The sequence below is a fragment of the Oryza sativa genome, chromosome 9, assembly GCF_034140825.1.
Source record: "Oryza sativa Japonica Group chromosome 9, ASM3414082v1".
NCBI classification, from domain to species: domain Eukaryota; kingdom Viridiplantae; phylum Streptophyta; class Magnoliopsida; order Poales; family Poaceae; genus Oryza; species Oryza sativa.
In genome coordinates, this window is record NC_089043.1 from 18,342,231 (window position 1) to 18,403,112 (window position 60,882).

Sequence of the window (60,882 nt, forward strand, 5' to 3'; positions counted from 1 at the left end):
GGTTGCAGTAATAATTTTATCTTTTAGTCCATCGTCTTAATATAATCACTTATGGAAATTATTTTAAATTTTGCTTTGTAATTAACAAGGATGACTTATATTTTGGATGAACACAACCGAGTATATCTACCGGCCGCCACGGTCACTTTCGCTATTGATCTTTAATAGTACCACGAGAGGAGTAGAATGTTATGCGTAACAATTTTACAGTACTTTTTATAATTTTGAATGAACTTACACTTTTAAAATTTATAGTGAATATTTTTCATTTCACTTTGAATAGAATAGTACGTACATAATTACTTCTTCCGTTGGATAAAAAGTCAACGGCGTCATACATTAAAATATTGGAGGTAGTACTTGATTAGCATATAGTACCGGCAAACCTTATTGGATCGGATGTACACTGGTTACACGTGCACGTACCAAATCAGCAATATGCTAGTCGTAACTTACTAGGTTGACTTGCCGAACAGCTAAAGTACAAGTGAGAAAAATATGAAGTCTAGAGTCGGTAGGTCTTGTCCCAGATCAACGTGTAACGACTGTCAAACTACTGATGATCCATGTCGCTACCTTCCCAGTTCTGCATCATCCTTTGAATCAATCTTCATATCAGTTTGCATATATCCGTCAAAAACGTCAGGTACCTTGATCGAATTTCAAATCCTTTTACGGACTAGTTGACCCTCCTACAAATTTTACGATAAATCATATGTAGGAGTAGTTTGTTTGTGAAATGGAAATAAAGTTGTGAAGTTTCAAAGAAAAAGGCTAGTTGACCCGGCCTCTAGCTAGTTACCTACTCCTAGCTATTGATCGATATATGCAGGCTATATATAAATACCTCTATGCATCGTCTAATAAACACACAGCAAATTAACAAACGCACAACTCCATCGTCTAATTCCAGCTTAGCTAGCTAGCTACGTTTCCAAGCGTAGAGAATATATTATTTCCAATCTACTGAAGAAATTATAACCACATATATATATATTGCATCGAGATCGATCGATCGATCGATATGATGGCGAGAGTGAAGGTCGGAGTACTGATCGTCGTTGTCGCCATGATGGTTGTTGCTGCGGCGGCGGCAAGGCCGGCGAGAGAGGGTGCCGCCGGCGCCGCAGAGGCGCCGCCGGTGACGACGACGACGACGGCGGCGACTCCGCACGCCTTCGCTGCAGCAGACGGCGTTGGCAGCGGCCCGTCTTGCTGCACCAACGACATTAATAATAATCCATGCCCTCCTAATTCCATTTGTCGAAATTCGCCGTCGAAACCGTAGCTATATATATAGCTACCCCACCACTAGCAATTAAACTTGATGAGTTCAACAGATAGCTAGTGTTCCTTGATCTTGGGTCCTACGTTGGTTCTCTAGCTACTTACTCCGTCCTATGTTAAAGCTTCTTAGATTTATCCCAAAATAAGTTCATTTTTAAAGTAATCAAGATCTTTGCATCGGAATTTGTAAAAGTAGAGAATAATTGTATTGAAAGTAGATAAAGTAAAAAAATAGTTGCATTCGGATTTGATAAAATAAGATTATTCTAGTATTTTTTTTTTACATGTGTGGGATAAATTAATGAAAAATGAATTTATATTTTGGGATGATTTTGGGATGGAGGTAGTACATTATTTATTTATTATATATTCACTTATTAATAATTCAGGTTTGATTGAATAAGATGGACACATTGAGTATTGAAGTTGACTACTCCAGCTCATGTTGTCATGTAACATACCCCCTCCGTACTCGTAAAGGAAGTCGTTTAGGACAATGTTTAAGTCAAAACTTGGGAATATAAATCATGAATAACTCTCAAGTTGTTGAGTTTGAAAATGTAAAACTTATATGAATAGATTTATCTTAAAAAATACTTTCATAAAAGTATACATATATCACTTTTCAATAAATATTTTTATAGAAACAAAAAGTCAAAGTTGTGTTTTAGAGACCGTATCGCTGTCCTAAACGACTTTCTTTATGAGTACGGAGGGATTATGTACCCGTATACTCCATCCATCCAAAAAACATCCCCTTTTAGATTTACTTTTTATGGATAGAGGGGGTAGATTATATGTTTATTAAGGTCGTTTGATTGAATTTTTAATTTTAATAATAGAAATGACTGTACGGTTTTTGTTTCAAGGAAGTTACAGCCAAAGGTTTAACTAAATAAGATGGAGTAAGTACTACATTCGTGCCCATACCTTGACCGCTATTAAGCACAACTTAGAATACACTGTATTTGTGGTTGAATACTGTGGTTTAATTTTCTTCGTTTATCTCCGTATCATGTATAACATATGACAACAGAACCATCGTGTTTATGGAGTACATAAAGTTGTTGTAATTATCTTAAAAAAACATAACGTTGTTGTGCCATGAGTTCTCCGTGAGTAGTTTGTATAGTTGAGCCAGTATGGGTGTACGCGTGGTGGCAGTAGTAGCCCCCTCCATCGCATCGTGAATGGACCGACACCGTGGCCTTGCAGCTGGAAATTTTGTAGTTTAATTTAGCTCCTTTTAAAACTTATTTACCATATAGATCCTCGGCAAAATATATATTGTAGAAAGAAGAGACCGAATGTTCGTAGGTGGTAGAGGATCAGCACTAAGCTAAGATTAGGTTTTAGCGCCAACTTAATTATCTAGCGTCCAGAGAGTTATGGGTCTATTTTTGCAAAATAGGTTTTATGGTTGGTCTATTTATAAAATAAGTATTTAGAAAGGTTCAAATGTAAAAACAAATCTAGGAGATTGTGGGATCCATGACCTAATTAAGTACGCGACCAATATATCCTAGCAACATCACCGAGACCACCATCGTCTTCCTCACAAGAGATGCTAAGGGCATCTCCAATGTTTATGATCGTAAGTAGCATTAAGGTGGGTCCCACTATTCTTATGGTTATTACCACAATGTTTGAAGCAAGAGTAAATTTTAAGATGGGTCCCACAATGTACTATTCTAGTACTTCTTTTATCAGCCATGCAAATTTTTCATCCTCACATTCATTTTACCCTATTATTTTATTGCTTGTGGTCAAGCCATAAGCTTAAAGCTTTCTTTTGCATTTAATGCCTTATAGCTTTGTTTCACAATGTATATAGTCACTATAAAACCTTATGGCCTCTTCTTATGGCCACATTGTGGCTACCCTAATGCGTGTCCGATCGCATATCGGGGGAGGTGGGTACGATCGGGGCAATACTAGCCTCAGAGCCCAGCCCCCTACCTCCCACGTATAACCAAGGTATTTATATGTATATTTATAAAGTTTATATTACATGTATATATTATAAATATAAGGTTTATATATAAACTTGATATGTATAAATATAACTTTTATACATGTTTTTATGTATAAATACATAGTTTATATATTTATAAATTTTGTACGTGTACATATATAATTTATACATATACATTCGAAACAAATTCAAATTTAAAACAAATTCATAAATGTTTTATATATTAAAAGAAGACAAGCATACCTGTGGCTGTAATTAAGGCCCATGAGTCTCTCAAATTCAATCCCATCTTGAAGGAATAAGTTTATTTTGGGTCCCTTAAGTTGATAGTGAGTTCGATTTTCGTCCTCGAACCGTAATACCAGATACAACGGATCCCTCAACTATCAAAAGTCAAAACCGGTGCAATATAGGTCTCAAGGTGGTATGGATAATTATTTCTGCCGACGTGGTGCCTACGTGGCTAATTTAACTCAATCTTCATTTGACGTGGCACGTAGAGCAAAATTTAACAATCTAAAAATTAAAATAAATTAAATATATGGATCTATATGTTAGTCAAACAATAAAATGAGAAAATAGTGGGACCCACATGTTAGTGGGTTCACTTCCTCCTCCCTCCTCTCCATCTCCTCTTCTCCTCGTCTCGATTCCTCCTCCCTTCATTCACTCCTCTTCCCCTTACCCATACGAGCACTCCCAGGAGGGAGTGAAGCGCGGCAACGGCGACCGGCCAGGAGAGGTGGTGGCAGAGATGGAGAGGGTGGAGCGAGAGGGGTCAGCCACTCCACACATCTACGTTGATTTTGTGTCAAATAAAATGCGAAAATTGATAAAGTATCATTTTCCAATTTATTTACTGTAATTTGTTTTGTTTTCAAGGAGTAAGACTTGAATCTGGATGAGATCTATGCGAAGTTAGTTGAATGACGTGGGTGCTTTGGAAACTGGCAGCGAGGCTCGATGCAAACAAGATTGGCGTTGATACATCTAACCTCGACACCAAGTAGGTACTCCTTTGGACCAAAACCCCCTAATAGTATATCTAATGTGACTGGAAATTGGTTTGGTGGTGTTGACTCAAAAATTAAAAATCTCATATTTGTTAGAGCATCTGCTTTGTGTTATACTCTATGATTGAGTAGGAATGAGGTAGTTTTCGATAAATCTCTAAATAAATCTTATATGCATGTGCTTTCATAGCAACGCACTGGCTCTAGTTCAGGGCACAGCTTCAAAAGTGTGAAGAGAACAAGGAGCTCATACATGCTGCATATTTAAAAGTTACGGTTATTCAGATTTTCACCAATCAGGATTGGAGATTCACAAATAAACTTCAATAATTGTTTTGTCCTTATGTGTTAGCTTTATTAATATTGTAGTTCTTATTGTTGCCTGAATATTGACACTTTTTAGAGATTTTTGTAATAAATGGTTGTATTATCTTTGAAGTAAAGGTCAAAATTTTTATTTCATTATATCTTAAAGAAAAGTACTTACCCCAACGTTAAGTTATTTTTGCAAAAATATTTTTAGGGGTCTATATGTGAAATGGGTTTTTGAAAAAGAACTACAGTACACATTAAGAAGGCAATAATCCAGCCTGTCGTGGTCTCATTCTCAGGGAGCACGAGCAGCATACTTTAATCAAGTGGGAAGCTAAATCTTACTTGAGTGCTTTCGATGAATCTAACACACGAGATAGCATGCTCTATTTGTGGCAAGTGTTGTGCATATATATATTAAGTAGTTTGGCTCTCGAGTGTATTTTTTTACTCTCTCCATACTCGTAAAGGAAGTCGTTTAGGACAGCGACACGGTCTCCAAAACACAACTTTAACTTCTTGTTTTTATAAAAATATTCATTGAAAAGTGATATATGTATACTTTTATGAAAGTATATTCATATATTTTTTATATTTTTAAATTCAATAACTTGAGAGTTATTCATGATTTATATTCCCAAGGTTTGGCTTAAGCATTGTCCTAAATGACTTCCTTTACGAGTACATAGGGAGTATACATAAACCTCACACTTGATTAACAAATTGCCAATTTGCCATTAATAGTTTGTTGGTCTGATCATCTTGTATATATATGCATGCACAACTAGCCAATTCTCGACCTCTATAAATAGTGAAACTTTGTAGCCAAACTCACACACATATCTCATCATCGAATTGAAGCTAAGCTAGAACAACATCTGCCATACATGGTTTCCGCTACTGCTGTCAAGATTGCAGCCATCTTCATGGTGGCGCTGACCATCGGCCAGCTGATGGCTGAAGCATCGTCGTCGTCGTCCCCACAGCCTCGTCGGCTGCTCGAGGTCGACGACGACGACGATGGAGAGGTCGTCGAGGCAGAGCTCGACGAGGCCACCCTGCTGGCCGACGAATTAGCCACAATCGTTCAGGGCTGCCGTAGCATCTGCCACCGCCATCCCAAGTCGTGGAGGTGCAGATGCTGCCGTGAACGCCCCGGCTGCCACCGTGTCCTTGACACTTGTGTATGCCCGCATGCTTCGATCGATCACTGATGGCCTCTTCTAGCTTTGGGTACGACACGGATCCTCTACCGTAATGTCACTACGTGTCAGGTGACTTGACTTTCGGTCACTTATACGTGTTTTATGCAAACATACGTACACACGTACAGGGAACAAGATCTTATATTAGTGGATCTTGTTCCCTGTACGTGTGTACATATGTTTGTACGTTTGCTTCCGGACTTTCGTGTATGATTCCGGAATATGTACGTTCGCTTGCTGTTGCTGCCATGGTTGCACTGCATGCTGTGTGCTTCTGGTGTGAAAGTTCAATAAATTAAGAAGATGGGGGCTCCCATTCGCCGACAGATCATCTGAAGTGAACACATGCAATTAAGCAATTTGTTTGTACTATTGTGTAAATCTGCATAATCTTTGATCTTTGGAGTTTAAAACAAGTTTAGTTCTTTACGGTTCTTGTAGAGGTGCGCCTCGTTTTGATACGAAAAATGTAACATGGATTTGCAAAGAAAATTTGTTATCATATTTACAGAGTTTTAGTTATTTTTATGTTAAAATCGGTGGTACCTTTAGAAGGGGTTAATTTAAGTAATTTAATTCCAGCTAGCGAAGCCGAAACTCATCTAGTCATCTTGTCCGTGATTTAGTTATATATTAGCGATGTGGGTCGATAAAGCGAAGGTTAACAACATTTGATTGGGAACCGGCGTGCTTTCTCACTACTACAGAGATTTTCCTGGACACGAGCCCCGATAGCTTCTAGGCGGGCTGTAAGTGGCTCCGCCCAGAACAAGCCGAAGGCCGGCGCTGGGCTTTGCATTATCCCGTGTGGTCCGCTTAAGACAACCGCACGGGATAATGGCTTAAGCGGACCGCACGGGACAATGTATTATCCCGTGCGGTGCGGTCCACATAAGCCAACCGCTTGCGAGGAGCTACATAAGCCCCCAACCCAACCATTACATGAATTTCGGCGTTTTCTCTCTCCTAAACATACACAAATTAGGGGAGAAGTTTTTGACCTCAAATCTTTTATTGGGTTTCACATAAAAGATGTAGAGCTTGTTCTCATCCTTTATTTGCTTTCATTTTTATCAGTTTTCATCGGTGCAATGCGAAGAAACTTGCACTTTTATAAATGGAATAGTGTAGGCACTTTTTTATTTTTTTATTTTGTAGCTAACATATAATGTTTTCATTACATGTTTTTAAAAGTATTTAGTACCAAAATTGAAAAGTTGGGCCCACCCGCACACGAAAATATCGATTTTCCTAGACGCAGCCCTACAGGCGGGCCGAGCCACCGCACGGGATAATAAATCCAACCGCACGGAAAAATAGGGTGGGTAGTAGTGTCTAAATTTAGTTAATAACCTGGTAAGGAGCCTCATGCATAGAACGGGGGATTGCTAATTAGCGAATAGTCGCGCCTCCCTCTGCGCAATCGGTTCTGGGCCCACAGCTTTGTACTATACATATAAATTATATATATATATATATATATATATATATATATATATATATATATATATATATATATATATATATATATATATATATATATATATATATATATATATATATATATATATATATATATATATATATATATATATATATATATATATATATATATATATATATATATATATATATATATATATATATATATATATATATATATATATATATATATATATATATATATACTTTGTATACGTATTTATAGATTTTATAAGTATGTATAAAACGTATATACAACTGTATATATATTGTATATATGCATGTATATATATACTTCGTATACATAATGTATATTAACGTATGTACAGTTGTCCATATTTACGTCTATACGTCGAACTAGGTATAGCGTGTTAACATTCTCTAACTTCTAGAACTAGTACAAATCGAGTCACTAGAGAGTGGGTTTTATTTGACGTGGCATCTACGTGCCACGTTGTCCTAATCTTCATACAACATGATGCTTAAGTGTCAATTATGGGAATTACAGTCAACAAAATAAAAAAAATAGTAACCCCGCATATCAGTACCTCTCCCTTTCTCTCGATCCCCTCATCTTTTTGCTACGACATGATGGTCATGAAGACGATGGGCCACACGGCCGTAGCGAGGACAATATCTCCTCCCCGCCAATTTCCACGCCTCGCCATCACGGTCTCCCTGCCTCCCTTTTTCCAGCCCCAGCAATGGTGGGAAGGATGGGATCCCCATATATACTCTGCCTTGAGCTCTCTATCCGCCTTCTTCTCTCGCGACACAACGCCGGCGGACCAGCCATCAGGACCCACGTGACATTGACATGGCAATTCGATCCGAAAAAAATAAAAACCATGAGGTTTACCGCTCACATGTTAGTTACACACATAAAATAATAAAGAATGGTGGGGCCCATGTGGTGGCTTTGAGCTCCAGCCACACCCAAAGCCACCAACCCAAGCCAGGTGTCGTCACCGTAGGTGCCACGTCAGCCAAAAGCCCAAAACCGAGGACAATACTATCGAGGGACTTCGTTTGCAATGGTTTTGTAAGTTTTGGGATGTGGTGTATCCAGTTTTGTGGTCCTGGGACAAATTTCAGACTCGGTGACAGATTAAGGAACCTAAAGTGAACTTATTTCAAATTTAAACATAGTCGACACATAAAGTGGACCTTTCCAATCGGACGAATCTTTGGGGAACAAGTTCACCTGAGGTCCCTTAACTTATCAATGAATCCGATTTTCGTCCTTCAACCGAAAAACCAGATACAACGCGTCCCTCAACTATCAAAACCAGTACAGATGAGATCCCTCGGCGGTTTTGACGGCGGTTTTAGCTGACATGGCGCCTACGTGGCTAGTTTGACTCGGTCTTCATTTGACGTGGCGCTTACATGGCAATTCCATCCGAAAAAATAATAAACTCCATGGGACCCACATGTCAGTTTCATCCAAATTAATAAAAAATGGTGGGACCCACGTGGGCCCCACCTGTCATTCCCACTCCTCTTCTTTCTCCTCCTCCCTCCCCATCTTCCCTCTCCTCTCTCCAGGCATGATGGGAGAGTCATCGGGCGCCCGGGGGGTGGGGTGAATTGGCGCCACCACCACCAGGCGACGGCGATCCCGGAGGAGAGCACCTACCGCACACCGCCGCACATCCCTCCTCCACCGGCCGACCGGCGGCAGCTGGGGATACTGTCGGCCACCGGCGGCGCACGCGGCGAGTGCAAGGGCACGGTGGGTCAGCGTCCGGCGAGGCGCACCGACGCGTGCTCGCCGGGAGAGGGTACATCAGCTACCAGTCTTTGCACCGGGACAGCGTCCCGTGCTCTCGTCTCGGCGCCAGCAACTACAAGTGCCGCCACGGCGCCTCTACCAACCCCTACCACTACGGCTGTTCTCGCATCTCCCGCTGCCGCGGCTGATCTCCTCCTCTGCCGCCAAATCCACCAGGGAAGATGGCATCGTCGTCATCGTCGCCGGTGTAGTAAACTAGTAATCGAGCTGTTGTTGTTGTGTTCTTGCGGTGCCACTCCTACCTCTGCTATTTATTATTAGCTACTACTGTTAATATTCCTTTGTTTGATTTGTTGCTGCTAATCCGGCCACCAAGCGTTCTCTCTATCTCTCTCTCTGCTTCATCAGCTCCCTGTGGCAGCGATGGCCGGCTGGCCGCTCGGAGGAGGCTGCTCGCCGAGGTGCCTCCGCACCAGCTGCACTCCTCGCGGCACCAACAGGGCGCACCGGGGCACCATCTGTCGCCGGCTACACGGGGTAGTTGATAGTGGGCATGAGGCCGGCGATGACGAAGCGGGTCTCGCCGGAGCAGCGGACGATGGCGACCTCCTCGTTGCGGAAGGGGGAGACGCGCGGGTTCGGCAGCCGCCGGAGCGAGGAGGCACTGGCCATGTAGACAAAGTAGTCGTAGGATTCGATGCCCCGGTGGAGCTCATCGTTGGGGTGCAGGACGCGGAGGAGGGCTACATCGTCGTGCGTGCTGATGACTCGGGGATCGACAGTGAACCGGTGGGCCTCGCCGCCGGCGGGAGATGAAGAGAGGGGAGATGGAGAAAGGAGAGGGGTGAGAATGACATGGGGCCCACGTGGCCCCACCATTTTTTTTATTAACTTGTGTGTTAAACTGACAGGTGGGTCCCACGGGGTTTATTATTTTTTAGGGATGGAATTGCCACGTAAGCGCCACGTCAATGCCACGTCAAATGAAAACTGAGTCAAACCAGCCACGTAGGCGCCACGTCAGCCAAAACCACCATTAAAACCGCCGAGGGACCTCATCTGCACCGGTTTTGACAGTTGAGGGACGCGTCGTATCTGGTTTTTCGGTTGAAGGATGAAAATCGGATTCGTTGATAACATAAGGGATCTTAGATGAACTTATTTCAATCTTTGGACAAAGAATCGGACAAGAGAAGGGCCCAACTCGAGGTGGCCCACATAACCCATCACAAGCCCACGGACCATCACGGTCCAAAAACAACGTTATTGCTCCATTACCAAACGCCTCTCCTTTCACGGTTACACACACGACCGCACAATGACACGCAAGCACGTTGACACGAAGGCAACATTGCTAGGAGCCTAGGACGGCGCGGCGGCGGCGTGCAGGGTGCCGGCGACGTCGATGACGAAGCGGTACCTCACGTCGTTCCTCTCGAGGCGGCCGAGGGCGGCGTTGACGTCGCCCATGGCGACCACCTCGACGTCCGCGGCGATGCCGTGCTCGCCGGCGAAGTCCAGCATCGCCTGGCACTCGGCCACGCTGCCCCCGCCGCTCCCGGCGACGCGCTTCCCGCCATCGATGATGGCGATCGCGGGCAGCTGCAGCGGCGCCGCCGGCGCGCCCACCACCACCATCTGCCCCTTGGGCTTCAGCAGCGACAGCAGCGGCACCAGCGGGTGCCCCGCGGACACCGTGTCGATGATCCCGTCCATCGTCGCCGCCGCCGCCGCCATCCCCTCGCCGTCGCGGCTCGACAGGAACGCGTCGGCGCCGAGCCGCTCCAGCGCCTCCTCCCGCTTCGCCGGCGACGAGCTGATCACCGTCACCTTCATCCCGAACGCCTTGCCGAACTTGACGCCCAGGTGGCCCAGCCCGCCGAGGCCGACCACGCCGAGGTGCTTCCCGGGGGCGTTCAGGCCGTACTCCACCATCGGACTGTACACCGTCACGCCGGCGCACAGCAGCGGCGCCGCGCCGTCCGGCGGCAGGCTCGCCGGGACGCGCAACACGTAGTCCTGCCTCACGACCATGACGTCGGAGAAACCGCCCTGGGTGGTGGCGCCGCCGTAGTCCGTGCCGTTCGACGTGATCACCATCGTCGGGCAGTAGTTCTCGTCCCCCTTGCCGCAGCTGTCGCAGGCGCGGCACGAGTCGACGAAGTAGCCCACGCCCACCGTGTCGCCGGCCTTGAACCTGGTCACGCCGGCGCCGACGCCGGCGACGACGCCGACGATCTCGTGGCCGGGGACGACGGGGTACATGGCGTTGCCCCACTCGTTCTTGATGGTGTGCAGGTCGGTGTGACAGATGCCGCAGTAGAGCACCTTGATCGTCACGTCGTCTTCCTCCTGAACCCTGCACCACACATCACCGTCGCAAAGTTCAGTGATGCCCATGGCAGATCGAAACGACGACGGTGAGCACAAGACAGAGATATATACTACTTCCATCCTAAAATGTTGCTATCTATGATGGGATTCCTAAGACAACAAATCTAGACAAATCCTAGTTAACAACATTTTAGGACGGAGGAAGTAGTAGTTAATTATGACCTTCTTGTGAAGCTGAACGGTGAGAGGTGGCCGGAGGCGTCCCGCGCCGCCCAGCCGAGCGCCGCCGTGCCGTCGTGCTCCATTGATGACGATCGACCACTCTTTTGCTATGCTCTTCTTCCTCAGTGATCGATACTATTAGACTATCAGTAGTTGGTTTTGGACTCAGGAATCTGGGCGTGATACAGGATTAAATAGACATCCAAAGAAGCTAATCTACACAATCAAAGGCGACGTCAGACAGTACCATGGCATCTCGAGCTAACTACTGTGCCATGTGAACAAATCAAGACAAAACACAATGGCCATTTTTTTTTCTCCCGGCTTTGTATACCTATTACCTTAAATAGTGTTAGGCTATGTTTTTTTTTCTTTCCCAACTCACCCTTCTCTCTTTTCGTACGCACGCTTCCCAAACTGTTAAACGGCTTTACGTTTTTTTAAAAAAAAACTATATTAAAAATTACTTTTAAAAATCATATTAATCTATTTTTCAAAAGAAAAACTAGTACTTAACTAATTATACGCTAATGAGTTGTTCTGTTTTATATGTCGGTGAGATTAGCTCCCAAAGGAGAGGAACGTAGTCAGGAGCTTGAATGCTTGATACAGTAAAATATATCTTAATAATCTCTTCAAGATCGGAGAAAAACAATAATCAACCGACGCGGTCACAATCTCACCTATTTTCTTTGCAACTAGCCCTACTTGCTCCTCTCCTTAGCCGCCGGCTGCTAATCATGAGCTGTTGGCTCATTCAGCTCGTGCTGCGCTGGATCATGACATTTGACATTATTATCCAAAGGTTTTATAACTACATAAGCTTACACATTGAACAGTGAAGGATTAGAAGATTTCTTCCGGAGATGGTGACACTCAGAACTTCAGAAGTTCTGCAACTCTGACACAAGAAACATTGAATTAAGCAGCATATGCACTGTTGATGATATGATGCGCAGCAACATACTAATATGACTTATCAGCGATGATAAATCAAAACGCTTTCATTCATCGTTTCCGGCGCACAAAGCCAGTCGTGTCTGAATTCTGATGGAGTACAGAGACATGCATACTACTACTTCATTAATTATTGGAATAAATTAAATATTTTAAAATAAATTTATAAATAGTAGCAATAAATAACTTGGAATAAATTATCTATACAATAAAGTGAAGATTTTTCTTCCGAGAATATGGTTTTAAAGGTGTAGAGCAAATAATTCCTAATATTAATCTGATAAAGTAACTGAAAAGTAGAAAATAATACTGAGGAGTACGGTGAAGTGGCTCAATGGCACCATTTGACATACCAAACATGTCCTGCCACTGAGGAGTCAGGATAATAATAGTTTATATACTGAATCATATAGTAACTATAAGGCCATTCACAATACACATGTAGCATTCAGCCCCAGCATTCCACGTCGAAGATTCTCAGCCACATCGATCTCTCCCGTGCCCAAGTGAGAAAAGCGGAGGCAAAGTTGATCCCGCGTTCCTCATCAAAATGCGTTAGTGATTCTTTAGGGAAAGAGAGCACGGTGGCCAGGGCGGAGAAAGAGAGAACGAGGCAAGGGGGCAGGCATACCAGGGAGTCGCCGTCATCATCGTCTTTGAGATGCCACCGCTGTGCCGTTGAGCTGCGTTGAACCACCGCCACGCTATCGAGCCACCACACCGGATCTAGAGAGCTCAGTAGAGGGAGAGGCGGCCGTTGCCACGGGCCGTCGAATTGAGCTTGAGTGGCGTCTGGGAGTTGAGAGGCGCCGGCGGGGAGGGGGGCAGCGAAGAGGAGGGAGAGCTGCTGCGGCGGTCGGGGAAGGGGAGCTACACCGGCAATGGTGGGAAACGGGAGCTGCCATGGGCTGGATCCGGGCATCTGGCTGCCCCGCCGCCACTCCGCCTAGCGCTGTCGCTGCTCTGCTCGGCGTCGTCGCGGCTTCAATCACCTCTTCGCCCAGGCATCGTTGCCGAGAAGGACGCGTCGACATTCCAGATACGCCCCAAGCTCCTTGCCATCCACGCATGCACGCGGTTCCGAGCTCGTCGCTACTTCGATCCGCCGATGTCAGTGGTAGGGAGAGCGACGAAGGGGGATAGGGGCGCCGGCGGCGGGGTAGCCGAAGGAGGAGGCCTATGGTTGGTGGAGAAAGGAAAGGGAAGAGAGAGAGGAGAGATGAAAAGTGAGGAGAGAGAATGGGTGGGACCCACTATCATGTACCGTGAAGAATAAAGTAGATCGTATGCATTATGGATAGTGTTTCTTATAATGTTTCTAGCCTGGCTGATGACTTTGGCTCTTCAAATGCAGTAGCCGCACTGCTATTACCCCAAGTGCGTGGTTAGCTATTTAAAAAGAGAAAGTACGACAAATTATGGCATTTTAAAATCCAAAATATGGAAAGGGAACGTGATCATGACTAACAACCTATCCTCTTTTTAAAAAAGAGTTCATCAAAAGATTCAGCAATATGAGCAACTTAGACTTAAACAATGTGGCCTATCATCATTTCTCAATAATAAGTACAATTAACTAGCTCGACTAATTAATAACGAAGTGATAGAGACATAAGCTCCACTTATTTCGTACTCCATTTCGTAGCTAGTTTGCACATCACCAAACATTCAAGGCCACTGACACACAACAAGCAAGCTAGGCGGCGCCGGCGAGCTTTATTTTATATCTTGTCGTCGCCGGAGCCGCCGAGGCTGCTGCCGGCGACGTCGATGACGAAGCGGTAGCGGACGTCGTTCTTCTCCAGCCGCTCCATCGCGGTGTTGACGTAGTCCATCTTGATCACCTCCACCTCGGCGGTGATTCCGTGCTCGCCGGCGAAGTCGAGCATGGCCTGGCAGTCCCTGATGCCGCCGACGCAGTTGCCGGTGATGCCCTTCCCTCCCGGGACGATGGCGTACGCCGGCAGCTCCAGCGGCCTGGTCGGCGCGCCGACGAACACCATCTGCGCCATCGGCTTCATCAGTGCGAACAGCGGCGCGACCGGGTGCCACGCCGACACCGTGTTGAGGATCCCGTCCATGGTGCCCGCCGCCGCCGCCATCTGGCCCGCGTCGCGGCTGACGAGGAACTCGTCGGCGCCGAGGTGCTCCAGCGCCTCCCGCCGCTTCCCCGGCGACGTGCTGATGACGGTGACGCGCATCCCGAACGCCTTGGCGAACTTGACGGCGACGTGGCCGAGCCCGCCGAGGCCGACCACGCCGACGTGCTTCCCCGGCGCGTTCAGCCCGTGGATCACCATCGGGCTGTACACCGTCACGCCGGCGCACAGCAGCGGCGCCGCGCCGTCCAGCGGCAGCCCCGCCGGCACGCGGAGCACGTAGTGTTCGTTCACGACGATGGCGTCGGAGAAGCCGCCCTGGGTGGCCGCGCCGCCGTAGTCCTTGCCGTTCGACGTGATCACCATCGTCGGGCAGTAGTTCTCGTACCCCTTGCCGCAGCTGTCGCAGGTGCGGCACGACCCGACGAAGAAGCCCACGCCCACCGTGTCGCCGGCCTTGAACTTGGTCACGCCGGCGCCGACGCCGGTGACGACGCCGACGATCTCGTGGCCGGGGACGACGGGGTACATGGCGTTGCCCCAATCGTTCTTGACGACGTGCAGGTCGGTGTGGCAGATGCCGCAGTAGAGCACCTTGATGGTGACGTCATCGTCCTTCTGAGCCCTGAAATGTTTTTGTCAGCAGCAGCAGCTGATAAGATTATCCATCAGACAGATTAGCCTTAAAAGTGACAGTTCATAGCCTCATACAGTAGCAAATTGAACACTACTCCAGATTATAGAATATAATTTACTGCCAAATTAATCAAAAGTCCATAGATCAAGTGAAAAACCATCTAAAACTTTCAGATAATGTAAAATAAAGAATCGGCTCTTGTTCTTGACTTCTTTGACTGCTGATTTCTAACTGACACTTGTACTGATCTGACAGCTAAACTATCTTGATCTATCCATTCTCCTAGCTATAGCCTATAGGATCTGAATCTTTAAACAACTCATCCACACAGAAACAGAGAGAAAAGGCATCTTCTCCAACTACAAAATCACGGTAAAAATTTTCTCACTGACCTCCTGGAGAAGTTGTACGGGGAGAGGACGCCGGAGTCGTCCCTGGCCGCCCAGCCGACAGCCGCCTTGCCATGCTCCTCCATCCCCTGCTCCGCCGCACTCGCCCTCGCCCTCTGCAGGTTTCTCGCCGGCGACGAGGTGGTGATGGTCACGGCGGTCGCAGCAGCAGCAGGTGAAGTGCTGCTGAGTTGCTGAAGAAGAAGCTTGCTGCTGGTGCTGGAGAATGGCAAGCGAGTGATTGCGAGTCCACCGGAGGAAGAGGGGAAGGTGAGACGCGAGGTGGTGTGCGTGCGAAAATGACGTGACATAACGGGCCGTTGCTAGGATTTTTCCAAGCAGCCGTTAGCAGCGATTACATGTTGTATGTTAATCCCTCCGTTTCGTTTTAGGTTCCAAGACATTTTGACTTTGGTCAACATTAAACTGTTTTAAGTTTGATTAAATTTATAGAAAAATGTAGTAGTAACATTTTTAACCTAAGTCAAATTTATTATGAAAATATATTCAATTATTGATTAAACTAAATTTAGTATTATAAATATTACAAAAAAATCTATAAACTTAGTCAAGTTTAAACAGTTTGACTAGATTAAAGTGAAAACATTTTATAATCTGAAATGGAGGGAGTAAGTTTATAAAAATATATGAATAATATTAACGGCTGCTTGGAAAAATCCTAGCAACATGTAATCGTGGTGCACTGTATGTAGTCCAGTATGGGAGGAGGTGATGGGAACAGGGGATCGAACTCGTGACCTCAACTACCATATGGTCTGGAAAATGGTTGAATGATTTTTTGTTATCATTGTTCGAATGTACATACGTACAAATGGATAATGAATCAGCTATTGTTAAAGTTGAAAATGGATTCGTATAGCTTTTCGAGAAATTCGTATATGTAATTTTTATTAATAAAAAAACGTATCGTTTAAGAGCTAAGTACTCCCTCCGTCCTATAATATAAGGGATTTTGGAGGGATGTGACACATCCTAACATGAACCGTTAGATTAGAGAGAACACAAAACAAGGACGAGATACAAGAACCATGTTAAAAGAAGGTGAAAAATAAATTATACTCCTCCGGTCAATAGAGGGAATGGAGAGAAGTCCCCCAAAACATCTACACCGCAGGTCTTGTTGGGAAAAAGGATATGAAAAAAAGAAGATGGAAGTCGTAGGTACTGCAACTCTACCAACACTACCAGCTGCAAGCCGCCTCCTCAAATACTCCATAGGAATTAATTTTGTTTAAAGCAAATATGGTCGTGTTTAGATTCAAACTTTTTTCTTTAAACTTTCAACTTTTCCGTCACATCAAATGTTTGGACACATGCATAGAGCATTAATGTGGAGGAAAAGAACTAATTACATAGTTTGCATGTAAATCACAAAATGAATCTTTTGAAACTAATTACGCCATGATCTGACAATATGGTGCTACAGTAAACATTTGCTAATGACGGATTAATTAGGCTTAGTAGATTTGTCTCGCAGTTTACAGACGGAATCTGTAATTTGTTCTGTTATTAGTCTACGTTTAATACTTCAAATGTGTTTCCGTATACTTAAAAAAAAAACTTTGGGACACGAACTAAACATAGCCTATGTTGCTGTAGAAGCACGAGCTTTCATACTACTCATCAATCAAAAAACAAAAAATAAACAATTGGATACCAATGGTTTTTCTATTGCTCCTTATATAATTTTAACTATCTTCTAACAAAGCAAATACACCAATTTTTAAAAATGTTGAAAACCCCTAACTTCCGTATAACCAGAAAAATGGTCCATAAAATAATAGTGTTGTAATATTTCCAATTAGAGAAAATTCATGAAATGCCATCGACAAGCACCCTAATCCCAGAAATAACATCAACAAGCGCAACTTCCCGAAAATGCCATCGTACAATCATTTTTCTTCCAGAAATGCCATCGCTGTCAACACACCGTTCATTCACACCGTTGCAACCATAAATTTGACCAAATTACCCTTAGTCCAAAATTCCTCCTCATCGTCGGCCGCCGAGAAGGAGGCGTTGCCGTTCATCGTCAAGCCGCGCTCGCCATTATCTCTTTCTCGTTCCTTGTTCACCTTACCATGCATGCTGAGCAAATAACCTTTTGACACGCTCTCGTTCCGTGCAGCCGATCGACGGGAACGCGATCATGCCCACAGTGCTCTGGAGCGCGCACTGGTCTTCGCCGCCGCTTTGGCATCATCGTCGCCCGGCCGAACCCGTCCACCCCGAGCAAAGCCATTGCGTCGTGAAGGGTCGCCTCATCCCCCTCTGCAAAACGCCCCAAGAACCACCAAGATCGGTGGAGCAAGCTGGGAGATCGACTTCGTCTTCCCCAACTCCGGCCGCCGAGCACCACCTTGGCATCCTCCTTCTCCAGTGAGCCACCATCCGATTCCCCGTGCAGGTGTCATCCCTAGGACCTCAGAAGCTTCGCATGCACTTCCATTTTGCAGCTGGGAGGCTAAGGGAAGCCGGCGTCGTCATCGTGTTGTTTCCGCCGCCGCCGCCATGTCCTTCTATTGCCATGACCTTGCTGGAGCTCTTACTGCTTTGGCTAGATACTTGGTGAGTATCTTCGAGTCCCATAAGAGCAAGTTCCATAGTATAGCCCACTACTAGCTCCAATTCATTTATAGCCAATCTAATAGCCAATTCATACAATAGTTGCTTACTATACTATTAATATATGGTCACACCTGCCATATACACATTGCGTCTTGGAGTCCGTTCTGCAGCTGGCTACAAATCTGTAGCCCGCTGCTCTTCTCTCTCATCGTTTATCTCATTAAAATATGTTTATAGCTGGCTAATAGCCTACTATTGTACCTGCTCTAAGCACACATGCACGTATGAAGTAGGCCTAACCCGAGCTCGACTTCCTTTTGCACCTATAGCCTAATACCCACCGCCGCCCGCATTTACACCGATGCCGATTCCGTCCATCTCCGGCAATGTGGTCACCATGTACAGATTCGCAAGAGTATCCTCTACATTTTAGTTTTTGGTTGCGTCGGCCGAAGAGCAGCACACGTCGCGCCGCCAGGATGCCGCGCTGGGCTGTCGCGCCCTGCGCATATAGGAGCCGCTGTGGTGTTTTTTCCATTTTATTTTTTTTGAGTGTGTGAATTGGGATGGTATATTTTGAATTGAGGGCAATTTGGTCATTCTTACGATTATAACGGTGTGCAATCAACGGCAGATTGACGGCGATATCATTTCTAGGAGAGAAAGGCTTGTATGATGGCATTTCTTGGAAGTTACGTTCGTCGATGGTATTTCTGGGATTAGGGTTCTTGTCGATGGCATTTCATGGATTTTCTCTTCTAATGCGTGTGTATAATTATACCTAACAATTCTATTATCAATTAAAATTCGAAATTGTATAACCTCCTTTTTAATATATGATATCGTTAATTTTTTTTAAGATATCTTTGACAATTTGTCTTATTCAAACTCTTTTAATTATCATTTATTTTATTGTGACTTGATTTATCGTCAAATATTTTTTAAATAAATTAAATATTTTTATTTGCAAAAAAGGTTTGAATAAAACAAATGATAAAATGTTTGTAGAAAAATCAATGGTGGTTATATATTAAAAAATAGAGGTAATAACACTTAACAAACAATGTGCAAGGAAAAAAGAGCTATATTTTTTTAAGCTTCAGCCGCCAAGCGTGTGTCATTTTGTTTGCATAGAGAGATAGGGTGGTTACAGTTGTACGAACTACAATTATATTGATGGTAAATTCTTCATTTCACTAATATTATTCATATATTTTATAAACATAACATACAACGAGATGGTTAGAGTCGATCGCGCGAATGTGCGATTTCATAGACTAGTATGAAAAGAAACTTAAATTAATTATTTTGAGGTGCCCTGACGTAAAGCGAGAAAATATACGTTTATCTCGAAGGTATACTCTACACGGTAAAAAAAACTATCATCTACTCTACTGTTTTGTCTTGATCCTCCCGATCAGATACTCGGACGCAACTGTCATGGAAGGACAGCCACAAAGCCGGAAGAAAAATCGTCGCGTGCGTCCCAACCCAAATGGATTCCAATGCCGACACAGTCGCTTTTGCTTATATATCGATGCTTTGGTTTGTTTTGCGCTCATGCCCTCGGGGCCCAAACGTACGTATTACTCTCTCCATCTTGGTACACAAAACAAAGATAAGTAATTTTACTTATCATCTATTTAAACATACTACTAGTCATTTCTCGTAAACAAGCGATTCATTAATATTTACATTTCTCGATGTCCATATAGCCAATCTTGCGTGGAAGAAGGGAGAGTCACGCATTAAATCTGAGAAAATTATTATTTGAAAATATGACTATTAAAAGTAGATGGATGAGTACATTTCAGTCCTTATGTTTTCGCATGCTTTAGCCTTTAGTATTTGGTCTCAACAAAGCTGAGTTGGATCCTTTCTTATAAATCCAACGTAATCAACGAAGACAGACAGGCATAATTATTGCCCGGCACATGTGCAGCAGAGTTGAGGCCTTTCATCATCAGTGTTGTTTCATCTAATCAATGATGAAAAAAAAAATCTTTTACCCCCTAAACTTGGTAGAGAAATAGGTCTAATATCATGAATTTTAAATTCGAACATTCAACCCCTAAATTTTATAATACCATTCAAATTACCCCTAAAATGGTTTTGGATAGTGACTAGGTATTTAGAATCTTAAATAAGTGGTTTTGAATAACTAATATAGCTTGTTTACATATCCTCAACCATCGTTCATTAATTTCTATTCTATAATGATATATTACTTAGTATTATATTTACATCGATCCATTTGTAAAAAAGAGATCAAAAAAATAGGGTTCAAAACGAAAGATTTTGGTGAAGATTTGAAGATATATTAACAATTCATATACCATGTAGTCAAAATCATCCGACATACATACAAATCTAGAATAAAAACCACCCTGCAAAACCAACATACTTAGAGTGTTACGTAAACGATATACAATATTGTATAGCTCAGGGGTTGAATATCCGATTTCAAAAGTATACGAGACTAGATGGACTTTCAATCAAAAAGTTAGAACGATATTTAGACTTTTCCAATCAATGATACATGATGTTTGGACCGAATGGAGTATTAGTACAAATTAAGGTGCGAATTTGAAAGGGCAACATATCTTTTTTTTTTTTGAGAAGAACTGAAGAAGGCTCCCATCGGTTGCCTACAGCTTATAAGCCGTGGTCAAAATTTAGAATAGTTTTTTTTTCGTGATAGTTTATTTTAACTATTGGTTTTTATCTCGCTAATGACATCCAAATGAAATAATTTACTCCTAAATTATATTTTTTTCTAATAATCTTATAGTCAACATTACATAAACCAATAGCACCAGCGAACTCCACGTTATTTTAAGGAGTCATCTTAAAAGAAACTCTTCTTTTCTTTTTTCTTTATTTTAAAGGAATGGAAAAGCATATTAATGCGACATGCTTCACGGGCTCATAAACATTACGGTTTTCATTAATAAAAAGTACATATATGAATTTCTCGAAAAAGCTATACGAATCCATTTCCAACTTTATATTAGCTAACTCATTTGTCCGTACACTCGAACAATGATAACAAAAATCAGTCAACCGGCATTCATCCTCGCCAAGATCAAGGAGGAAGGTCGGGCATAGGTCAAAGCAGGAGCCTCAAACCTTCAAGAGTTTGGAATCTTAGGAGATATCACTTAAACCTCACTTTTTATGGATTTAGTTCTTTGGACTAGCCCTATACATATTTTTGTTGCTCTGTATTTTCTCCATCTTTATCAATATACGAGACAAAACTTTTGCCCTCCTTTCAAAAAAAAAATCATTCAATCATTTGCAGACTACTCCCTCCGTAAAAAAAAAGACGAATTGGACGTGATATGATACATTCTAATACAATAAATTTGGACATAGATATGTTGAGTAATATGTTAGTTTTTTATTTGACGGCGGAAATAGACAGTAGTTGAGGTCACGAATTCGATCCCCTGTTCCCATCACCTCCTCCCATACTGGACTACATACAGTGCACCACGATTACATGTTGCTAGGATTTTTTCCAAGCAGCTGTTATGTCACGTCATTTTCGCACGCACACCACCTCGCGTCTCACCTTCCCCTCTTCCTCCGGTGGACTCGCAATCACTCGCTTGCCATTCTCCAGCACCAGCAGCAAGCTTCTTCTTCAGCAACTCAGCAGCACTTCACCTGCTGCTGCTGCGACCGCCGTGACCATCACCACCTCGTCGCCGGCGAGAAACCTGCAGAGGGCGAGGGCGAGTGCGGCGGAGCAGGGGATGGAGGAGCATGGCAAGGCGGCTGTCGGCTGGGCGGCCAGGGACGACTCCGGCGTCCTCTCCCCGTACAACTTCTCCAGGAGGTCAGTGAGCTTCTGAGCTCTGTCACTGAGAACTCTCACCGTTTTGTTTGTTCTCGTGTGAGAATTTTCGCCATGATTTTTGGAGTTGGAGAAGATGCCTTGTCTCTCTGTTTCTGTGTGGATGAGTTGTTTCAAGATTCAGATCCTATAGCTAGGAGAATGGATAGATCGAGATAGTTTAGCTGTCAGATCAATACAAGTGTCAGTCAGTTAAAAATCAGCAGTCAAACAAGTCAAGAACCAGAGCCGATTCTTTATTTTACATTATCTGAAAGTTTTAATAGTCTTTCACTTGATCTATGCACTTTTTGATTAATTTGGCAGTAAATTATATTCTATAATCTGGAGTAGTGTTCAATTTGCTACTGTATGAGGCTATGAACTGTCACTTTTGCGGCTAATCTGTCTAGTGGATAATCTTATCTGCTTCTGCTGACTAAAAAAAATTTCAGGGCTCAGAAGGACGATGACGTCACCATCAAGGTGCTCTACTGCGGCATCTGCCACACTGACCTGCACATCGTCAAGAATGATTGGGGCAACGCCATGTACCCCGTCGTCCCCGGCCACGAGATCGTCGGCGTCGTCACCGGCGTCGGCGCCGGCGTGACCAAGTTCAAGGCCGGCGACACGGTGGGCGTGGGCTACTTCGTCGCGTCGTGCCGCGGCTGCGAGTGCTGCGGGAATGGGTACGAGAACTACTGCGCCAAGATGGTAACCACCTGCAACGGCGTCGACCACGACCACGGCGGCGGCGCGGCCACCCAGGGCGGCTTCTCCGACGCCATCGTCGTCAACGAGCACTACGTGCTCCGCGTGCCGGCGGGGCTGCCGCTGGACAGCGCGGCGCCGCTGCTGTGCGCCGGCGTGACGGTGTACAGCCCGATGGTGATCCACGGCCTGAACGCGCCGGGGAAGCACGTCGGCGTCGTCGGCCTCGGCGGGCTCGGCCACGTCGCCGTCAAGTTCGCCAAGGCGTTCGGGATGCGCGTCACCGTCATCAGCACGTCGCCGGGGAAGCGGCAGGAGGCACTGGAGCACCTCGGCGCCGACGAGTTCCTCGTCAGCCGCGACGCGGGCCAGATGGCGGCGGCGGCGGCCACCATGGACGGGATCCTCAACACGGTGTCGGCCTGGCACCCGATCGCGCCGCTGTTCTCGCTGATGAAGCCGATGGCGCAGATGGTGTTCGTCGGCGGGCCGACCAGGCCGCTGGAGCTGCCGGCGTACGCCATCGTGCCCGGAGGGAAGGGCATCACCGGCAACTGCGTCGGCGGCATCAGGGACTGCCAGGCCATGCTCGACTTCGCCGGCGAGCACGGCATCACTGCCGAGGTGGAGGTCATCAAGATGGACTACGTCAACACGGCGATGGAGCGGCTGGAGAAGAACGATGTCCGCTACCGCTTCGTCATCGACGTTGCCGGCAGCAGCCTCGCCGGCTCCGGCGACGCCAAGATATAAAGCTCGCCGGCTTGCTTGCTTGCTTGTGTCGACGGCGCCGGCGCCGCCTAGCTTGCTTGTTGTGTGTCAGTGGCCTTGAATGTTTGGTGATGTGCAAACTACTACGAAATGGAGTAAGAAATAAGTGGAGCATATGTCTCCATCACTTGGTTATTAATTAGTCGAGCTAATTAATTGTACATATTGAGAAATGATGATAGGCCACATTGTTTAAGTCTAAGGTCTATTTGGGAATTGGGATAGCTTGAGATTCTGAGAAGCAGCTATTTGGTAGCTAGCTTATCAGAATCTGGAAAAGCTAGGTTTCCCAGCTTCTGGTTTATAGTTCATTTCATGGATTCTACAACTATAGCTTCTTATAATCTGGATCAAAAGCTGAACTGTTTGGAGAGTTTCTGATTCTGGGAGAAGCTGCAGTAGCTAGAATCTTCCCCAAACGCAGACCCTAAGTTACTCATATTGCTGAATCTTTTGATGAACTTTTTTTATGGGATAGGTTGGACATAATCACATTCCCTTTCCACTTTGGATATTAAAAATGCCATAATTTGTCCTACTTTCTCTTTCTAAATAGCTAACCACACACTTATAGTTACTATATGATTCGGTATATAAACTATTAAAAAACGCTTTGTATCTTACGTCCGATATGGACGAAACTCTGGAAGGTCGTATATGGGACCCATACTCAAAACCTTCCCCCAACCTTATCTCATTCTTCCTCATCCCCAACCACACTCGACAGTAGTTATCTCTCGGCGGCGACCTGGACGGCGCAGAGGCTCCGAGGCGGCCGCACTTGCCAGAGGTGAAGAGGGAGAGCCAAGCGACGAGCGCGGTGCCGAGGAGGACGAGGCCGCCGAGCACCATCCACAGCTGCTCGCGCGTGCGCCGGGTGGAACACCACCGCGCACCACACCAGCAGCACTGCCATGGCTAGGCACGACCACGTCAACCTCATCCTCTCCCCCGCCGCTGCCGCTGCCGCCGCTCGCTGCCGTCCTCCTCCTCCTCTCGCCTCCACGTCCACCTCGTCGACCAGCTCCCTCTCGTGGTGCGCCATTGTGAGCTACCGCTGGTGGTCGTGGTCATCCCGTGGCACGCTGCTGCTACCATGCGAAGTGAAGAGGGAGGAGGGCTCTGTGGTCGGTGGCAAAGGTGATGAGGCTTGTGGCAACGTCGAACTAGCTAGCGAGAATTGTTGCACACTACATGTCTTTTTGTTGCACATAGTGTGTTCGTGATGTTGCAATCCGTCTTTTCTGGATGTTTCTTAAATCAGTATTAGATGTTGCATTTGGTTTCTTTGGATGTTCCACATATTGGGTTTTTGTTGTTGCATACGATGTTCTTGAGTGTTGCATTCGATAGAAACATCTTCAATAAAGCGGTGAAACATTCTTCGATGAAAGATGAAACATCAAGGAACAATTCATGTTGAAACTTTTTTTTTCGAGTGATAAAACATTGCAACATTCATTTAATGCGAAGTGAAGAGGGAGGAGGGCTCTGTGGTCGGTGGCAAAGGTGATGAGGCTTGTGGTAACGTCGAACTAGCTAGCGAGAATTGTTGCACACTACATGTATTTTTGTTGCACATAGTGTGTTCGTGATGTTGCAATCCGTCTTTTCTGGATGTTTCTTAAATCAGTATTAGATGTTGCATTTGGTTTCTTTGGATGTTCCACATATTGGGTTTTTCTTGTTGCATACGATGTTCTTGAGTGTTGCATTCGATAGAAACATCTTCAATAAAGCGGTGAAACATTCTTCGATGAAAGATGAAACATTAAGGAACAATTCATGTTGAAACTTTTTTTTTCGAGTGATAAAACATTGCAACATTCATTTAACATACATTGAAACATCATTCGGAGATTTCATGTTGAAACATTTTTTTTCGAGCGATGAAACATTGCAACATTTATTTAACATATATTGCAACATCGTCCGGATATTTGCAAATCTCTGGACGTCCGATGCGTAGCACTCTCTAAACTATTATTAACCTTTGTAGATTGTCCTGACTACTGAGTAGCAGGAGTGTAGGACAGGTTTGGTCAGCCAAATGGTGCCATGTTCCTTTGAGCCACTTCACCGTATTATTCTCTACTTTTATGTTACTTTATCAGAATATTATAAGGAATTATTTGCTCTGCACCATTAAAACTATATTCTCGATGGATGAAAACAGTTGGAAATGATCAGAAAGTCCCTTACCATTTTCATTTTCATATCTCTTTTTCTTTAAAATGGAGTCGGAACGGTAGACCCGAAAACGGTAATGATGTCGGTAATATTGGTATATTGGAAACGGAACCATCGGAACAGGGTCTACCGATATTGGACGGAAGTCGAAAATTCATGTTGAAAACAATGGAGTGTGGCATAATCACACATTTAACTATGCATGAAGATGACTTTGTAACTTCATTCTTGCATCATAACGCTCCACATAACACCGTTATATGATGATTATTGATATGATAATAAGTTTGACGAACAATATAAACAAAGTTCAACAATACTTCAAAATCGATAAGTTGAGAAAATCAAAGTTCAGCAAAGTCCACATGCTATGCCTTAGAGTTAACAACGTTTTCCTCTGACCACTTCCCTTTCCTCTGCAAGCCTACTAGGCTTATTTCATTCATGGGCTTTCGATAGGTTGTGCTAGTTGTACCGTCGAGGAACTTTTGGAATTTTAACGGAAATTACTTGACAAATATGGTTACCGACAAAACGGACGGAAAAATCTCCATCCTATTTCTGCTACCATTTCCAGAAGATATTACTGTTTCCATTTCCGACACCGACAATTACTTATACCAACTAAAATGGTTGGCGCAAACCGAAAACACCAGGAGATCTAGAAAATTTCTGTACGTTTTCACCCCTAATTTTAATTAGTCATGCTAGTTAATTGTACTTATTAAGAAACGATGATAGGCCACATTGTTTAAGTGTAAGTTGCTCATATTGCTCAATCTTTTGATGAACTTTTTTTTATAGGATAGGTTATTAGTCATGATCACGTTCCCTTTCCATTTTGGATATTAAAATGCCATAATATGTCCTACTTTCTCTTTCTTTAGGCCCATTTCTTTTTCTCAACTTTAAACTTCATCTTTCTCATTTTCCGTTAACACGTTTTTCAAACAGTTAAATTGTGTATTTTTTTTACAAAAAGTTTCTCATTTTCCGTTAACACGTTTTTCAAAGTTAAATTGTGTATTTTTTTACAAAAAGTTTCTATGCAGAAGTTGTTTAAAAAAATCAAATAAATCTATTTTTTAATTTTATAATAGTTAATCATGTGCTAATGAGTTTTCTTCTTTTTGAGTGGCAGGACAGGTTTGGTCAGTTAAATGGTGCCATGTTCTTTTAAGCCACTTTACCGTATTATTCTCTATTTTTTAGTTAGTTTATCGGATTATTATCAGAAATTATTTGTTCTGCACCTTTAAAACCATATTCTCTGATAAAAAAATTCTTCACGTTACTGCACCGATAATTTATTTTAAGTTATTTATTGCTACTATTTATAAGTTTATTTTTGAAATATTTAATTTATTCCTATAATTAATGAAGTAGTAGTCACGACTGGCTTTGTCCGGAAACAATGACTGAAAGCGTTTTGATTTATCGCTGATAAGTCGTCATTGCATATGTTACTGCGCATCATATCATCAACAGTGAATGCTGCTTAATTCAAAGTTTCTTGGGTCAGAGTTGCAGAACTTCTGAACTTTTGAGTGTCACCATCTCCGGAAAAAATCTGCTAGGAGTAATCCTTCACTGTTAAATGTGTAAGAGCTTATGTAATCATAAAACCATTGGATAATGTCAAATGTCATGATCCAGCGCAGCACGAGCCGAATAAGAGCCTTATCTTTTCACTTATGCTTATACTTATCAGCCAAAATTTAAATTTTCAGTTTTAAATTTAGACTGATTTTAAGGTTTTTTCATCGATGTTTATTTTTCAGTCTTTGCTTTTGGACCATTAAAAACACGCGTATAAAAATTTTATTCCCAAATTACTTTTCTTTTAAAATATGTTGTTTTGCTTATTCCGTAAGCTAGCCAACGTACGGCTCATGATCAGCAGCCGGCGGCTAAGGACAGCAGCAAGTAGGGCTAGTTGCAAAGAAAATAGATGAGATATTGACCGCGTCGGTGATGACTGTTTTTCTCCGATTGATTACGGAGATACTCCCTTCGTTTTTAAACATGTCTTTTTTTAAAAAAAATTAAGTAATTATTAATTCTTTTTCTATCATTTAATTCATTGTTAAATATACTTTTATGTGTATATATAGTTTTACATATTTCTCTAAAGTTTTTGAATATGACGAATGGTTAAAGACATGCTAAAAAGTCAACGGTGTCAAATATTTAGAAATTGAGGGAGTATATTTTACTGTATCAAGCTCATGACTAACACTATTAGGTACTACTTCCTCGGTTTCATATTATAAGTCATTTAACCTTTTTCTAGTCAAACTTTATTAGGTTTAACCGAATTTGTAGAATAATTTGTCAATATCTCAAATATCAAATCATTTTAATTAAATATAACATTGAATATATTTTTAATAATATGTTTGTTTTGTGTTGAAAATACTACTAGATTTTTCTATAAACTTGGACAAACATATTTAGTTAAGAAAAAAATTAAACGACTTATTATATATAAAACGGAGGGAGTATTCTACTGTATCAAGCTCCTGACTAACACTAGTTGTAGTGGTACAAAACCGGGAGAATAAAATGGCCATTGCTTGGTCTTGATTTGTTCACATGGCACAGTAGCTCGAGATACAATCGTATTGTCTGACGTCGCCATTGTGTAGATTAGCTTCTTTGGATGTCTATTTAATCCGGTTTCACGCCCAGATTCCTGAATCCAAAACCAATTAGTAGTATCGATTACTGAGGAAGAAGAGCTTAGCAAGGAGTGGTCGATCGTCATCAATGGAGCACAACGGCACGGCGGCGCTCGGCTGGGCGGCGAGGGACACCTCTGGCCACCTCTCACCGTTCAGCTTCACAAGAAGGTTATAATTACCTACTACTTACTCTTTCCCAAAATATTGCTATCTATGAATATTGTCTAGGATCTGGCTATTCGTTGATCGACCCATCCTAGATAGCAAACATTTTAGAATGGAGGTAGTATATAACTCTGTCTCGAGCTCACCGTCATCGTCGTTGTCATCGTCGTCGTCGTCCTTGTTCCGACCTGCCATGGCCATCACTGAACTTCTGCGACGGCGATGTGTGGTGCAGGGTTCAGCAGGAAGACGACGTGACGATCAAGGTGCTCTACTGTGGCATCTGCCACACCGACCTGCACATCATCAAGAACGAGTGGGGCAACGCCATGTACCCCGTCGTCCCCGGGCACGAGATCGTCGGCGTCGTCACCGGCGTCGGCGCCGGCGTGACAAAGTTCAAGGCCGGCGACACGGTGGGCGTGGGCTACTTCGTCGACTCGTGCCGCGCCTGCGACAGCTGCGGCAAGGGGTACGAGAACTACTGCCCGACGATGGTGATCACGTCGAACGGCACGGACTACGGCGGCGCCACCACCCAGGGCGGCTTCTCCGACGTCATGGTCGTGAGGCAGGACTACGTGGTGCGCGTCCCGGCGAGCCTGCCGCCGGACGGCGCGGCGCCGCTGCTGTGCGCCGGCGTGACGGTGTACAGCCCGATGGTGGAGTACGGCCTGAACGGTCCCGGGAAGCACCTCGGCGTGGTCGGCCTCGGCGGGCTGGGCCACCTGGGTGTCAAGTTCGGCAAGGCGTTCGGGATGAAGGTGACGGTGATCAGCTCGTCGCCGGCGAAGCGGGGGGAGGCGCTGGGGCGGCTCGGCGCCGACGCGTTCCTGTCGAGCCGCGACGGCGAGGGAATGGCGGCGGCGGCGGCGACGATGGACGGGATCATCGACACGGTGTCCGCGGGGCACCCGCTGGTGCCGCTGCTGTCGCTGCTGAAGCCCAAGGGGCAGATGGTGGTGGTGGGCGCGCCGGCGATGCCGCTGCAGCTGCCCGCGTACGCCATCATCGAGGGCGGGAAGCGCGTCGCCGGGAACGGCGTGGGCAGCGTGGCCGAGTGCCAGGCGATGCTGGACTTCGCCGGCGAGCACGGCATCGCCGCGGACGTCGAGGTGGTCGCCATGGACGCCGTCAACGCCGCCCTCGGCCGCCTCGAGAGGAACGACGTGAGGTACCGCTTCGTCGTCGACGTCGCCGGCACAATGCACGCTGCCGCCGCCGCCGCTGCGTCGTCCTAGGCTCCTAGCTATGTAGCCTTCGTGTCAACGTGCTTGCGTGTCATTGTGTGTAACCGTGCAAGGAGAGGCGTTTGGTGTGCGCCGTTTTGGGGAAAATATGGGGGTGGAAACCACGTACACGATGGAAACTTGAAAACTACCGTTAGATTAAATAATAGACGCTTGAGATTTGTTCACGTCATCACGAGTAAAAATTTTACTCACAGATTTACTCGTGAGTAAAAATTTTACTGTGCGTGATAACGTGGATGATTCTCGAACATTTATTTCTCGATCTAACGGTAGTTTCCACAACATATATGGTCCACTGTATATTTTCTTCCGTTTTGGCGTGTGCGCCATCGATGGAGCAATAACAGTGGACCGTCATGGGTCGTGGGCCTGTGATAGGTTATGTGGGCCACCTCGAATTGGGCCCTTCTCTGATCTGATTTTGTCCAAAGATTTGTCCGATTGGAAAGGTCCACTTTATACTTAAGACTATGTTTCAATTTAAAATAAGTTCACTTTAGATCCCTCAATCTGTCCCCGAGTCTGAAATTCATCCCCGGACCACAAAACCAGATACAATACATTCCCCACCTTACAAAACCAGTGCAAACGAGATTTCTCGATGGTATTTTCTCCGGTTTTAGCTGACATGGCACCTACGGTGGCGACGACAGTCAGCTTGGGATTGGTGGCTTTGGGCGTGGCTGGAGCTCAAAGCCACCACATAGGCCCCACCTTTTTTATTATTTTGTGGCAATAACTGACATGTGGGCCTCATGGTTTTTTTTATTTGTTCGGATCGAATTGGCACATAAGCGTAACGTCAATGCCACATGGGTCCCGATGGCTGGTCCGTCATTGTGCCGCTACAGAAGGTGGATAGGGAGCTCAAGGCATAGTATGGGGATCACATCCTTCCCACCATTGCTGGGTAATATTTATAACATTTAATTAGTTTCATCAAATCAATAATTGAATATATTTTCATAATAAATTTGTCTTGGGTTAAAAATGTTACTACTTTTTTCTATAAATTTGGTCAAACTTAAGGCAGTTTGACTTTCACCAAAATCAAAATGTCTTATAACCTAAAACGGATGGAGTACTAACATGTGGGGCTACTATTTATTTATTGAGAGAACTCCTTATATGTCACTCCAAATTGGCCGCCACTAAAAAATGGATCCTCCCGTATATGACTTTGGTTTAAGTTTGTCCACCCTCTTATGCCACTACCGTCACTGCTATGCATGTTGACTATTACTAGTATTTACAAAAGAAAATCGGTATGTCCGTACGTACAATATGGAATACATACATGCATGAAAAAACGAAAAAAAAGGGTGCATTCAAATAAAAAAACAAATAAACCTATCTTTTTAGGCTTTGCTCCATCGTCTCTCTTCTCTAATGGCCCAATTCACACTAGTCTAGTGGCCTAATTCGATAATTCACACATGCTATTATGCTTTTGGCAGTAAATTTTTGCTAGATATTAGACAATTCACAAAAAAAAAAATATTTAGCTCCTTTACATTAGGAATATCCAACTTTAAAATCTTGGGTCCTCCCCATGATTGACTAATTTACACTAAGTTTATAAGTTGTGGCACAATGTTGAGTCTTACGTGTTAAAATTGATAAAGCATTTATGAGAAAAGAAGGCTAAAAGAAATACTCTTGGAAACTATGTTGGTCACGCTTTCACCATTGCACGCATATAGTAGGAGTATATAAGTGACAACTCAGGTCAACACTTAATTTCCACCCGCTCCTTGAGGCCTTTCTGGATGGGACTTAACTCCGACCAATCCACGCATACAGGGCAGAATTTTGGTTTTCAGCCTACACATATCGACATATATAGATGGGCTGGAATTATGACCGTGCAAACGAGGCCTAATAGTTTTTTCTTCGAATAAGTTCACTTTGGGTCTCTCTATTTGTCGCCCGGTCCAATTTTCGTCTCTTAGCCGTAAAACCGAGTACGATGAGTCCTCCAACTTACGAAATCGTTTAAACGAGATCCCTCGGCAGTATTATACCCAGATTTTGCTGATGTGGCTCCCTTGACTAGGTCTTCGTCATACGTGGTATTGACATGGCGCTTACATGGTAATTCAATCTCGGAAAAATAATTAAAACAGTGGGACCCACATGTCAGCTTCACATACATAATAATAAAAAAATAGTGGGGTCGATCTTTACGGTCAACCTCTCTCTCTCTCCCCGGTCAGTGGAGAATGACGGGTGGCAGCCGGAGTGGTCGGCCGGTATAGCAGGGCGGGTAGCGCTGGAGCGGTCAATGGCTGGCGGCCGGAGCAAGCTGGCGGCAAGAAGGGCGCCAAGGGCCGGGAGCCGCTCTCCTCCTTGTCGGCTGCGGGAGGGGAGATGTTGGTGGCGGCCTCGACAGGGAGCTGCTCTCGCTGATGGTGGCCATGGACAGGGAGATGTCGGCGGTGGCCTCGGTGGGGAGCCGCTCTTGCTGATAGTGGCCGCGGGCGGGGAGATGTCGGCAACGGCCTCCGTGGTTGGGGTTTTCCGTCGAGAGACCTTAGTTGCACTGGTTTCGTGACCAAGGGACAAAATCGGACTGGGCGACAAATAGAGGGACCTAAAGTGAACTTATTCCTTATTTCTTGTCTGCAAATGGCACGTTCAGTTTACAAGCAGTAGCATGCTGAGTTTGGCAGACCGGTAGTTCCGTCGTAGGCCACCTGTCTTGATAAAATGGGCTTTTTATCAAGAGACCCATTTTAGCTGGGCTCTCTTGATAAAAAGCCCATTTTATTCCGCCCTCTCCCAGTTCATTTATTGGGAAACGTCCAACTTACGTCCCTCAACTATAGCCAATCTAATTCGCATCTCTCACCCGCGAAACCTATCTGTAGGCTCCCTCAACTATTAAAATTGACTCATTTTGTCTTCACGAGTGGGATGATTGTTTTGTTCTACATGGCAAATTAACATGGTTTTCATCCGACGATGTGTTTTACGTGCTATTGTAGTTAATAAGGAAAACAAAATCTCAATGGCCCCATCTTCATCCCTATCTCTTTGCTCATAGTCTCATCGATGATAGGCAGCCCAAGAAGGTGGTGACAAAGGAGAGGTGAAGCCCGAGGCAAAGAGTGTGCCGGCAAGACGAGGCCTAGAGTGTGACGGCCACTCCACCCTCACTACCCTCTTCCAATCCGCCAACTGCCGTCTTCGCCCTGTGGACCCGGTGGCTCTGTTGGTTTAGCATAGTCAGAACCCCTCGCTGGTCTTCCTGGGGGCTTGGGCAGGAGGAAAAGAACGGAGATCAAGTGCAAACAGAAGTAGTGGTGCTGGTGGTTGAGGTTGACGGACGGTGTACTCTAGCTGTTCCTGCAAAACCTTCACGATGATACACACTCGAGGGCTCCAAGCCCTCGTTGCCACAACCACCCTCCCCTCTTCCCCCTTCCTCCCCATTGAGCCACAACCACCCTAAGGCGACAGTGCTAAATGTGGTGGTGTCGAGCCCCATCGCGTGGCCACCGTTGAGATGGAAAGATAGTTGTGGTAATGTCGGTGATGTAAGCCCCATCTCATGGCCGCCGTCGGGAAGGAAAGATAGTTATAGGTTGTCCCTCTAGATCAGCGGGCTGGCAGGGACGAGCCGCTTAGGCGGACGAACAACCACAATAAAATGCTGCTCCAGTGATCCCTCTAGACATATCCTCTCTCCTTGCTTCCTGCCACCACTAACATGGAGCTCGGAGCCATCGTCGTCATGGAGCTAGATGGAGAGGCGCACTTGGGGCTCAGTGGCATGGAGCATGAGACAGAGGGTGGAGGGGACACCAGCATGCGGTGGTGATTGAGCTCGAGCTCAGCCCTACAGAGCGAGGGGAAGAAAAGAAAGAGAGTTGTCTGTCCCATAAATTCTTTTAGTATCTACTACTACTACTAGTATTATTATTATTATTATTTGTTGATTGCAATTACACGTATGCTCTACATAGGCACCACGTTAGGTAAGGCTGGGTATGTGTCACGTTGGCCGTAGGACATAACTACCATCCAAACCCCTTGAGAAGGCAAAATGAGCCATTTTTTATAGTTGAGGGAGTCCTCATGTCTGGTTTGTGGTTGACCGTTGCGAATCGGCCTGAGGGTCCGAGGCTATAGTTGAGGGAGGCAAAATGTACGTATTTATTTTATTTGAGAATTTAGTACAGTCCTGCCTAACAGATATATAGCCTCATATTTTTGCTTTTGATTACGCTTATTGGTACAGCTTATTAGCAACAAAAAAAATTGTTGGTGAAACTTTTATATACGTGTCCTTAGCGATTTAAAAGAAAATATTTTAAAATAAACTATGAGGAAAATTCAAAAAATCAACTCTAAATCTAAGTTTTAAAATTTAAATTTTGGCTTATATACATAAGCATAAGCTCAACAATGGAGCTAATAGGCATGTAGCTTTTTTTAATAATAGATTAAATAAAACACGGCCTCTACATCCCGAAAAATATACACAGCCACAATAGGCATGTAGCTACACCTATCTAAGCTCTGCACATACATTCCAAAATATTAATGTAAAACACATTGACATACAAATTTGATGACCACTACTTTGAACTTTTTTGGATAAAAGTGGCATCGTATATGCTCTGAACCTACACGGCTACACCATATAAATTGTGAAGCAGAATTCGAGTTCTTCACCCAACTAGAATTATTCTAAGCTGCTTCATCAACAAATCTCGCTGGTGTCTACATTTGCCGCGTTTACTCTAGTCCTCTAGCCACCATCTGTCACATTTCCGGCAACTGAACCATCAACAAATTTTGCGACCCGTAATCTGCGTTCTCATTTCGCCATCCTTCTCCGGTCAGCAAAGCTGTACTCAACCAGGACGGTGACACTTCTGATTTCTTAGTACCGAGTCTAGTTTTGAAGTCTTCAAGCCGTTATCTTAGGCTGCTGACGAACAGCCTGAATTGACTCACTGACCATGTCAAGATAAGCCCGCGTTTAGAAAAAGTCTCTTCTTCAGATTGTTGGGAGTTGGAAATCATGTGAGTTGGTGATTTCCCAAATAGTTTTCAAATACTTGTATAATTTAGTTTCAGTTCCAAACCGTGTGCAGGTTGTAACTATCGGTAGCATGACGATGAGCAAGATGTACCCGAATTCACCAAACACTAATAAGCAGAAGGCAAAGTAGGGTAAGAAATAAATCAATTCTGTGAGGTATGAACTATGATCATGACGAAGAATTTTGAATTTTACAATTTTTGGGACCAATGAACTGAAAAAAAAGAAAGAAAATGTCACTGAAACTACTGAGAAACGCTGTCGAAATCGTCCACGTCGGCGTTCCGGATGACGGTGTCGACGATGTGCTCGATCCTCGCCGCCACCTCGGCCATGGTGGGCCGCCGCTCCGGCCGCTGCTCGGTGCATTCGACGGCGAGCTTTAGCAGCCGCATCATCTCCTCTTCCGCGTGCGCCTCGTCGGCGATGCTGGCGTCGAACACCTCGGCCGTCCACTCCTCATGCACCACCGCGCGCACCCACTGCGGCAGGTCGACGCCGTCGAACCCCGGCACCGCGTTCGCCGGCGGCCTCCCCGTGAGCATCTCGAGGAGCACCACGCCGAAGCTGTACACGTCCGCCTCCCGCGACGCCCTGCGCAGGTCGCTCACCTCCGGCGCGCGGTAGCCGGTCACCCGCTTCAGCGGCACGGCGGCGCCGAGGAGCTGGGCGAGGCCGTGGTCGGTCACGTAGGCGCCGTCGTGCGTGCGGTTGACGACGATGTTCGACGACTTGATGTTGCCGTGGGACGAGCCGGCGCCGTGGATGAACGCGACGCCGCGCGCCGCCGCCAGCGCGATGCGCGCCCGCGACGTGAAGCCGAGGCGCGCGCGGCGCACGGCGCCGCCGCCGCCGTGGAGGAGGGAGGAGAGGGCTCCGGCGCCGACGAAGTCCGAGACGAGGAGCTTCTCGTCCCTGCTGTAGAAGTAGGCGCGGAGCGGCGCGAGGTTCTCGTGGCGGAGCGCGGCGAGCTCGGCCACGCTGTCACGGAACTCCCTCTCCGCGATGGGCGCCTCCCTGAGCCGCTTGACGGCCACCACGGCGGCGCCGCCCTCGAGCGTGGCGCGGTACGTCGTGCCGAGCCAGCCCTTCCCGAGCACCTCGGCCGACGCGTGCAGCAGCGTGTCCAGGTCGTAGGGCACGTCCGGCTCGCCGCCGACGAACACCAGCTTCTTGGCGCCGCTCGCCGTCGTCGTCTGCTGCGACGGGCGCGACCGCGACCGCTTCACTTCGACCTTGTCCGTCCTCGCCACCGTGACCGACACCGGGGACGCGTCCTCGTCGACGTCGGCTGGTCTCCCTTCCTTTCTCCTCCCACGCTTGAAACAGAGGAGGACGATCACCGCGAGCGCCACCAACAACGCCGCCGCGGCGCCGACAGCGATGCCGGCGATTGCACCACCGGAGAGCTTGCTGCTCTTGCTATCTTGAGAAGCTGCCGGAGGCGGCGGAATCGGCGGCGACGGCGACGGCGACGGCGATGGCGGCGAAGTGTTTGTACACGGGCTTAGAGGGCCACCGCAGAGTCCTGTCCCACTGAAGGCGCTCGCCGGCTTCCCGGCGAGCGACGCCGGCACGGCGCCGGTGAGCTGGTCGTTGTTGGACACGTTGAAGAGTTGAAGCTTCGGGAGATCAAGATCGGCGGGGAGGGTGCCATTGAGGCCGTTGTTCTCCAAGTAGAGAGTGGCGAGCCGCCGGAGCTTGTTGAACTCCGGCGAGATGCTCCCCGTGATGCGGTTGCGCGAGAGGTCGAGCCGCTGTAGCAACAGAAGCGAGAAGAACCCCTCCGGCACCTCGCCGGCGAGCTGGTTTCCCTGCAGGTAGAGTGCCCGGAGCTCCCCGCAGTTGCCGATGTCCACCGGGATCCCGCCGGAGAGCGCGTTGGAGCGCAGCGACAGCGTCCGCAGCGCCGTCAGGTTTCCCACCGTCCCCGTCGGCACCCTCCCTACCAGCTTCGCGCCGGGGAGCTGCAGCGCGACGACACGCCCACCGCCGGCGTCGCACCGGACGCCGCGCCACCCGCACGGCGAGGACGACGACGACGCCCACGGCAGCCGCGGGCCGACCGCGTCCCGGAACGCAAGCAGCGCCGCCGTGTCCGCCGCGAGGTCCTGCCCCGCACCCGCGCCGCCACCGATCAGCGCGGCGCACCACAACAACGCGACGACCACGCCGACCGCCGCACGCGGCATCGTCACCTCGCCGCCGCCCGAAGCAAGCGAGCGAGCGACGGAGTCCAAACTAAAAAGGCGCGGGGGATGGGGGATGGAAGCAAATGGATGCAATGGGCGCGCGCTCTCCTTGTATTATAAGGGGAGTCAAAGGAAGACGACGACAACGACAACGAGGAGGACGGCGACGGCGACGGCGAGAGGGAGGTGAGGCGTTGGAAGGGAGCGTTTTGCAGTATACAGGGGAGGAGAAGATACTACGTACGCGGCAGAGGCCGACGTGCATGTTATGTGCTCCACAGCTAGCTAGGCGCGGTGGCCGGAGCAAGCACCGCCAGCAAGCAGTAGTACTCCCTCCGTCCATAATATAAGGGATTTTGAGTTTTTACTTACAACGTTTGATCACTCGTATTATTCAAAATTTTTTGAAATTATTAATTATTTTATTTGTGAGTTACTTTATTATCTACGGTACTTTAAGCACAACTTTTCGTTTTTTATATTTGCAAAAAAAAATTGAATAAGACGAGTGGTCAAACGTTGTAAGCAAAAACTGAAAATCCCTTATATTGTGGGATGGAGGAGTATGTTAATTATGCTTAGATCATAGTATTATAGTATATAGATAAGCAGTTCCGCTATAGATTTTACCGAAAGTCGTTGGTGTCGCCTGACACCGCTCATACTAATGTAGATTCGCCCCTACCAGCTAGAGCCAGCCACTGGCTTGGGCTGAGAATATATGCCTCCCTCCCATTTGGACGTCTCGGAGTCGATGTAGGCTGTGCTCGAGAGGTGAGGTCACCTTCGACACACGCAAACGGAGCAACGTATTTTCTTATAGTTAATTAAGTATTATTTATTTTTTAAAAAATAGATTAATATGATTTTTTAAATAATTTTCGTACATAAACTTTTTTAAAAAAAACATATCGTTTAGTATTTTTTTATGGGGTATCGTTTAGTAGTTTAAAAAAAATTGTACGTAGAATACGATCGAGATGACTCGGGAAAGAACTCAGCCCTATACGGCTTCTCCGTACGTCTCCCCTGCGAATGATCGACTAGTCGACACGAATTGATATGATTAGTCCATGTTAGAATATTTGCTGGGTTAATTAACCCGTACGTCGTCTTGTCGCTCGCTAGCTAATTGCGTGCACCGCGCGGCGCGCGCACTGATCGACCGATCGGACGGACGTGTGACCGTCCGTGTGTGAGAATTTCTGCGACGCGACGGCGATGGATCATGGATCGATCGATGGGGTAGTGGCAGTGGAGTCGCCGGTTAAAAAACTATGATGTGTCGTCGTAGGCGTCGATCGGGATCGCGGCCGCATGTGATTTGACACGGAAATTCTCGGGGTTTTTGTGCGGGGTGTACGTGCGTGCGTACGTGTGAGAGGCGAAGGAGAAGGGCGCGAGGTCCGGCCCGAGATGCCGGCCGGTGCGGCGGACGCGGAGGAGGTTTCCACTACGGAGACCGAACGAGGAAATAGAGTAGCGCGCGCGGTGGTGACGCGGATTTTGCGCCCCGTGGGCGCATATCTTTGCATGTCAAAGCTGTTAAAGGTGGTGGAAAATGGATATTGCGACTAGTACTTTGGTGTACTTGGCGGCTCCCGAATGTTACTCGCCAACATCTCTCTCTACCTTTTCTTTTTTTTTTCTTTTTCAGATGAGAAAAATCTGCAAACGGATCGGTGAACAGTTAATACTTCATTGGCACAAATTTTGACAATTTGACTCTTTACAAAAAAAAACTATTTTTACAAATAAACCGCTGCCAAAAGCTATTTCAAATCTAACCCTTTTGCTCAACGCCAAATCATGTGGTGCTGAACTTAGACACCTCAGCACCACGTCAGTTGGCGCTGAATGCTGTGCCACGGTGGATGGAAGACTAAGTCAGCGTGCCAACGTACATTCAGCGCCATGCTATTTGGCGCTGAGGTGTCTAAATTCAGCGCCACACGATTTGGAGTTGAGCAAAAGGGTCAGATTTGAAATAAGTTTTGGCAGTCCTGTAGAGACTGATTCCACTCAATCTGTCCACCACCATATAGGTGTATGTTACTTTGGGTTTACATTGCTAAGGCCATACACTACTTAAAATACGATTTTTCTGCATGAGAACCCTATAGGTTGCAGACAGGTCATAACTGTTCTCGTCTGCATAAAATCGTTTTCCGAGGGTGATTTAGGAGCCATGCGGCCAGCTTAGAGAGCAAGTGGGCCCCATGGTCAGATCCACCGCCCTGTCCTCGAGAGCAGCGGTGGTAGGCTCAAGCGGCAGGAGTGAGCGGCCACCACCCCTCCTCCGATGGGATTTCTCCGCTCCTTTTTCTCTACTCCTTCTCTCCACCTCTTCCCCTTCCCTCTCCCCTTCTCTTCTCCACCACCGGCGACTAAGACGGAGGCAGAAGCCACTCACGCGGAGACGACAGCCTTAGGGCAGGCGGTAGCCGATACGCGGATCTAGCACCCCCAACCTTGGGAGTGGTGGCGGTGGACTCAGGCAGTTGTCAGCTCCGCCGATGGTGGGGGGAGCGAACGGCCAGTAGGCGGATCTGCTGCCCCCGTCCTCAAGAACGATGGCGGCGGCGCGATGACGACAATGATGGCAGCATGGCAGCTGCGACGACGACGGCGGCGGTGACGGTTGCAACAACGATGGTGGTGGTGGCAGCTGCGACGACGATGACGACAGTAGCAGCCAAGCTTTCAAGAGAATTATGGAGCTAGGGTTTCGGGGGCGATTTTATTCTTTGGGATTTTTTTCCCGCTGAAACTATTTTCGCGTGCGGTCGGCATAGGTGACCGCACGCGAAAATCCCGTTTTCTAAGTGTAACGCCCCGATTTTCGTTCGGGATTAAAAATCATTTAATAATGCATTTTCTAGGAATTAAATAAAAGTTAAATCAATTTAATCTGGTGAAATTATGGAGGAAATTAAAATTTCCTTTAAAAACCATTGGCCGAGAATATTTTGTAATATTCTCTGTGCCCTAATGTACTCTCCGGAATTTTCCGTGAATTTTCGGAGCTCAAGAAGTAATTTTAATGGCACAAAGTTCATTTAATCAATTAAAATAAATAGAAAACCAAAGTTAAATCTCCCCTTCCTCCTTGGGCCATTTTCGGCCCAAGATCTTTTCCCCCTCCTTGGCCCGCTCGCCCCTCTCTCCTTCCCTCTCGGGCCGACCCCTCCCTTCTCGGCCCGATCGACTTCCCCTAGCGCAAAGTCTAAATAACCCCCTAGCTCTCCTCCCTCTCTCCCTCCCCGATAGGTGGGCCCGGCGACCCCACCTGTCAGGCCCTTCCTCTACCTTCGGCTTCCCAGGCCGAAGCCACCATGGCCGGCCGTTGCCGCCCACGCCCCGTCGAATCCGGCGCCTTCCCGCTCGCACCCCTGCTCCAAAACCGAGTAAAATCGGTTCCCCACCACCTCCTCCACCTTTTCCCCCACTCTCCCAATGAAAATCAGCGCCGGTTTGCCCCCGCCACGTGCCACGTCGCCACTCCACCACGCCGGCCGTTGCCGCCCATCCCGGCCACGATTTCCCCTCCCGGAGCTATAAAAACCCTCCCCCGGCCTTCCTCTCTCGTTTCCCCTCCTTTCCCGAGCCCGCCGCGCGCCCCCGCGCTCTCCCCACGCCGAGCCGTGCGCCGCCGCTTGCCGTCGAGCTCCAGCCGGTCGCCACAGCCGCTCCCGTCGCCGCCGCGCCACGCAAACACCGCCGTCGGCATCGCCATGCCTTGCCGCACCCCGTCCACCGCTCCTCTTCCCCAATCCATAGCCGAAACGCTGCCGCCACGCGCACCATCTCTTTCCTCCACCGTCGCCAACTCCAGCCGCGCACCACCGCCACCATAGCCGTCGCCGCTTCGCGCCGCCAACATCGCCAGCTTCTCCGCCGCGTGGGCAAGCCCGGCCACCGATCCGTTTTCCCCCTTCACCACTGAAACTCCACCTCCACTGCCAACCCGAGCCGCCACCATCTCTACCGCCTCCGGCCATCCCTCGCCGCCGCTCTGAGCGACCTCCGGCCTCGCGTCCTCCTCCGGTAGCATCGCGGCGACGATAGGGAGCCTGGCATCCCCTCAAACGAGCTCCCCGTCGCCGGTGCCCATCCTCCCTGCTTTGAGAGGTGAGCTCCTCCCCTCGTCGCCGGCTTCCGGCCGAGTTTTCCCGCCACCTCGCGCCTCCTCCCTTTTCCCTAACCATTCCACCGCACTCCCCAGGTCGTTCTGGTCCCCGGCCGTCACTCGTCGCCCGTCGGCCGCCGTTGGAGCGTCGCCGTCGTCCTCGCCCCGGGGAGCGCCGCCGCTATCTCGCCTCCGTCCGGTGCCGTGCCGCTTGGTGAGCATCCCCTTCCTCCTCTCCTTTCCGCCACCCTTCGTGCGCCCTCTCACGCCACCACTCGCCGCCGGTGATCGTGCGCCGCAGCGCGTCGTGTCTCGGCTGGGCTGGCTCTGAGCCGTGCCCGTGCTCTAGGCGCCCTGCCTTGTGGCCGCCCGTGGACCACCTGTGGTCTCAGTCCACGGTGCCGCCCCGGCCGCGGTGGACCGTGTCCACCGTGCGCCCTCCCCTAGTCCCGCTGATGTGTGGGGCCCGCCTGTCGGCGCGCCTTTCCCCTTTGATGACGTCAGCAGTGCCTTTTCCCTTGAGAAAACAATTAATAATTGCGTCATAAATCGATAATTAATTCTAGAAATTCTTTGTTTACTTATTATGTACTGTTTTCTTGGTTTTTATTAGAGTTTTTCCTCGTTTGCGTGCCAGCATGTAGAATCCGTTGTTTCGGAAGTCCGCGGTCGCAAAGGAGAAGAGTTCGGAAGATCAAAGTGAAGAAGCAAGGCAAGTCACACATTCCCCTTGAGCATGTTGATCCCAATTTACAAATATTTTATCGTTCGCAAATAAACATGCATTGTTTTGCTAATTACATGGGATCAGGGTTTACCTATCTGCTCGCTTGTGCCATATTATTTGATATATGTCCTTTGTCAACCTTGGTTAATAAATCGACTAGCTCGTGTTACTTATGTGACACAGCTAGAACTGTTTGCTTAGCCATGCTTAATTACTACTAGCTCAGTTGATGAGATAATTACAGTTTTAGAACTGTTAGTATCATGACGAGCTGCGTGCTCGAGATACCCGACCATGTTGCATTGGTTATAATTATCCATCTAAAATGCGACTGAATGGTGGGCTGTGGGTGCATGGTTTTGCGAGTCGCACCCATGGCAATTAAGGACTGGTTCACGGGAAACCCTGGAAGACTTACAGTGCTTACCACAAGCGGGAGTGGGTAACTGCTTGATCTGAAGTATAGCTCAACCCTTTCCTAGGCACCGGTGGCGAGGGTGGGCGTGATGGAGTTGGGTCAACCGGGGTGTCCAGTTGTTCAGCTGCCAGATTTACCGCGGCGCACGAGGGGACTGCCCGCTGCCTTGCGAGGAGTGGGGGTAAAACCTTAGCGTGGTGTGGATGGTTAGGGGAGAATTATATGAAGGGTCTTGTCACAATCACTCGACGTGGTGACGTGTTCATCATGGGCACATGATAATACGGTGACATGCCGGTGGATCGTGTCTTGTGGGTACAGTTGTGCACCTCTGGCCAGAGTAAAACTATTCTAATAGCCGTGCCCGCGGTTATGGGCAATCGACCAGACCCGTGATTAGTCTCATCCTTAATAAATTGACCCAATGCACTATAGTTCAGGTGGGTTGGTTGGGCCTGTTCAACGTGGTGTAGCGTTGATCAGTGGAGATTTAATATTACCTTAATTACTCAACAGTTTTATTGTTTTGCTCAATAAAATGTTTTACAACTGCCTTTATGCAAATAGCCACAAACCGTCCTTGTATCCCCTTGCACATCTGCATCATTGGTGTGGCTTACTGAGTACGGCGATTGTACTCAGCCTTGCTATTATTCCCCCTTTTCAGAAGTGTAGTGCTTCTGAGCTGAAGACGAAGTTAGAAGACCAAGGCTCAGACCCCAGTTGAGTTTTGCCTATGGAGTGGAGCTGAAGCCCCGCTAGGATCGCCTTTTTTCGCTGCTGCTGCTTTCGTTCTGGTGTGAGGACTAAGTGCCTCTTCTATAAGTATTTTACGCTTTATTTACGTTTGGATCTGTTTATTACTTGTCGTTTTGTGTACCCTGGCTAGTCCTGGACATGGATTTAATACACAAAATAGTCTAAAATTTTAGGCTAAATTTCTGGGCGTGACACTAAGGCAGTTGCGTTACCCGCATTGAAAAATGTTTTTCGAGGACACCTGCGTGCAAGCGGGTCACCCGGCCGCATTCAAATAACAATTTTTGGCCGCATGAAAAAACAATTTTTTACTAGTGATGAAAGCTTTGAACTATACTGCTTTAGTAAATATAAACTTGTTACTTGTCTCTTGGATCAGTCTCTGTTTATATATATATATGTGCTGTGTTGTTCATTTTTTTTCTAAGGTAATGGATTAATAACCCAGCCTCTACATCGATCCATAGAGGATGTACATAACCTATATTGTGTCGGTCATCTAACGATGTGTATCCCATTTCACGTCTTCTACTAATATCAAAAGAAGGGTATTACCTTATTGTGAAGGTTACACTTATTCCAAAGTGTAGCACTAAAAGTATTGCATTGTTCATTTACATCCTCTGCAAATAGTGCTCTGATGAAAAAGTTCCAGCAAAATTACATACAATACTCTGATGGAAACATGTACAAAGGTAACTGAAATTAGGTTATTAGTTTCCAAATTATCAAAAACATTTGTTTAAGGACGGAATGTGAGCCGCTTAATCTAATTGGCTCGATTTGATCTAGCTCTAATTTAGAGGATCTTTTCCGCATTTACATAACCCTCAACAAGTCATTGGTCCTTTTGATCTCATCCCTACAACTCAATTTCGTGTAAAACATTGATCACAAAGTTTGTTTTTAGTGAGTACTTATCGCACTTCTCAACGATTTCCCACATCTTATAAACTTCCAGCATAGTATAAGCGAAGTTGCCTCTTATGTTCTCTTTTGTTGAGTATGACCATATGAGATTTAATATTTTATCTATAATGTGTGATCATCGTCATGTTTATGTGCAAAAGCTAAAGAGGAAGTACCTCTCTAGTGGTAGGGGTAACTTCGATCATCACAATGAAGGTTTATGGGGCATGAGAGATTGCTAAAAACTGGACACATGTATAAAGTTGGAAAGGAAAAAAAAACTTATGTATGAAATTACGATAAGAAAAGACCAGTTAGTTGTGATATTATTTAATTTTTCCCTTCTTAAATTACACGGAAGACAGAAGTGCATACACACGATGACACAGCTTATGGGGCGGTGAAAGACATGCGTGAAGTAACCAAACAGATTCTATAATGGCATGGTGCGCCATTATCATCCAGGGGTGAAAAATTTTACCGTATCACTTTGAATTGAATATACAGACACACATTTAAAGTATTAAACATAGTCTAATAATAAAACAAATTACAGAATCCGTCTGTAAACTGCGAGACGAATTTATTAAACCTAATTAATCCATCATTAGTAAATGTTTACTGTAGCACCACATTATCAAATCATGGAGCAATTAGGCTTAACATATTTATCTCGTAAATTAGTCGCAATCTGTGCAATTAGTTTTTTAGCCTATATTTAATACTTCATGCAGGTGTTCAAACGATCGATGGGACAGAGTGAAAAATTTTAAGGTGGGATCTAAACAGACCTAAGAAAAAAAACAGACAATCGACCAACGGTGAAAGAAGAGAGACGTGGAGAAAAACTGGGCGGCCGAGAGCCCGACAGCGTGTCATGTGGAGGCGGCTAAAAGTCAAGCTCGGAAGCGGAAACAGCGACCCACAGTTGTCGATCGGTGAACGAACGTCAGTACGTACGTGGCGGCTCCCCGGCTCCCCGGCCGTGTCACCGTGCAGGCTCAGTAACTGACTTGTGTTCTGTCTGTGCTGGCCTGGCCAGTACAGTACTGCACGTACGTCAGCCATATGCATGGGAACAGAAAGCTGAGACACGGCCGAAGATACGGGCACCACCTTGCCCGCGCTGCGGCTGCGTGCGACCGGCCGATGAGAAAGACGGCGACGGCGAGGGAGACGCGCGCGCGCGGGCGGCTGCATGTATGTGTATGCGCGACATGAGATGCAGCTTGAAATTAAGTCTCGTGTCGGCCGAGGAAGGAGAGCCACACAGCTCTGTGCTCGCTGTGCGCGTTACTCGTTGTCCCTTTCCTCCCGCTTCAGTGCTTCACACGGAGGCGGAGCCTTTTGACGCGGACTCGAGCTGCTCCGCGCGTGCGAGGCGAGACGACCCATCGTTTGGGAGTTGGGCCGCCGGCCCATGCTAGGCCGGTGTGGGCTGGGCTGGAGGCCTGCTTCCCCCCCTCAAGCTCGAGTAGTTCGTTGCCAACTGCCAACCGCAACAGGAGTAGTACCCGTTGTATAGATGGCCATAAGGCCCGACGGCCCAGCCCATGGAAAGGCCCAAGCATGGCACATCATGATTGGTGTTTAGCCCGTGCTGGCCCGGCCTTGACAATTGGGCTGATGCCTTGGCACGGTGGGCCGGTCCAGCACGGCACGGTCCAATGAACACAGAAGAAAATAGTTGAGGGATCCAAATAAACTTAAATTCAGTCATATAATGCACAACCCAAAGAGGCGAAATGCAAAATAGACTTATTCAACCATATAATACACGAGCCAAAAGATGTGGGAGGAAAAAAATAGACGTATTCTTGGCGAAGCACGATAGGATATCGTGCCTTTAGGGCGGCCCAACATGGACCGAGTCTTATTGGATTGGTGCAGCCCGTGCGCGTGCATGGTATAGCCTAACATGTAGGTCGGGGTGTGCCAGACTGACTGATCTCAGTCTGGGCCCGGTAGTGTCCGGGCTGGGCTGCCCATTTGGTCATCTCATAGTTTGCAGCCTACTTGCACAGTGCAGATTTACTTTGCATTTGCCGCTTTGCGGATGCATGTTATGTGTACATGTGTGTGTTTATGTGAGTTTATCTATCCTCGTTCCGTGAAACAAATGTGTGGTTGTGGTGCCTTCTAGCATGTCAACAAAGTAGGGGTCGGGTTTGGAAGCGTTATCCGATTCACTGTTTACGTTTCGTCAGAGATATCTGAACACGTTGTCTGCGTGGTAATCTACTGTTCTAATTCCGTGTTCTTTCTTGTTGGTTCACGGCACACCACTACACCAGCAGACCAGCTTAGCTAGTAGTCCTCGAGAAGCTGGGAAGCTTGTCAGCCTTGGACTTGGGTCGTCGACTCGTCGTCGTTCCCTACATTTAGACGGCACGTACGTGTTCTTCTACGATTGGATGATATCTTGCGATGAGCATAGGCCTATTTATTTTTCTACCCTACCAAACCAATTAATTAAATTTTGGCACTACCAATTTTTTTTAGGGCAAAGTTAGCTGGTCTATGTTTGGTTTAATACCAATATAAAGCCAAAATTTAGTATGAGAGTGAAGAAGATTCTAGAATGTAGCCAAATTAAACGTGGTCACTACCAATTGTTTGGCTTCAATCCTAACTAGCACGTTTACTACTAAAGTTCCAAAATTTTAGTAGGGCCATGTTTTGGCTTTAATCCAAAACGGCCCTACATCAACACCTTCTCGTTGCATTAGAACGAAGAACATCACCAATCCAAACCATTTATCCCCCAGTCATTTTGAATGGTTTTTTTTTGAATGGAATATCCCCACGATCATCATAAAAAGAAAAAAATTAATCCCAAAAAACCTGTATATTTTGAATGCTCAAGAACCATACGCGTACGTATGCAAAGAGCATGGTCAGACAACCGAGAAAAGCAGCCACGGAAATGAAGTGCACAAATATCTCGTGCAATTAATTCACGACGTGGAAAATACTCGAGGCAAAGAAGAAAAAAAAGGGGGAGATGATCAGATGCATATCTCTCGCAATTAATTCACGATGTTGAAAATATATTTCATTGAAAAAAAAACGCGGAGATTTGTCCTTGGTCCAGATGGATAGCCAAAGCCAACCGTGGCGTCCTCTTTCCCCACTCCCCCAACCGCCAAAACGACTGCTGGGAAACCGCCCCACGTTTCCTCCCTCTCGCGCCATCGCCGTCGCTTTCCCGCCAAAAATCACCTCACAAGCAAGCGAACCCTGACCATCTCTCTCCAGTCCCCCCCCCCCCCCCCTGATCTTCTTCTTCATCTCTCTCTCTATATATATCAAGTTTCTCCTGTGGCTAAACAACAACAAGAACACCTGTGTCATCACAACAATTGAGCAGCAGCAGCAGAAGCAATTGAGATTTAATTCCATGGCGATTTCGAGGTCAGCTCCAATGGAGGAGAGGGATCAGCTGCAGGGAGCAAGAAGATCAGCGGTCGGGGATTATCTGGAGCAGCAGCAGCAGCAGGATGGAGTGTACCTGATCCACAGCCAGGTGATGAGGATCAAGAAGGAGGAGGAGGAGGCCAGGGAGCTCCTCCTCAAGCTGCAGCTGCTGGAGACGCGGCCGGCCGGCGGCGGCCGCTGCCCGGCGACGACGCTCCGGGCATCCCGGTCGCTCTCCCCGCTCCGCCGCGCCGGCGGCGCCATCCCGGTCGGGGAGTGATCGATCGATGATGATCTTTTTTTTTTTTGTGAGATCGGAGAGTTAGTACCTGATGCCTGTCCATGCTGACATGCTGTTTACTGTGATGTCTATCTGCATGGTTCAGAGCTTTAGCTGTTGGTTGTAGCACACCAGATGTACATGTTATTCCCCTCTCTTGTTTGTGTTGTAAAATATCAGTGATCGAGTTTACTTACCTTGCTTATATCTTAGCAAAACAATCCTTGGATGTTTTCGTGCGGTGGTTCTTGATTTGATCATTCTCCGGCCCTCCTCTCTTCAGCAACTCTGTTCAGATTGTTCATGAATTAGTTCAGACTTCAGACTGCAAGGTATCATTATGCCATCATAGTCTACAGTCTACTAGCTCATCAATAGTTAATAGTCATAGAAAAACAAAATATTAATGAAACTTGGGGAAAAAAGGGTCATACGGAATGAGGTTGCAAACATTGACAAGGAACTAGGAAGCAATTAGTCATTTGGTGCTGAACCTGAGAGGTTAATTACGTGTACCTTTGACATGGTTGAAGAGCTAGAAGATATGAGACTGTTTGAGTTTGACCAGTCGTTTCTCCACCTGGAGTTGCTGACACGGCAGTCGACCGGGAGGAAGAAGGATCCATCGGCTTCGCGTCGCCTGACCTCCACGTCGCGGCGAGCAAAAAGCTAGCCGACCTGCCCTGGCTGTCAACATCCACAAGATAATTGAGCCGCTTGGATTTGGATGCTGTGTTGGAAAGACAATTCATGAGAAGAAAGTTCTAGAATTAATGACAGTGATGGTTTCCGAGACCATGGCTGAGACACGTGGCGCCGGCCGGAGGCGATCTTGAGGACGACGATGCCGAAACCGTAGACGTCAAAGTGCACACCTGCCGGACACCACCCGGCGTCGGCAGCAACTGGAGCACCGCCGTAACGGGGGTGGTCCGGCCGCGGGCCCCTTCGCGAATCCGCCACCCTCGGTTCTTGGGGATCATCTTCAATTACGCGCGCGGCGGGATCTTGTCCCGCCCCGGCATTTCGTCGAACAACTTGCGTGCGAGGCGAGAGGAGACTGATGCCGAGCAGATTGCTCCGTAGGTGGACGGGGAGGCAAGCTTCGGGCCTCTGGACGCGCGTGGAAGCAGCGGAGAGGGGAACATACGTAGTCGGGCGCCGGGCAGGACGCGGAGCTCCGGCGACTTAGAGTGGAGCACGGCGCCGTCTGGTCAGCGGCGCAGCGGTCAGGCGATCCACTCCTGACCAAACTCCAGCCCAATTCAGGAACAAACTCCAGCGGGCCCATATGGCATTTGGGGCTAAGTCTACTTTGCCTCACTCAACTCATGCCCGTGAATGAATCACATCCCTTAGACCGCAAAATCGGGTATAACGTGTCCCCCTACTCCCAAAACCGTTGCAAATTGACTCTCTAGGGGGTTTCGTAGGAGGTTTTATTCTACGTGGCATCTTTGACCCCGTTGATTAGCTTAGTCAGCTCGTGGCTGACGGTGGGCCCTACCTTTTTTTTTATTTTTTATCTTTATCATTGACATGTGGGCCCCACAAGCTAGCTCAGCTAGTCAATGGGGTCAAAGATGCAACGCGGGACAAAACCGTCTCTGAAACCATTTGGAGAGTTAATTTGCAATGGTTTTAGGAGTTGGGGATGTGTTATACACGATTTTGCGGTTGTGGGATTCAATACGATCAGGGAAATGAGTTGAGTGAGTAAATAGACTTATTCCATAAAGAGATGACAATTTGATGAAAAATTCGGCCTATTAAATCTTGGCCCATATAAGTCTAGGCGTCGGACAGACGGCCCGGCCCCGGCGTATGGTAGCGATCTAGATGGCCCACCATAAGAGAGCACTATAACGAAACTGGCCCACCAACTTTTGGCCCGCTCGACTCATTGCTCCCTTACAGATAGCTGGGCCCAATTTAGGCCTACAAAAAATTGGATCGCAACCTTTGCGATCCAATACGACCCGCTCAAATTTGGAATTCGGGCTTCGGATGTGAGACATTGTGACACAAATCGGCTCGTCGTGCAGCCGTCGCCGCCGGCGACCCGTCCCCCGTCTCCGCCGCATACGGAGGATGCTCGGGAACACCATCCGCTTCCTCGCGGGGACGGCGAGGGCGATGGGGGAGGCGGCGGCCAGTGGTGTGGGCGGAGTCACCGGCTGCTCCGACGAAGGCTCGCTCCAACTCCGTCCAGTGCGGAAAAAGTGCGTCACCAAGGTGAGGCACCGTTCTTGGTTGGTTTCTCTATCCATCGTTCTTGTGGATCCATGATTTGTAAACTGTTAGCTTTTGCAATTGCATTTCTATCGGTGCTGCTATTCCTTTTGTCGATGCTTTGCATAACTAGTGTTTGTTGTAATGCCTGTGCGAGGAGATATGTTTTTCTTTTCTCTTTTTCTTGCAGAATGCTAATTTCAACCTCGAGAACAATGTTCAGTGGATGATTTAGTGGGATATACTAATTCGGTGATGTAACAAACGAGCGTGAACAATAAGTTTGAAGCATGCAGTTGAAATTGGGAAATGGCCGTCTATGAGGTGGTGGAATAGTCCGTCTTGTGTTGCTGCGTTGAGTTCTCACTGTTAGCACTAGAGCATTTTTTGTTTGAATGAGCAGGAGACTCTGTGCCATTGCAACTTGAAAGCAGAGAACAGCCACATCACACCACTAAATGTAGAATTGTGTTTAATAATGACAAATAAAAATAAAATCTGGCCTGTCATGTAATTGGAATATAATATCGGATCATTTTTATGGCCTACTTATCTGTAATACTGACTATATTTGGCCCATATGTAGATGTATAAATATGTTCCGTTACATCCGGCCTGGAATGAGCCATATACAATTGTCTATTCCTACTTCCACTTTTGATTACTTTTGCCAATATGCTCAATATGTCGTTTTATGGTGCTATAACTAATTATATATGACCTACAAATTATAATTGTTATGCATGTACAGGTGTCAATCTACATATGATTTAATAGATGGAAGAGTTCCTTGGTGATTCTGGCAAATGATGAACTGATGATATTTTGCTTGTTTAGATGGAACACACTTGTATGAATGAAGGGAAAATATGCATGATGTAGGAATCCAAAAAACACATAATTTTGGCCACCGTAAGATTATGAAGCTGGGTTTACAGGGATTGGGATTGTAAGTTGTGATGCATATATTGTAGGTTATTCATAACCATTCAATTCATTGCTTATTTTGGTCTGCAATATGCAGGAAAGCAATATGCTTACTATCTTATTTTCTGATTTTTTTCTTTCATATATTGGTTCAAGATTATGTAAGTATACTTGTGTTCTTCACTAGTTTCATTACAGGTCCAGTGACTTTGACCTGAGCTAATATTTTTCAAATGCAAAAGGAAGGTTTGGTATACCTACTTAGTGCTTCTTGCTATTTGGTTAACATTTCAGGAAAAGAAATGAATGCATGTTGACTAAGTGAAGAGGCTAATCATCTGCTTTGCTAAATGTGAAAGATGAAGCAGTTGCGTCAACTTGGTAAAACCTGCCTACTCTCTGACTTCCGTGTGCACATAATATCGGTTTATATAGTTATGTGCTCCCAACACACAGCATACACAGCACATACTATGAGGGGCAGCAAATTTGATAGCTCTTTTGCCATTGTTCAGCCCAGTTTTGTCAACATTCAGCATTGTACAGTCTGATATTGGTCCAAAAGCATGTTATTATAACTGATCTGCTGGTTGTCTCTATTTCGTTCAGCAATGAGATGAATAGGTCTATGTTTACATTTATCCACTAGTATTTCTGTTGGAAACACATTGGCCCAGATGATGTTTTTATGTGAGTACTGGGAAGTTAATAACTTTTGAATAGCTATGTTGACTTCATAGAGTATCTAAAATGAATGCACACTTTGTGGACTTTCCATTCAGCAATTTGTTTGTCATGTAGACTGTCTAAAAGATCTCTATGCAGCCGAAATTATTTTCGGAGGTTATGGTTTTCTTGCTCACAATATGAACATGATGACAGTTGGGAGATACCATTATCCAATACTGGGGAATTAGGTTTATCTAAAAACAAATGATGATGCCGAAACATGAGTTGAACATTGCGCTGTGTTTTGAAAGACTATGATAGTCATTAAATACCAATAATTCTTCTGCAGTAACCTCACATATATATCAACAGTTTCAGTTCAGTTACCTTTTGTGCTTGTAAAAATCGGATTTTTTTTTAGTTTTTTTAGTTTTTTTTGGATTTTTATTTTTGCATGTGGCCAACATAAGCACCCGCATGGAAAAATCGCTATTTTCACATATCTTTCCGTGCAGACGAGTGTCCCAACCGCATCGAAAAATATGTTTTGACCTCATGGAAAAATGTTTTTTTTGTAGAAGTGTGCCTAGATTGACTGTTCTGCCAAAAGACCTGTACTGTTCATATATTGTTTATCATCTGCAACAAAAGTTTGTACCGATCCACTTGAAACAGCAGAATCTGAAAGGAACAAAAGTTTTTGCAATGTTTGTCGCCTCCAGCAATATCAGCTTCATGAGGGAATCCATGGATAGTCGTATCTAGGGAGCCTAGGACGGATCACTTTTACTGATGGAGATGTTACATAGGAGAGCACATTACATGTTCCACACCTTTTGTGACTTTGTGATAAAGAAAAATTGGTCGTGTGAGTGTGATATGAACCACCTATTTTATTTTATTTTTCAGGTTTATAACAAAGCGGTTGAAACACAATTTTCAGACTGAGATAGGCTGTCTTGCATGTTCCTTTAGAGGAGGAAAATATGCATGATCCATTTGAAGGCTCAAAAAGGGACAACTCCACATCGTCGACTAAATCTGTTTCCATTCTGATCAGCTAGCGCTAGAAGATCTGGAAATGGAGGAACAAATGGATTTTTTCCACGATGAATCATCAATACATGCAGCAGGTGATGATCAACAAAATGTCAAAAGAGGTGTGGTTATGGAGTGTGTCAGGAGCTCAAGGAGTGCCGACCGGTGAGTCTGATCTCGACATGGGTATGGAGGTGTGGTTATGGAGTTTAGATCCCCTGGCAAAATTTTTCACCCTGTCATATCGAATGTTTGGACATATGTATAGAGTATTAAATATAAACGAAAAAAACAACTAATTACACAGATTGCATATAAATTACGAGGTGCCATCCTCATCTCCACTCATACAACGGTGCCATGGACATGAGACCACAAGAAGATCCGTCATCACCACCGCCATTGACAACGATGAGAGAAGACCAGAGGGCAGTAGCGCTAGGGTTTTAGAATTAGGTGGCGGCGCTAAGCTTTTAGTCTTTTCGGTGTGAGCTCGGATCACGATTTTCAAGTTGCAATCTCTACCGGTAATATTCTACTGTCAGGAATACTAAATGATCTTTGTTATAAATCCTTACCGATCTTTTTACGGTGATCTCTACTTCTACAAAGCCAAAGGACGTTTATTTTTTGTAAATATTTGCTACTTCCAGCTTTAAAAACAAAGCTAACAGCTGCTGGATATCTTTCACAAAAGAAAAAGGAGAACATCAATAAAGGATGTTTGTTTCACCCTTCATCAGTTGATTCCAAGGCAAGTACAGATTTGTTCCAAACGTCCTATCTCCTGTCCTTGCCATCAAGTGAAGTGAAGTGCACTTCTGAACTCATGCAAAATTACGGCAGCTCACAGCTATCTCCACACTTCACACATCAAGCAAGCAAATGATCCTTTCAGTGACTAACCGTGGTGTGAACTGTGAACTAATCATGCCATCTACATGAACACGGTTCTCACGCAGAGAGACCCGGTAACACGTGTGCCCCGAGACTCTTAACTTGAATCAGATAATAATGGATATATGTTGCATCTGAATATTCAGAATAAAAACCAGCAGTAACCTGCTCTGCATGGTACAGAAGTAGTCAAAGGGGCTCCTTGCATTTCTTGCATGATTCTGTACTGAGCTCTTTCAGGAACACAATCTTTAGACCATTCCCCATTGCTGATGACTTGATGCTCATTCCTTTCCTCACTTTCTTTATGTGAAAGTCTCTTCAGGTTAAGGCTTGCGCAACGCTTGTTTCGCATGCTAACTACACCCTTAACAGCACAGAAACTGCCTGAATTGACTGATGATATGTTTGTCCTTGTTTTCATTTTTGCAGTTTATTTTATGCTGGAGTCAATGATTTCAATGATATCTAGGAGAGGAGCAAAATTTCATGATCAACTGTAACTATATCCACAAGCCTGAAAATTCCTCCTGAAAATGGTAGGTCCTAGGTGATAATGGACCGAAGCCACTGATGGCGAAGGCTGCATAATTCACGTGTTTTGATCGAGGATAATTCATTCTTCAACGTGCTGAATTAATTCTTCTGGGAATTATATACGATTATGCTGACCGAACGCATGGCAGCTCCATCTCTGAAGGTTCTACTTCTAGCCTTGGAAGACCTCTTCAGAGTTCAGACTTTTGAGTTGGAACACAATTAATGATGTACTGAGCGGCATGGCCTTCAATTTTGAGACGAAAGAATGGAGAAAATCAACTGATAAGTAGACCAATGTACACAGAACTGACCAATGAGTCGAATCAGATGAAGGCATGTCCTGATCCAAAAAGTCAGTCAATTGACGAACTGATCATTCAACCCGTTCCTAAAGTCCTCTTGAAACTGCTCTTACTGTTAATCTGGTAGGTAGGTACCCATCTATCTTAGCCGATGCAAGGTCAGATTTTTGGAATACTACGAAGATTATTTGTCTTCTCTGATCAAACCAGTGATGTAATTGCTGTAATTCAAAACGTGCTTAGAAAAGTTAGGATTTTTTTTTAGCCCCGCGTTTCCGCGACAAAAACCGTGTTTTGTTGACAAAATTCTCCATTTCCTCTGGAAGGGGGCACACATGATCACTACTAAATAAGATATCTGCAAATTGCAAATATGGATAGTAAAGAAGTATTATCAGAGGAACATAGCCTGTCACAGTTCTGTTCATCCAAGAAGCTTCCTGTGCTGTCGCCAAGTGTGCAATTTGTCAACCAAACACTCCTTCAGTTGCATGGCATCAGTCAAAGTTTCCAACCTAGAGGCTATAGCTACAAAATCTTCTCTGGAAGATGGGGAAGACTGCGGCTACAAGACTCTGAATTTTTGACTGCTGCTTAGTAGTTTACTAGTGTTCTTTATCCAAATTATACTTCCTCCGTTTCACAATGTAAAACTTTCTAGCATTGCCCGCATTCATTTAGATGTTAATGAATCTAGACATATGTATGTGTTTAGATTCATTAACATCTATATGTATGTGGGCAATGCTAAAAAGTCTTACATTGTGAAACGGAGAGAGTAGTAAATTACATTCATTAGTAATAATATCCCGTTTGCGTGGTTAGGTAGATGATACCTGAACCTTTAAATTAGTAAGTAACTGAACTGAATTCTTCAAAGGTCAAGTTCACAACAACCGCGTCTTTCACTGACGAAGAGAAGATGAAGTTAATTAGATCAAGAAGAGGTCAGGAGATAGGATTAATTACTAACTGGGCATGAACTCCAAAAACTATTGCTCATGTTGGTTGTTGAATACTCATATGGTAGATTTCACTTGTCCACTAGCTAGAATGTTAGCAACAAGAGTGTTCATGGGAGAATTCTTGCCGTTGCTAATGTAAGGTGATAAAGTCTTTGCAACCAACAGGTGGCATGGTAAATTGGATTTCGGAAAGAAATCTTTTAGAAAATGGAAATGCTTCCACTTGTATATGATTTATTTGAAAACATAATGTATGCATATTAACACAAGTTGACAAGAGTAATGACAACAAAAATCAAGTGTGATCTACTCGATCTCAAAATATTATCAACTCCAAGATCTTTGAATCATTCATTTAAAATAATATCTAACTTCTAGCTAGCATGCAAATCCTACCAAGTAGTACAAGATGCATATATCTTACTGCAATGAAAACCAATAAAATTGGCAACTTGTGAGGTTAAAATAAATGAAAACTCACCGCCGGACTAATTCAAATGTCCAAAATAGTTGAAAACCAGGTAATTAATTAAAAGCACATTTCGTGCGGTGGTGAAATTGTGGTGCAGGATTCTAGCCATTAAACTAAAATTTAAATCCTAGTACCAATATTTATGCATATTGCATACTACCTCCGTCCCAATATATAACAACATTTGGCTATGAATTTGGATACACATTTGTCCAGATTCATAGCTAAAAATGCTTATATTTTGGGACGGAGGGAGTATGTGTTTTAGCAATAATTTTACAATGTTCACATTATCCCTTGCTTCCAACAGTTGATATCGTGTTTTAAGGGTTCATCTTCTGTGTAATTGAAAAAAGACCTAAAACAATACTACCTACAATTTTATTTACATTACGTTTGGTTAATTCAAAATTAAATTTTGAACTAACCACTGTCAAATTAAACAGAGTGACTACTACCAAGAAACCGATAACCTTTGATTGAACCACAAACTTATGATCCAACAAAACACCTGAAAGCCTTTTTTTTTTCCCTTTTATGAGGAGCCCTCAACCCTTAGTGGATCAGCATTTGCAAAGCAAGCAAAAGGGACTCATGAACAGCAAATCAGGGCCAAGTGGCACCACCCCACCCCGCGGCGGGGCCCGCCTTCCAGCCTCAAACACCATGACACGTGTACCCCCTCCCATTGTGTCAAATTGCCCACACACGTACGCGCCATATTGTCATACGATCATCACCACTTTGCCAATTTGCCAGCTACCGGTCACCTTTGTCTTCTTCCATCTTCTCCTCCCTTTATAAAGGCAGGTGGCAATGGCGTCGTCTCACCATCTTGCTAAATTAAAGCCTAAAGCCTTTCCATAGTATTAACCCAAATCGAGCAAATTTTTTCTCATCTTGGTAGCTTTGATTCTTCGTCTTCTTTGCGGCGATCGATTGATCTTGAGGAGCTTAATATATCGATTGAGATAGCAAATGGGGAGGCAGCCGTGCTGCGACAAGGTTGGGCTGAAGAAGGGTCCATGGACGGCGGAGGAGGACCAGAAGCTCGTCAGCTTCCTCCTCGGCAACGGCCAATGCTGCTGGCGTGCCGTCCCCAAGCTCGCCGGTGAGTCACCCACCTCGCCAGAGTTTCAGTCTCTCTCTTTAATTTGGTCGATCCATTGATCAATGGACTGATGTATCTGTGTAACTGAAACAGGGTTGCTCCGGTGTGGGAAGAGCTGCCGGCTCCGGTGGACGAACTACCTCCGGCCGGACCTGAAGCGTGGTCTCCTGTCGGAGACGGAGGAGAAGACGGTGATCGACCTGCACGAGCAGCTCGGCAACAGGTTTGATCCTCGACGAGCTGAGCTCGCGACATGGTGGCGAGAGATGAGACTAGAGTGCTAAATAATATATGTGCAGGTGGTCCAAGATCGCGTCGCACCTGCCGGGCAGGACGGACAACGAGATCAAGAACCACTGGAACACGCACATCAAGAAGAAGCTCCGGAAGATGGGGATCGACCCCGTCACACACAAGCCCCTCTACCCTGCTCCGCCGCTGGCCGACGGCGGCTCGCCGGAGCAGAAGGTGCCGGAGGAGGAGGAGGAGGTGGAGGAGAAGTCGTCTGCTGCCGTGGAAAGCTCGACGAGCACCTGCGCCGGCCACGACGTGTTCTGCACCGACGAGGTGCCCATGCTGCACCTGGACGACATCGTCCTCCCGCCGCCGTGCGACGTCGTCGGCGACACCGCCGGCTCGCCGGCAGAGTCGTCGTCCACGTCGACGTCGTCGAGCGGCGGCGGCGGCATCGACGAGGAGTGGCTGCTGCCGATCATGGAGTGGCCGGAGTCGATGTACCTGATGGGGCTCGACGACGTCGACATGGTCACCACGGCGGCGCCGGCGATGGCGACGTCGTGGGAGTTCGAGGATCCGTTCAACGCGTACCAGAGGATCGCGTTGTTTGATCACCACCACGAGCTGACGTGGGCTTGACGTAACCACTTCTGAATTTTCTCTTGTTTCATACTCCCTCGGTCTCATAATATAAGAGATTTATTGTACCGGGATCTATTATATTATGAGATGGAGGGAGTACAAATTTCATCTCGGCGCTAGCTGCACTTAGTGATTTATTACCATTGGATTATTAGTGCCCTAATTAAACAATTAGAGATAGGATTAAGAACATATATAAGATGATAAAAAAAAAGGTGAAGTGGTTGTGTGAGAGAGAGAGAGACAAATGCATGAGCTAGCCCTCTTTAATTTCGTCTTTCTGTCATTTTTTTTTCTGCTCATCATTTTTTTTCAGGCTTCTTTTAGATACATGTGTTTGGCATACATACATGTAAATGAAAGGAATTTGAATAATGAAAATGAGAGTGAATGGTGTCATCGACTTTTACAAGATTTTGGGCTGCACAAGAAATTTCTTACCTATGATAATTAATGCGTCGTACTTGATATCTAAAACAAAAATTCACGTTGTTACATCGAATATTTAGACACATGTATGAAGCATTAAATGTAGGTAAAACAAAAAACCAATTACACAAATTACGTGTAAATTACGAGACAAATCTTTTAAGCCTAATTACGCCATGATTTGATAATGTGATGCTTCAATAAATATTTACTAATGGCAGATTAATTAGGCTTAATAAATTCATCTCGCAGTTTTCTAGCGGAATCTGTAATTTGGTTTGTTATTAGACTACGTTTAATACTTCAAATATGTGTCTGTATATCCGTTGTGATAACTAAACCTAATTTTTTTCCAACTAAACGAGGCCTCACTATCTCGTCTTGTTATTGTCTAGCTAGCTAGTAACTGGTCATATGAATGGCGGCTATGCTGGGGTGAATAAAATGGACACAAAACACAGCCAGTTGGCTGATACTCCACTAAGGTGGCTGTTTGATATAATTCTAACTTTTAAATTTAACTTCAGAAATTAGATCTGGAATAAAGCTGTGGATCAGCTTCGCATCTCGTTCATTTTGTGACAATATTCCAGCTGACTCCACTCTTTTTTATGGAGAGATGAAATCGTTTGGTTGAGTTCCAGTTCTAAGACAGATGAAGCTGGATCTAAAAATATACCAAACAGACCATAACTAATTATTAACTAAATCAGACTCTCGGGTGACTTATTAACCACAAATCCTGGGAATATAATTCATTTTCCGTTAATCTTTAGTAGCATGATGATGCTAGCATGAAGTATATGTGCTCTGTGACGTACTTGTGGCATGAGACGTGACATCTGCGTTTATTGTTCCACCTTCAGTTTCAGAATAGTGACTTTATTTCCCACGTCAACAAGCTTATTACAGGAGTCGCCGTTTACCACTATAAATTCATATACTAATATCTGGGAAAATGTAAAAAAAAAGGTTCAAAAGTATGAAAATATTTTTTGGCAAACTTGCTCGTATATAGTATTACATTATATTTTCATTGAAATAAAACATTTTCTTTTGGAAAAACTTTTACCAAAATTAACACAGTTTAACTGCACTCATCCTAAGCGTTGGTTTTTCTCAAAAGAGAGAGTATATAAAAAAAAACCATTTTTACGGTACCCTTGTTGTTTTTACAGGCGGAATAAAATAAAACATGCTTGCAAAAATATAAGTGGAGGCCTCTAGTTAATGACTTCTTATAGATACATCCTATAAAAAATAGTATAACATTTTACATGCGACGCTTTAACAGGCCCGTTTTAAAAAATAATTTTTTAGGTGTAGAGCCGCTTGTAAAAAAATCATCGATTTTCACAGGTTTTTGATCGTGGGCGGGACTTTCGATTATTAAAAATACGTGTTTCGAAGTAGTGATGGTACAAACCCGTGGTGCTATTGGTGCATAGGTCACTGTAAGATGAAAGAATTCTGGCGCAGAATCGATCGATCGAGCGAGTGGGCGTGTATAGCTTTCCTAGCTAGCTAGCTAGAAGAGCGATGACGAAAGAACGAAAAAAATGAAAGCATCTACACGTACGATCGACGACCATCCATGATTAATTTGCACGATTTTCTCCATATTGTTGTCGGGTGTGATACATATAAACTTGCCTTTGCCCCTGTTGGTGACGTGCATGATAGGTTGCATGTGGATTAAAAAGCCGTTGCATGTGGATATTTGGGAATTAAAGCTATTTTTTTATGACTAAGGGGTCATTCGAATCATGACAAACATGCAAGAGAGAAATTCCGCTCAATCATTTGCTGTTGAGCATATATATCCGTCACATCCAAAATTTAAATTTTGAAACTTATTTCTAAGTGTTTCTTCATCGTAGTTTATTTTTCAGCTTTGGCTGGATTTTAAGTTACTAAAACACACGCGTATATATTAAAGTTAATTTTACCCACAGATTATTTTTGTCGCTAATAAATATTACTGGTTATAATAAGTTATAAGCGAAATGATGGTAAACATTGATCATACATGAAAGAGAAACGAATAACTTTAGCTACGAGCATAGCATGGATTTGTTTTTTTTTCATATATAAGCAGAATTTAGCATTTGTGTATAGATGATTTATATGACATTATTATATTCCATATATATGTTGTGAGATTTATTAGTAGTGAGATATTTTTTTAATAATACGGATAGAATACATGAAAGGCAGGATGCCGTCCTCTTTTTCCTAAATTATTTTAAAACAAGGTTAGATTATACTCCATTAATAAATAGATTATTATGATGATGTTGTTAGAAGAAATAGGTAAATATGAACTACCAAAAATAGAAAAAAAAGTTAAAATTTTAGAACGTTGCAAGAGATATAAGCAGATTAGTATAACCACAATATTGACCAACTCCGCACATATAAATGTATATTAACAAGCATCGATATCTTCGACCATATTCATTCTTCTGGTAGATCCTAAAACAGGAATTACCAAAGACATCAGCAACTCGAACCCTAAAATCGGTGCCATCAATTGAAACATTGGCAACCAGACAGACAAAACTTCTAGGTCTTGGTATTTCCTTTCTCTTTCATATATTCGTGGTATTTTTTTATCCAAGTTAATTGTCATGTGCAACTGATCAGCCGTTTATGTGTGGTAAAATAAGGTGGCTAATGGCTA

The 60,882-nt window shown here is 45.5% G+C and overlaps 7 protein-coding genes and 2 long non-coding RNA genes across 9 annotated transcripts; 6 read left to right on the plus strand and 3 right to left on the minus strand.

Annotated features, from left to right (window-relative positions):
- Window positions 1–10,144: 10,144 nt before the first annotated feature.
- On the minus strand, window positions 10,145–11,763 carry LOC4346988 (probable cinnamyl alcohol dehydrogenase 8A). Its single transcript, NM_001419163.1, has 2 exons — window positions 11,566–11,763; window positions 10,145–11,368 (listed from the first exon to the last, which is right to left on the minus strand). The coding sequence occupies exons 1-2, from the start codon at window positions 11,646–11,648 to the stop codon at window positions 10,372–10,374; spliced, it is 1,080 nt and encodes a 359-aa protein (NP_001406092.1). The 5' UTR covers window positions 11,649–11,763; the 3' UTR covers window positions 10,145–10,371.
- Window positions 11,764–14,001: 2,238 nt separating this feature from the next.
- On the minus strand, window positions 14,002–15,980 carry LOC4346989 (probable cinnamyl alcohol dehydrogenase 8B). Its single transcript, NM_001419164.1, has 2 exons — window positions 15,651–15,980; window positions 14,002–15,246 (listed from the first exon to the last, which is right to left on the minus strand). Exons 1-2 carry the CDS (start codon window positions 15,956–15,958, stop codon window positions 14,244–14,246), a joined length of 1,311 nt encoding a protein of 436 aa, NP_001406093.1. The 5' UTR covers window positions 15,959–15,980; the 3' UTR covers window positions 14,002–14,243.
- A 5,802-nt stretch (window positions 15,981–21,782) lies between these two features.
- LOC9269515 (probable cinnamyl alcohol dehydrogenase 8C) lies at window positions 21,783–23,906 on the plus strand. The gene is made up of 2 exons (NM_001419168.1): window positions 21,783–22,080; window positions 22,533–23,906. The coding sequence occupies exons 1-2, from the start codon at window positions 21,998–22,000 to the stop codon at window positions 23,542–23,544; spliced, it is 1,095 nt and encodes a 364-aa protein (NP_001406097.1). The 5' UTR covers window positions 21,783–21,997; the 3' UTR covers window positions 23,545–23,906.
- Window positions 23,907–28,370: 4,464 nt separating this feature from the next.
- On the plus strand, window positions 28,371–30,359 carry LOC4346993 (probable cinnamyl alcohol dehydrogenase 8D). Its single transcript, NM_001419165.1, has 2 exons — window positions 28,371–28,604; window positions 28,837–30,359. The coding sequence occupies exons 1-2, from the start codon at window positions 28,522–28,524 to the stop codon at window positions 29,840–29,842; spliced, it is 1,089 nt and encodes a 362-aa protein (NP_001406094.1). The 5' UTR covers window positions 28,371–28,521; the 3' UTR covers window positions 29,843–30,359.
- Window positions 30,360–35,034: 4,675 nt separating this feature from the next.
- On the minus strand, window positions 35,035–37,339 carry LOC4346994 (probable inactive receptor kinase RLK902). The gene has a single exon (XM_015755287.3). The coding sequence runs from the start codon at window positions 37,097–37,099 to the stop codon at window positions 35,153–35,155; it is 1,947 nt and encodes a 648-aa protein (XP_015610773.1). The 5' UTR covers window positions 37,100–37,339; the 3' UTR covers window positions 35,035–35,152.
- A 3,027-nt stretch (window positions 37,340–40,366) lies between these two features.
- On the plus strand, window positions 40,367–43,586 carry LOC107278912 (uncharacterized). The gene is made up of 3 exons (XR_001539832.3): window positions 40,367–41,230; window positions 41,325–41,442; window positions 41,866–43,586. It is a non-coding gene; the product is annotated as an uncharacterized lncRNA (long non-coding RNA).
- A 3,786-nt stretch (window positions 43,587–47,372) lies between these two features.
- Window positions 47,373–47,943, plus strand: LOC4346996 (uncharacterized). Its single transcript, XM_015755436.3, has one exon. It carries the CDS (start codon window positions 47,442–47,444, stop codon window positions 47,736–47,738), a length of 297 nt encoding a protein of 98 aa, XP_015610922.1. The 5' UTR covers window positions 47,373–47,441; the 3' UTR covers window positions 47,739–47,943.
- A 1,811-nt stretch (window positions 47,944–49,754) lies between these two features.
- Window positions 49,755–51,619, plus strand: LOC112936334 (uncharacterized). Its single transcript, XR_003238417.2, has 2 exons — window positions 49,755–49,973; window positions 51,192–51,619. It is a non-coding gene; the product is annotated as an uncharacterized lncRNA (long non-coding RNA).
- A 4,941-nt stretch (window positions 51,620–56,560) lies between these two features.
- On the plus strand, window positions 56,561–58,182 carry LOC4346997 (transcription factor MYB20). The gene is made up of 3 exons (XM_015755455.3): window positions 56,561–56,891; window positions 56,985–57,114; window positions 57,191–58,182. Exons 1-3 carry the CDS (start codon window positions 56,759–56,761, stop codon window positions 57,765–57,767), a joined length of 840 nt encoding a protein of 279 aa, XP_015610941.1. The 5' UTR covers window positions 56,561–56,758; the 3' UTR covers window positions 57,768–58,182.
- Window positions 58,183–60,882: the final 2,700 nt, after the last annotated feature.

Coding starts and splice junctions, on each gene's coding strand:
- LOC4346988 (NM_001419163.1), bottom strand. CDS start 11,648: ATGGAGCACGACGGCACGGCGGCGCTCGGCTGGGCGGCGCGGGACGCC. Junction 11,369..11,565: donor CCGTTCAGCTTCACAAGAAG/GTCATAATTAAC, acceptor TGTGTGGTGCAG/GGTTCAGGAGGAAGACGACG.
- LOC4346989 (NM_001419164.1), bottom strand. CDS start 15,958: ATGTCACGTCATTTTCGCACGCACACCACCTCGCGTCTCACCTTCCCC. Junction 15,247..15,650: donor CCGTACAACTTCTCCAGGAG/GTCAGTGAGAAA, acceptor AAAACATTTCAG/GGCTCAGAAGGACGATGACG.
- LOC9269515 (NM_001419168.1), top strand. CDS start 21,998: ATGGAGGAGCATGGCAAGGCGGCTGTCGGCTGGGCGGCCAGGGACGAC. Junction 22,081..22,532: donor CCGTACAACTTCTCCAGGAG/GTCAGTGAGCTT, acceptor AAAAAATTTCAG/GGCTCAGAAGGACGATGACG.
- LOC4346993 (NM_001419165.1), top strand. CDS start 28,522: ATGGAGCACAACGGCACGGCGGCGCTCGGCTGGGCGGCGAGGGACACC. Junction 28,605..28,836: donor CCGTTCAGCTTCACAAGAAG/GTTATAATTACC, acceptor TGTGTGGTGCAG/GGTTCAGCAGGAAGACGACG.
- LOC4346994 (XM_015755287.3), bottom strand. CDS start 37,099: ATGCCGCGTGCGGCGGTCGGCGTGGTCGTCGCGTTGTTGTGGTGCGCC.
- LOC4346996 (XM_015755436.3), top strand. CDS start 47,442: ATGGCGATTTCGAGGTCAGCTCCAATGGAGGAGAGGGATCAGCTGCAG.
- LOC4346997 (XM_015755455.3), top strand. CDS start 56,759: ATGGGGAGGCAGCCGTGCTGCGACAAGGTTGGGCTGAAGAAGGGTCCA. Junction 56,892..56,984: donor TGCCGTCCCCAAGCTCGCCG/GTGAGTCACCCA, acceptor TAACTGAAACAG/GGTTGCTCCGGTGTGGGAAG. Junction 57,115..57,190: donor CACGAGCAGCTCGGCAACAG/GTTTGATCCTCG, acceptor ATATATGTGCAG/GTGGTCCAAGATCGCGTCGC.